This window comes from Girardinichthys multiradiatus, chromosome 14, assembly GCF_021462225.1.
Source record: "Girardinichthys multiradiatus isolate DD_20200921_A chromosome 14, DD_fGirMul_XY1, whole genome shotgun sequence".
Classification (NCBI taxonomy): Eukaryota; Metazoa; Chordata; class Actinopteri; order Cyprinodontiformes; family Goodeidae; genus Girardinichthys; species Girardinichthys multiradiatus.
The window spans coordinates 32,486,096-32,541,409 of NC_061807.1; the positions used below are offsets into that span (position 1 = coordinate 32,486,096).

A 55,314-nucleotide genomic window follows, 5' to 3' on the forward strand; every position below is an offset into this window, starting at 1 on the left:
CAATGCTCCGAATTAGCTGTGTTGCTTCCAGTCTGATCCGATGACGCAACGCTACTGCTGGGAAACAAACTGAACGGATATGTGGAATGTTCGAGACCCTCATTTACAACTTTCTATAACTTTCCAACTTGGAGATCTGCGCTGCACCTTGAGTAGTTGAGATGCAGAGTTGATGGAGTGAGAATGATGCAAGTGCAACAGATTATACCACATTTGAATGACAGTATTCCCATGATTATTGTTTGCTGTCTCTCTGAGCTCTCTGACCTTTGTTCTACCTATACTGCTGTGGTCAGACTTGACCTTATTTTGCATTTTCTCTCATCTGTTCCACAACTATTTCTGTCTGAGATTTAGTTCTGGAGTATTGGAGAGATTTCTTGCATTAGCTGCTCATTAAATACTTTCAACCACTTCTCTAATGTTAGATCCTGACTTGACAAACCCAAAATCCTGAAAAAACAGTGATAATCAATGTAAAAAAAAAAAAACAATAATCTGGAACAAGAAACAGTTCTGGTAAATATAAATGCAAATGTTTATTACAATGTTTTATCTTTATGTTTTATATATTTAAATAAATTTGTTACAGCTAAACCCCAACTTGAAATAAGAGCTTGCATTCAGTACTAAATGTGCATTAAGGCATATTAAGTTAATAGTAGGAAAATGAATGAAGTGTACTCTATCAAGAGATTAAAATTGGTTCGCAAAAGAGTTTTTTAATACATACAGAATTGGAAATAAATGCTACTCAATAAACCTGTTCAAACAAACAAAAAATCATAAAACCAGTTAATTTAAAATACAATGAGAGGCTTGCTCAGTGATATAAATGATCTAAATCTCTGAATTATCCTGCAGTGCTTAGTTTGATCTCAGGATTCAGTTTACAACAAAGGATTGGATATTTAAAAAGAAAATGGTCAGTATTGTTCAAAACTTAATCTAATAATGCTCTTGTGACCTGGGCAACAGACAAAATTAGCCCAAACCATATTAATAATGATACCAGACATCACATATGGAAAAATAAATTATTATGCTATAATTTAGTGTTTTCCTTCCTTTGAACCTCTGAATGATTCATGCGGTTTTGTATACTTTCGGTTTCTTACTTAATTTTGTGCCTTAAGTTTCTCATCATTGGACACTTATGAAAGTTGAACGTTTTTTGTCTTTATTACGTGATTGTACACACTTCTCGGTCCTGGAGTAGTGCATCTGGACCATCTCTTATAATCAATTTTGGTCTCTAATTCAAACCCTTTAGGAAAGGTGTGGTATTGCTTTTCAGCCTGTAGCCTGAACATGTGTTCTGAGGTCTTTTTAAATGTAAACATATTTGATCTGAACTTAAGTGGTATCAGAGTCTCTGAACTGGACTGGTTTGGGCCTTATTTGTCTGTCAGAGCTTTCTACTTATATTATGGCACGGTGGTGCAGTTGGTAGCACTGTTGAATTGCAGCACAAAGGTCCTGGGTTCTACTCCCGGCCGGGGGTCTTTTTGCATGGAGTTTGCATGTTCTCCCTGTGCAGGCGTAGGCTTTCTCTGGGTACTCTGGCTTCCTACCACAGTCCAAAAACATGACTGTTAGGTTGATTGGTCTGTCTAAATAAAAAAATGCCCTTAGGTATGAATAGGTCTGTGCATGGTTGTTTGTCCTGTATGTCTCTGTGTTGCCCTGTGATGGACTAGCTACCTGTCCTGGGTGTCCATAGACTGCTGAAGATAGGCTTCAGCTCCCCTGCAACCCAGTATGGAAGAAGCGGGTAAAGAAAATGGGTGGAAGGATGGAAGTTTCTCCTTAGGCCTCTTAGAGTCTGTTTCCCCTTCAGCTCAATTCACATGTGGTGTTCCCAAGGATCAATTCTTGGACTCATTTTATTTTTATTTACCTGCTTCCCTTAGGCTCCATCTTTAGAATATTTAACATCTCAAATAATATGCAGATGACACTCAGATCTATTTTCAGTTGAAGTCTCTTTCTACTACTGCTTGACTGTGTCACTGGGGTAAAAGCTTGAATGGCTTCAAATTTTCTAAACTTCTTTCTAAACATGAAAATAAAACTGAAAGAATTTTTGGTCCCAGTGGAAATCGTAGCACCTCTTCATTATTCTTCTATACTGCTTATTCCATAGTGGGTCACGGGGGAGCTGGTGCCTATGCCCAGCAGTCTAGGGGCTAAAGGCAGGGTGCATCCTGGACAGGTCGCCAATCTATCGCATGGCAACACACAAACAATTATGTACACCAGTGGCGGATGTTGGTCTTTCAAGGAGGGGAAGCTCAATTTTAAGATCGCTGTTTTGCTCATTTCGTTGTCAATCAAAAAGGGATTCAGCCTCAGACAAATCATTCAATCATCATGCAGAAGCTGAGCGTCCGGGCCAGCCGAGGCCAGCCCACTGCCCCATAGACCCGCAGAGACGCTGAGCGTCCGATGGGCGGGACAAAGCCCAGCATTTTTGCTTTGCTATTGAACTCACTGTTTAAAGCACTGTGAAGCTGCGGGAATGAGTGAGAGGAAAGCGTCGTTACCAGTGATAAGAAGCTAATTCTGAACAAAAGTTGAGCGCGTTGTAGCCCATATTTAGTCAATAACATGTACACACAACAGTATATATTTGAACACTTATTTTTTTGACATTTTAGGGGAAGCTGAGCTTCCCTTGCTGTCTTAGAGCAATTGCCACTGATGCACACACTCATTCACACCTAAGGGTAATTTAGAGAGGCCAGTTGACCTAATAGTCATGTTTTTGGACTGGGGGGGGGGGAGCCAGAGTACTCGGTGAGAACCCACGCATACAAGCGGAGAACATGCAAACTCCATGCAGAAACAGATTAGCTCTGTATCCCTTTTGATGATTTTGAGTCACACATTCATTAGCTCCACACTGGATTACTGTAACTCTCTGTATGTTGGTGTTAGCCAGGCTGGCCTCTCATGACTGCAGTGAATTTAGAACGCTGCAGCTTGTCCTTTAACATGAGCAAAAATGCATGAACATATCTCCCCAGTGCCCCCTTCCCTTTACTAGATCCCTGTTTGTTTTTAAGTTTAATTTTAAGATTTTATTGATTACCTGTAAGGCCAGGCTCCTGTATACCTGTCTGACCCCCTGCAGCCTTACCCGCCCTCCACATCATTTGCTTCTATTTGTCCAGAGGACCAGGCTGGTCCACAAAGGGGACAGAGCCTTTTCAGCTGTAGCTCCCACACTGTGGAACCAGCTCTCCATATCTGACAGGCTTCAACTCTTGTTTTTAAGTCTCTTCTAAAAACACAGTTTTAGTCATTTAGCATGAGCTGACTTATGATTTTATTTTGTCTTTTTAGGTTTTTAATTGTTTTTAACTTTGAACTCTTGTAATTTGTTGCTTGTGTGCAACCCTTTGACCAGCTGCAGTTTTTAAATGTGCTATATGAAGAAGTTTTTTTTATTTGAAATTGAATGCAGGCAAAGAACACAAAGTAGCACCTAACTGTGAATGGTAATGAATGGTTTTCGAAGTTTAGCATACATGTATTTGATTAAAAATGCTTGTCATCAGATTTCTTTTTGCAAAATGCTTTGACAACCGTGTATAATTTTTCTTCCACTTTACAATTATGCACAAAATTTGGGTTGCTACATCTTATAAAACACAAAGCCTCTTCTTTGATCCACAACAGAGAACAGACTTTGAAAACTTGCCTTCGACTGAGTCTGCAACAGTGTCCTGGCTCACATCACCTGATTGTCATCTCACTAAGTGAAAAACACCTGACTGTAATCTCATTCTGCAACCACAAATCAGTGCCACCAGATCTAAAACACAATGCTGTTAAGGCTTGCGAGATATAGGACCCCAGAATTCAGACGAGCAGGCAGTGTGATGGTAAGTGCAAAGGTTTAATAACAGAAACCTACTCACAGCAGGAGGCAGGAACAAAACAAACGGGCAGGCGAGACAGGGCATGGCATGATAAAAAAACAAGACTTGGTTTGAGAAATGTTTCCGCGATAATTGACAGAACAGGTGTGTATTTATGGAGTGTGACCAGGTGAAACAAAAAGACAGATTAATAGGTGCAGGTGATCCGAATTAACAGAACAAAATGTGGCTGGAGCAAAACAAAGACTCTTGAACACAAACTAACAGAAATTAGAAAAAACATGAAGCAAAAGCATAACCAGATCCGAAAACCAAACTTGACAAAACATGAACAAGACGACAAAACTAAAGCATGACCAGGAAAATAAACAGAAACATGATTCAAAACTTGAACTGTGAAAAACATAAGAAAAAACCCGAAACCAAAAACCAAACAACCCCAAATCATAACACAATGCGCTCGGTTGAGCAACCTCAAGTAGAGTGTTATCCCTAAGAACATACAGGGGTTGGACAATGAAACTGAAACACCTGGTTTTAGACCACAATAATTTATTAGTATGGTGTAGGGCCTCCTTTTGCGGCCAATACAGCGTCAATTCGTCTTGGGAATGACATATACAAGTCCTGCACAGTGGTCAGAGGGATTTTAAGCCATTCTTCTTGCAGGATAGTGACCAGGTCACTACGTGATACTGGTGGAGGAAAACGATTCCTGACTCGCTCCTCCAAAACACCCCAAAGTGGCTCAATAATATTTAGATCTGGTGACTGTGCAGGCCATGGGAGATGTTCAACTTCACTTTCATGTTCATCAAACCAATCTTTCACCAGTCTTGCTGTGTGTATTGGTGCATTGTCATCCTGATACACGGCACCGCCTTCAGGATACAATGTTTGAACCATTGGATGCACATGATCCTCAAGAATGGTTCGGTAGTCCTTGGCAGTGACGCGCCCATCTAGCACAAGTATTGAGCCAAGGGAATGCCATGATATGGCAGCCCAAACCATCACTGATCCACCCCCATGCTTCACTCTGGGCATGCAACAGTCTGGGTGGTACGCTTCTTTGGGGCTTCTCCACACCGTACCTCTCCTGGATGTGGGAAAAACAGTAAAGGTGGACTCATCAGAGAACAATACATGTTTCACATTGTCCACAGCCCAAGATTTGTGCTCCTTGCACCATTGAAACCGACGTTTGGCATTGGCATGAGTGAACAAAGGTTTGGCTATAGCAGCCCGGCCGTGTATATTGACCCTGTGGAGCTCCTGACGGACAGTTCTGGTGGAAACAGGAGAGTTGAGGTGCACATTTAATTCTGCCGTGATTTGGGCAGCCGTGGTTTTATGTTTTATGGATACAATCTGGGTTAGCACCCGAACATCCCTTTCAGACAGCTTCCTCTTGCGTCCACAGTTAATCCTGTTGGATGTGGTTCGTCCTTCTTGGTGGTATGCTGACATTACCCTGGATACCGTGGCTCTTGATACATCACAAAGACTTGCTGTCTTGGTCTGTCATGATATGACATCCTTGGACTTGGTTTGTGTTTTTGTATTAACCGTTCTTAGGTCTATGGTTACCTTTATTGTTAATTAGTTCCACCTGTCCCTTATGCCTCCATGTCTCCTTGCCACACCTGTTCTTAGTTCCTGTGATTACCTGTCTTTGTTTTCTCCCTGTACAGGTCCTTCTCGAAAAATTAGCATATTGTGATAAAGTTCATTATTTTCCATAATGTCATGATGAAAATTTAACATTCATATATTTTAGATTCATTGCACACTAACTGAAATATTTCAGGTCTTTTATTGTCTTAATATGGATGATTTTGGCATACAGCTCATGAAAACCCAAAATTCCTATCTCACAAAATTAGCATATCATTAAAAGGGTCTCTAAACGAGCTATGAACCTAATCATCTGAATCAACGAGTTAACTCTAAACACCTGCAAAAGATTCCTGAGGCCTTTAAAACTCCCAGCCTGGTTCATCACTCAAAACCCCAATCATGGGTAAGACTGCCGACCTGACTGCTGTCCAGAAGGACACTATTGACACCCTCAAGCAAGAGGGTAAGACACAGAAAGAAATTTCTGAACGAATAGGCTGTTCCCAGAGTGCTGTATCAAGGCACCTCAGTGGGAAGTCTGTGGGAAGGAAAAAGTGTGGCAGAAAACGCTGCACAACGAGAAGAGGTGACCGGACCCTGAGGAAGATTGTGGAGAAGGGCCGATTCCAGATCTTGGGGGACCTGCGGAAGCAGTGGACTGAGTCTGGAGTAGAAACATCCAGAGCCACCGTGCACAGGCGTGTGCAGGAAATGGGCTACAGGTGCCGCATTCCCCAGACCTGGGCTACAGAGAAGCAGCACTGGACTGTTGCTCAGTGGTCCAAAGTACTTTTTTCGGATGAAAGCAAATTCTGCATGTCATTCGGAAATCAAGGTGCCAGAGTCTGGAGGAAGACTGGGGAGAAGGAAATGCCAAAATGCCAGAAGTCCAGTGTCAAGTACCCACAGTCAGTGATGGTCTGGGGTGCCGTGTCAGCTGCTGGTGTTGGTCCACTGTGTTTTATCAAGGGCAGGGTCAATGCAGCTAGCTATCAGGAGATTTTGGAGCACTTCATGCTTCCATCTGCTGAAAAGCTTTATGGAGATGAAGATTTCATTTTTCAGCACGACCTGGCACCTGCTCACAGTGCCAAAACCACTGGTAAATGGTTTACTCACCATGGTATCACTGTGCTCAATTGGCCTGCCAACTCTCCTGACCTGAACCCCATAGAGAATCTGTGGGATATTGTGAAGAGAACGATGAGAGACTCAAGACCCAACACTCTGGATGAGCTAAAGGCCGCTATCGAAGCATCCTGGGCCTCCATAAGACCTCAGCAGTGCCACAGGCTGATTGCCTCCATGCCACGCTGCATTGAAGCAGTCATTTCTGCAAAAGGATTCCCGACCAAGTATTGAGTGCATAACTGTACATGATTATTTGAAGGTTGACGTTTTTTGTATTAAAAACACTTTTCTTTTATTGGTCGGATGAAATATGCTAATTTTGTGAGATAGGAATTTTGGGTTTTCATGAGCTGTATGCCAAAATCATCCGTATTAAGACAATAAAAGACCTGAAATATTTCAGTTAGTGTGCAATGAATCTAAAATATATGAATGTTAAATTTTCATCATGACATTATGGAAAATAATTATCTTTATCACAATATGCTAATATTTTGAGAAGGACCTGTATATTAGTTGGTCTGTGTTCTTTGTTCCCCGCTGGTTCCTCCGTCACTATTCCTCGTTCACTACCCCTGTTTATGCTCAGTTTTGCTACGTTACAGAACTATGTACACATGTAAGTTTTTGGCTCGACTCATGTTTGTACTTGTTGGATTATGTTACGTTTTGGAGACCTTTAATTAAAGAAAAGTCTTCCCCTCTGCTGCCAAGCTCTTATCTGCACTTTGGTCCGATCCAAACCCAGAACGTGATATGGTCACAGATGCGCCAGCAAGACGTGCACCAACAATTTGTCCTCTTTTGAACTCTGGTATGTCACCCATAATGTTGCGTGCATTTCAATATTTTGAGCAAAACTGTGCTCTTACCCTGCTAATTGAACCTTCACACTCTGTTCTTACTGGTGCAATGTTCAATCAATGAAGACTGGCTACCAGGCTGGTCCAATTTAGCCATGAAACCTCCCACACTAAAATGACAGGTGTTTCAGTTTCATTGTCCAACCCCTGTATCTGATATTTCTCAAAGTCCTCAACAAACTCATAAATTCAGTTAACAATGTGTAACATTTATTTAGTTGATTTGGATTGATAGTTTCAAGAGCACAAACTGCTTTTGATGTCTTCTGTGCTGATTCTACCATTAATTAGTTAACTGTTTTATTTTTCGGAATAATATGTAATATTATATAAACTAAACTCATTCACAAGGATACAGGTTTACTCAAGTTAATACACCCACCATTTAATGTATACATTTATTAAGAAATATAATATTAATACTGATAAAAGGACAAAAGATGAGAGTCCAAGACAGGTCCAGAATGCTGTAATATGTTATATTTGAAACCTTTTCCTCTACAAACAATGTTTCACAGTAAAATCTCACGTGCTCCGTGGAGAACTACAGACTGGGTTGTAAAATATTTTATTTATTATTTTTGGCAGGCCAAATGAAAGTAATTTTCTTATGAGTGGAATGAAGGGGTGGGAAGAAGGCATCAAAACAGAATAGGTTCATGAAAGAAAGAACATGTTTAGAGAGTAAATCTTAATAAAGTGTTTGTAAAGTATAACTAAATAAAATAAATGTGTTTTTAGGATCTTACCAATTGACTGAAATTTAAGAATATCAACTTTCCTTTTCTGAGACCCAGGAGACATAGGGGTGGAACAATTTGATGAGAAACACTTAAAAAGGTAATTTACATAGATGAGAAAAGTTGCACATTAATTTGACCTGCAGTTAACATAGTTTCCCTGAGTTTAAGAGCAACTTTTGTCAGATGGACTAAGCAGAAATTCACATTATTTTTTAAATATCGCAAAATGTTTCATTATCTGCTTCAGAAAAATGCTTTTGACCAACCTTGATCTCCATTTCTCTTCATCCTTCACTACAAAGTTTAGCAAAAGCATTAAAATCAAGTAAAATTATTGTAAACCTTTTTTGTTTGATTCAAATGATTTACATTCAAGGAAAACCCAGCCAAGACAGAGAACTGGTTCAACATGTCCTCGTTTAGTTTAGTTTATAAGTAACTCAATTATTTATAAACTGGGCTGCTGTCATATGAAAAATAAACTACTTAGGGCCTTTGCTAAAGCCCCCAATGTGTCAAGACTCTAAAAACGCTCCTGGTGGCACCTCTACTTTATAATTTGATTCATTTTGTGATAGAGCTCTCAACTGGAATTATTCATACATGGAATCAATTTTCCTCATTGAAATGAATTGAAATACAATGAGTCCATGCCAAACCCTCAGATACACCATGATGCAGCACTGATGAATTTGAAGGTGCTCTAAAAACGTAAAATGTTTGGTTATGTGTTAGAAAAAAGATAAAGAAAAAGTAAGTCTTTTATTAACAGTCAGAACAACACCATGCATACTTGGACTGATCTCATATTATATTCTTTTGTAAGGTCAATTGTATATATATATATATACATTCTTTATTTCCACTAATAATTATACCAACAAAAAAAAAATTCTTACTGAGAGCAAAGTGGACCAGAGTCAAATTCCTTGTTTGTCTGTACAAACTTGGCAATAAAGCTGGATTCTGATTTTGATAATAGTTTACTTTACTTTCCGCCCCCCCAAGAAAGTAAAGTAAATCACAGTAAAAGCATTACAAAGTATTTCTAATACAGGAATGCCACAATTGCCTAATTCCTTTTTACAAAAGTAAATGACTCAATAAATAAATAAACAGGCAAAGAGCATAACCCCCCAGTGGGAAACCCAAAGGTTTGCCCTTGCACGCGGTAACTGTAGTTTATGTGAGCATTCTACTACAAGGGAAACTGATTTTTTGCACAGTTACAGAATTAATAATGTGCCTATTATGGTGAAGAATAAGGAAACCTGACACACTAAAGGCATTTCTTCTGCAAAGATCATGTGTTTGCATGAGGAAGATCAGATGAGGTTAAAATCACAGTCCGGATGTGGCTTCACTTCATTAAAACTGAAATTAGAGGAGCCGAGGACTCACTGGAACCCATCAAATAAAACGTAATTCAATGATTTTGCATGTGCTTTTGTTTATATGCGTGTTTAAAAGATGGGTGAGATAAGGGATTCTCCTACAACAGGCTTTCTGGCACCACAGTTGTATAACGTTTAACTATTTTTATGGGTGCATTTTATTTGTAGCTGGAATATCTCAGTTTGGTTGATTATTTCCTGTTGTAACAATGCTTCTTGGTAATCAGTCTTATAGAGTTGAAAAGCCTGTTTATTTCCCTTTAAATAGAGCTACATTTGTAAGGAAAATGAATTTGTGGATTAAACAGGAGAGTTAAGTATGTGGGCTGCAGCAATAAAAAAATTTGCCAACTCCTCTGTGTGTTTCTTCTTTGCAAAAAGGTTCAAGCTCAATCGTAGTATTTGAAAACATCAATTTGAAGGCTGTCCTCCAATTGGATTTAGGTCTGTATTTTGAATATGTTTTGATCTAAACTATTCCATTGTAGCTCTGGCTGTATGTTTTCTTTGCTGTCCTGCTGGAAAGTAAAACCCTGCCTCAGTCTCAAGTTTTTAGCAGCCTCGAAAAGGTTTTCTTCCAGTACTGACCAGCTTCCCTGTCCCTTCTGAAAAAAAGTATCCCCCAAGCATGATGCTGCCACCATCATGTCTGTAGGTGTATTCACTGTGGACGTGCAGCGTAGCTTTTCAGCCAAACCTAACATTTTACATGCAGGCCAAAATGTTGAATTGGATTTTATTTATGGCTGTCAGAGTAAAGGGGCATGAATACAAAATGCACGCCCCTCTTTTCAGATAGTTTTTCTGCGAAATTACTGAGAAATTACAATTAAGTCCTCTATTTTGTTGGTCTATTAAATAAATAAAGCAATAAAGAATATTGAAGTTTTTACTTTAAGGGATATGAATACTTTTGCAAGGCAGTGGACCTTGAAGCATGTGACGTAAAAGGCTCACATAATCTGGACCAACGAGCCATGTGACCCAGGTGCTGAGTGGTTAGATGATTTCTCACTGATCAGTGGAACTGAGGACACCTTTTGTTTCTGTTTAAGTTTTTTTTTCAAAAATTCACATGCTGTATGAGTCAATCAGGTTTCTGGTCATGAGATGTGTAAAGAAGGTTTCCTTGTCTTGATGGAGCAATGCGGTCCTTCGGTCCTGGAAGAAATACCAAATGTGATTAGGTTTAAAGAAGCTCTGGTTATTTCAGCTTTACTGATGAAAAATGGGTGGTTTGCTTGTAGAAATGTCCCGTTAAGTATAGAACTATCAAGATTTTTAATATTTTAAGCTGGTAACATTTATTTCTCACGGGGCATTGACACAGCAACAAACAGCACAAAGAAAAAAAAAAACATAGATGTTTAAGGCAGTCCCAGGTATAATCCTGAAGGAAGAAAAGCTTACGAGCCAGGCAGTTTTCCTCTTATTAGGCTGAAATGACTTTTTCCTGTAAATCTATCAGTAAACTTGCACTACTCACTTGCAAACCTGTTAGACCACCAGCTCAGACTGAATATGACTGTTGAAGTCCAGTGAGGACCTCTAGAGGCTATTTCTGTGAATTACAGATGCTTTCTCAAAGTCAGACCACCTATTCAGGGGCAAAAAAGTAGAAAAATCACAACCGGGATTAAAACGTAGAAAGTACTAAAGCATGTTGATTTGCGTGGAAGTCAGTTAATTAAAGCACCAAAGGTTTATAAGATTGATAGGATAAATAGACCTTTTTGATTAAACACCACCAGATCAAACAACAATTAATTATTTATATCTAAATGGCTTTGACTGCTTAAAATGTTATCTTGACACTAAATCAAAAATAACTAAAATAACTAAAGTTGAAGCTCTTAAAACATGGTTATCTAGACTGTATTTCTGGGTTTTTAGGATTGTGCATTTTTAGAAAAGTACAAAACTGAGACAACAGGATATTTGATCTATTTTGATTTAGTGGTTTATATAATTGACATTTTAATTAATTTGACTAAAATCACTTGCTATTTAAAATGGAAGGTGATCATGTATTTGTGTGAAAATACATTACATTTGCCAAAGATACCACTAGATGGAGTGAGTGAATCAGACATGTTCCAAATGAGGTTATTTTTTATTATTACTTTTCATAACAGTCATCATAAAATAGGTTTTTCAATGAGAAAGCTTTTGAATTACTGATATTAAAATAGAAGAAGACAGACTGTGTGATTAAGGAATCTAATAACTTTGTTGAGAATCAAAATGACGAAGGTATTAAAATGTTCCCTTATTAAAGAGCAAATAACAGGATCACCCTGTTGCTGCTATTTTTGGTTCCAGATTATATTTTATTAGGATCCCTCCATCATATTGTGAGCCTTTCACTTCCTTGAGAGCAGCCTGGATCTAGAAACTCTTGATTTTTTTTTTTTTGTAGCCTCTAAGGTTTCAAAGAAGTTTAACTGCAATGTTTATTTTTGGTTTTTTTGGCAGATTGTGAAACCAGCACCTGGTTGATCTGGAGCAATGTGAAGTGATGGTTTTAGTGCCCCATATGCATTGCGCAATAACTTGCTACAGAAAGTGTACTACGTTGTGGATTAAGGTCAAAGAGAATGGCACTCTAGGTAAAATAAAAATGTGTTAATGAACAAAACACTATCAATGGACAGAGTAGATATATTAGGAAGAAACATCAACCCAATGATAAACAGCAGCAGACCTAAAGTAAACTAAAGAGGAGATTTTATCCTGTGAGAGGAAACACTAAACTGAATGATGAATGTAACAGATGATAACGCATCAACCAACTCAGACAGAGAGTAAACAGCTATGAGTCCTGATCTGAACCAAGCTGAGATGTTTTGCATATAGACAAAGTTTCAATGCTAAAAAAAGCAACCATTCAAACTTTAAAAACTAAAGGCACTGCATCTGAAGAGAAACTGCAACTATTACTGAACAGGTGCAAGATGATTCAAGATAAGTCAACAGGAAAAAGAAACTTGTTTCTGCCAAATGTTCTTGAGAATACTTTTGTTGGAAATAAATTGTTTCTTTGGTACCTTCTATTTTTAAAGCAGATTTCTATTGCCCATAATAGTCTGTGACATCCTGGCTTACCTTATAATTCATATATTGCACGTTACAGTATTAGAGCCACTCATCTTCATACATTGTGAGACAATGCAGACACACACGCGTGACAAGGGTATTACTTATTAGCATTAAAGCGTTGTCTACCTTTCCATGCTCCATGAAGTGACCAGATCCAGACTGGACCTTTACTTCTCAGGAGTTGTAGGAATCATGAACAGCCTCTCTGTCAGAATAGGAAATGTGAATTCAGGGGGCTACTCATCAAATTTCAATACTAAATTGACAAATAGCGAGTGTACCTAATAGTAGTAACAGGATGTCTGAAGTCAAGCTTTACTGTCAAAGGTAACAGTTTTCTGGTCTTTATTCAGTTCTAAAAGTAGTTAAATTTAAGCTCAAGTGGGCAGAAAAAAACACACCACAGATTCCCCACTGTCAGTGTTTATTAAGAGAGGATTAATCCAAAATGGAAAGGTTTTTAAAACCCAACCGCCCCCTTCCTAATAAAAACCAATGGATGTGTACAAAATGTAAAACCTCACATTTTAAAGGGGATTTCTTCCTAAACTTTTGTTTAAAATTATATTATATTCAGAATATTGCGTTGATGTGTCTAACAGGTTAGGTACAATATTATGGTTCTAAAAACAAGGTTGATAATTTTATGTACTTAAACATCCATTGCCTTACAATGTTTGAGGATCTTTTAAGTATATTTTAACATGATATGTTGATTAGAAGACACAGTGTTAGCAGTAATAGCAGTAATGGTACTACATTATTGAGATCTATTGTCCAAATATGTCCAAATTTGATAAAATGTGATTATATGTCAATCATTGCTATTAAATAAAATAAATATTCAAAATCATTTCATCCTTTATCAGGTATAAAAAACGTTTGAGCGTAACTATAAAGTGAAATTAAATTTCTTCTGCTTTTTCAAGCTGCCTACTTTCAGTTCCTTATTTTTATATTCTATGTCTTTATTTAAACATTATTGGCCATGGTCTCATTTGGATGCACTTGAGGTTTATTGATGCCCAGACAATACAGAAACATGTGCATCATGTGGGAGGAACACAACAAAGAGAGGGGTGGAAAAAGAGGAGGATGGTGCTGCAGAAAAACAGGGGAAGTCTGAGTAGTCATGAGCTGATTTGTTTTTTCCTTTCTCCCAGCCTCCTCTTTTATTGTCTGCTCTCTTCCTGACTCTTAACTTCTTCCCCTCCTTCCTTTTTTTCTTTTGTGTCTTTTATTTTGTGATACTTTCCTTTCCCCCTCCTTCCTCCCTGTTCCTCTCCTCCCTCCTCCTCTTACGGTCACCTCAGTTCAGGGACAGCTGACATCTGTGACATAGTTTTCCTAAAGCGCCGGTCTGAAAGCGGTTAGTTTGTCACTGTCCAAGGTAACATTCTTTCACACATACCGAAACTATATGAAATAATTGAAATACTAATGAAGAATCTGGACATGTAATTGACAAGACGCATGTTTGTATTTTTCATGCATTGGGATTTCATTCTTTCTTACGAGGTAATGTTTCAAAATAAAACTTTTGTTATTTTGATCATTTAAACCAAAAGGACTGCTTGTAAAGCAAAAGTTGGGCTAACAATAATACAAAAATTTCTGACTAGATATTATGTATATTTAACAACTAAAATGCACAAATTAATCAGTTGAATTACAGCAAACGTACTCACTCAGCTACGATATTAAACTAACTTCTAATTAAGTAGATGATTTTGCTGATCTATTTGTTCTCCATGTGAAATACGTACAGTAAAAGGCATAAATCTTTATAAACCTTATAAAGCCAAACATCAATTTGAAGTAAAAAGTTAGCACTTTCCTCAAACACTTACTGTATTGAGTGATAAATGGCTCATTTTATTCAATACATTCTGTATAAAATTGCAAAATGCATGAAATATGATCTTTTTAAAATAATACAAACAAAAAAACACAAATGAATCAATTATGATCCATTGTTTTGCACTTCAGGTTGTCAATTTGTTTAACTTCAGCATTAGCACTGTTGCTAAACTAATCAAGGCTGGATATAAATGTGAAATCTTCTCAAATAACAAGAAACATTCTCAACCACAAGTCTTTATGGCAATTCTTATTGTTTACTGAGTTGTTACTGTAAATGCCTTCATAATGCAACCCGTATCAACATGTCAGCCCAACGGCTAACTGAACCGACATTATCAGTTGAATTCTAATTAAAAGGTTCTGGTGGGATTTGTTACCAAAATGTAGTTGCTATCGCTGTTAGAACAAACCCATTACTGACCATCAAATTTACAAACTAATAGGCTTGACTACAGGTTAAATAATAATTAATATTTAACACTCACAAAAAATCTTTTTTATAGTGCAGTGATGAATGGTGTTGTCATCTCTTGAGCAAAGGTAGGAAAAGCTGCTAAATTTACTGTGAAACACCCACTCAGCCAGAAAGGAGTGATTGTGGAGGAATCTGTTTTTACCTCAATAGTGGTTGGTGCAACGACGTGACAGTGATTCAGCAGCACTGTTCTCCAGATCTGGAAGCCTTCATCATAAACTGTAAGCCTTTCTATTCCCCCCGTGAGTTCGCTTCGTTCATCCTGGTCGGTGTTTACATCCCGCCGCAAGCTAACGTGCAGGTCGCACAGCGCATGCTCGCCGACCAGATACTGAGTGTGGAGCGGACCAACCCGGACTCCTTAGTAATCGTCGCTGGTGACTTTAACAAAGGTAATCTGACCCACGAACTCCCCAAATATAGACAGTTTATAAAATGTCCGACCAGAGAGGACAACATTCTGGATCACTGTTACACCACCATCAGAGACGCTTATCACGCCGTCCCACGTGCTGCACTGGGCCAATCCGACCACATCATGGTCCACCTGATTCCTTCATACAGGCAGAAACTAAAGCTCTGCAAACCTGTTGTGAGGACGACAAGGAAGTGGAGCAGTGAGGCTGTGGAGAATCTCCAGGCGTGTTTAGGCTGTACAGACTGGGATGTGTTCAGGACTACTACCAACAGTCTGGACGAGTACACAGAGGCTGTGACTTCCTACATCAGCTTCTGTGAGGACAGCTGTGTACCATCATGCACCAGGGTGAGTTACAACAACGACAAACCCTGGTTCACAGCTAAACTCAGAAGGTTAAGACTGGATAAGGAAAAGGCCTTCAGGAGTGGGGACAAAGACATATACAGAGAGGCAAAGTACAAGTTTGGCAATGCAGTGAAAGAGGCCAAACGACTGTACTCTGAGAAGCTCCAAAACCAGTTCTCAGCCAACGACTCTGCGTCTGTCTGGAAAGGGCTCAAGCAAATCACCAACTACAACGACCGACGCCTCGCCAACAACCTGAACGAGTTCTACTGCCGCTTTGAAAGACAAAGGGACAGTCCTGCAACCATCCCCCACGACGCCCCCCAACAGCTGCAGCCACAATCCACCACCCCCATCTCTCCAACCTCAAGAGGGGCCTTGGCACCTCCAACCCCCACCCTGAAGTTCCCCCCCACCAGCCCCCTACCCACGCCGAGGACGGCTCTTTCCAGAGGGACGTCAACAAACTCTTCAGGAGACAGAACCCCCGGAAAGCTGCTGGTCCGGATTCTGTCTCACCAGCCAGCCTGAAGCACTGCGCTGATCAGCTGTCTCCAGTCTTCACAGACATTTTTAACACCTCACTGGAGACATGTCATGTGCCAGCCTGCTTCAAGTCCTCCACCATCGTCCCTGTTCCCAAGAAGCCAAGGACCACAGGGCTTAATGACTTCAGACCCGTCGCCCTGACCTCTGTGGTGATGAAGTCCTTTGAGCGCCTTGTGCTCTCACACCTAAAAGACATCACCGACCCCCTCCTGGACCCCCTGCAGTTTGCCTACAGAGCCAACAGGTCTGTAGACGATGCAGTCAACCTAGCACTTCACTTCATCCTCCGGCACCTGGACTCCACAGGAACCTATGCCAGGATCCTGTTTGTGGATTTCAGCTCTGCCTTCAACACCATCGTCCCAGTTCTGCTACAGGAGAAGCTCTCCCAGCTGAGTGTGCCCGACTCCACCTGCAGGTGGATCACTGACTTCCTGTCTGACAGGAAGCAGCGCGTGAGGCTGGGGAAGCACGTCTCTGACTCCCTGACCATCAGCACCGGTTCCCCCCAAGGCTGTGTTCTCTCTCCTCTGCTCTTCTCCCTGTACACCAACAGCTGCACCTCCATTCACCAGTCTGTCAAGCTTCTGAAGTTTGCGGACGACACCACCCTGATCGGACTCATCTCTGATGGTGACGAGTCCGCGTACAGATGGGAGGTGGACCATCTGTTGGACTGGTGCAGCCAGAACAACCTTGAGCTCAACGCTCTAAAGACAGTGGAGATGGTTGTGGACTTCAGGCAGAACCCAGCCCCACCTGCCCCCATCACCCTCTGTGACTCCACAATTGACACTGTGGAATCTTTCCGCTTCCTGGGAACCATCATCTCCCAGGATCTCAAGTGGGAGCCAAACATCAGCTCCCTCATCAAGAAAGCCCAGCAGAGGATGTTCTTCCTGCGGCAGCTGAAGAAATTCAACCTGCCGAAGACTATGATGGTGCACTTCTACACAGCCATCATTGAGTCCATCCTCACCTCCTCCATCACCATCTGGTACGCCGCTGCTACAGCCAAGGATAAGGGCAGGCTGCAGCGTGTCATTCGGTCTGCTGAGAAGGTGATTGGCTGCAGTCTACTGTCGCTCCAGGAACTGTACACCTCCAGGACCCTGAAGCGGGCAGGGAAGATTCTGGCTGATCCCTCCCACCCCGGTCACAGACTCTTTGAGACTCTCCCCTCTGGCAGGAGGCTGCGGTCCATCCGGACCAAAACCTCACGCCACAAGAACAGTTTTTTCCCATCTGCCACCAGCCTTGTTAACAAAGCCCGAAAAACCACACTGACACTCCCCCTTTCCCCCCCTTTTTTTTGCTGACAGGACACTTGTAAATTGTAACTCTATGCGTTACATTAACGCTCAGCTTGGACTCCTGCTTTACTTGCACTGCCATACTTGCACACTGATCATCTGCACTGTTGTATTGCTCTTGCATCTTATACTGCTCTATACTTACTCTCACTCACTTAAAACTGTGCACATATATTTATATTATATTGTAGATATGTTTATACTGTTTAATTTGTATTGTATTGCACTGACTACGCCAAAACAAATTCCTTGTATGTCCAAAAACGTACTTGGCAATAAAGCTTTTCTGATTCTGATTCTGATTGTTTATCTCTTCGCTCAACCTTTGATGTTTCAATCATCCAGTGAAATCCCGGAAGTAAAAAAAAAATAGCACCAAGAGAACTCTGAGATCTCTCAATATCTTGAGTAGGTGTCATGACCCCGAAAACCTTTCTGCTTGGTGAGACAAAACGCAGCAATTTAGAAAGAATAAACTGATGAGGGTAAATGCTGATAGCTGCACTGTGCCGATGTATAGAATTTATAAAGCAGCTGAACAAAAACTGATTTTCTCTGCATCTCTTTGTCTGAATAATCAATCTGAATACCCAAAGTGGTCTTGTTTTCAGTCCTATTATTATTATTACCTTCATTACTTTGCTTTATAAAGAGCCAAGCAATCGTTAAATTTAAAAATACAAAAAAATGAGTATTAAAAAAACCCATAAAATCTTTACTTTCTTAGATCCAAGTCTCTATTGCTGGGAACAAGGGGAGCCCCAAAGCCACAGGATGTGAAGGAGTGTTAAAAAACACACAATAGGTTGGTGGGGCCCCGTAGACTGATGTGTATTTAGTGTGTGAATCTAGCAGTGGAAAACATTGTGCAGTGTGTGGTTTCTGGTGCAGTGCATTAGTGCAACAGGTGCACATCTCCAGGTACCACATGGTGACTTTCATTTGAGCTTCTTAAGTACCGTAAGTAAAATGTGCTTCCACATGTACAGCATATATATGGTATTGTGAAAAATTATCTGTCCCCTCAGAGATTTGTTCTCTTTTTCCTTTTTGCCACACTTGTATCTTTTCAGATCATCAATGACATTTTTAAAGGTTAACCTAATTAAATAAAAAGAAACTGTTTTCGTATAATAATTTCATTTATTAAGGGAAGAAAGCAATCCAAAACAAGCTTGTCCTGTGTGAAAATGTCATAAACTACCTGTGTTTGATCATAATGGGAGCATATTTCACAAGCCACTACTAGACCCATACAATCAAGAAATAACTTTAATAGAACCTGTCTGACAGAACGAAGTAGGCAAGTGAATCTGAAAAAGCAACACATCATGCCCCAATCGAAATAGATTGAAGAACAGAAGAGGAAATAAAAACTCTCACATTTATTAGTCTATAGGGTTACAAAGCCATTCCTAAGTTTTTGGGACTCCACTGAATCACAGAGGGATTTTCCACAGATGGATAAAACATGGAATAACAAGGAATGCTCCCAGGAGTGGTCGGCCTACCAAAATTATTTCAAGAAGCCTTGATGGCTGATTCAGGTTAAAAAAGGACCCAGAGCAACAACTAAAGCCCAGCAGACCTCACTTACCACAGTTAAAGTCAGTGTTCATTATTCAACGATAAGAAAGAGAGACTAGACTAAAAATGTCATCAGTGGAAGAAATCAAAGCTGAAAGTCACTCGTGACCAAAAAAACCTCAAACACCTGACTCACATATGCCAAAAAAACACATTATTGATCCTCAAGACATTTGGGGAAATATTCAGTGTGCTGATGAGACAAAGTGAAAGGCTTAAAACTGGCTTAAAACTAACACAGGATTACAGAAGAAGAACATTATACTAAAAAACATGGTGGGAGTTGTCTGATGGTCTGGTGCTGCTTTGCGTCTTCAGAGGGTGGAGAACTTACAATATTTGATAAAATCGTGTATCTGTATCTGAAAATCCCTAAGTAGAACGTCTGGCAGCCAGATACTTTAAGATCAATTGGGTTATGTAGGAGAAAGCTAATCCAAAGCATGCCAACAAGTCCACCTTTGAATGACTCAATAAAAGAACAAAATGAAGGTCTTAGAGTGACCTGGAGAAAACCAGACCTAAATACTTTTGACATGCTATGGTGGGACCTAAAAGAGGAAATTTATGCTTGAAAATCCTTGAGTGTGGGAAGAGGAGTGGGACCAAATTAGGTCTGAGGCCTTATTGCCTTTTCTTCATGGGGCCAAGTTGGTTTGGATACTATTTTTGTTCTTTCTCTGGTTATCTTTGTCTGTGATCAGCAAATACACTTTAGTATTTGCTGATCACAAAAATGTAAGTGTGACAAAATAAATAAAAGATATCTAAAATCTTTTTTCACGGCACTGCAACTGTAACTCTCTCGAGAATAATGAGCAAAAGCAGTTTTGAATTGTGGTATTAGAGTATTTTATGCTCTTATTTTAGTGTCATGTGTTGATAGGTCACAGGTTTTGAATTGGCAGCTAAATTAATTCACCTCGAAAGATTTCTCACTCAGTCAGTACATTTAGCCAATACTCCCCTAAAGTATCGCAGCTTACTTTCTTATATTTGAAGCCTCCGGTGCTCACATTGAAGTTTCAGGTCCCCTTCTTGATGTTCCCAGAATTTAGACATCATACAGTGATGTTCCGGCACAACAGTGGACAAATACATTACTCAACAACAAATAAAGAAGACAAGTTACCTAGCAACTTTAAATGTTGGAGAATTCCACTTGTTAGGTACAGTTATGGAGTGAGAACCTTACGGAAAGTCAAATGTGGGTCTTAATGGCCAAAAATGCCTCAAAAATCTGTTTTATGGATTGCTCTGAAGGGGCTTTAAAACATTTATTGACTGACAAAGATCTGAGAAGAGTATAACTAAATATAACTGTATCAATACATGGCTGTACACACACACACACACACACACACAATATATATATATATATATATATATATATATATATATAAATGTTTGTAAAGCGATTAAAATATGTCCCATTTGTGTCATAGCATAATGGGAAAAGTGCAACTATTTTTCAATCACTAATTGTTACTTAAATATCATTGCACTTCCTTCTACATGAATGTTCTACAAAATTTACATGATTTGCAGCTGTAGCTTAACCTTTGCGCTAACCAAGTAACCGTTGTTGTCTTGTGCTTTGGTACCTAGTGGAAACAATCACACCTACTGTCTAGCCGACAACTGAGATTCACAAAGGGAACTTTTCTGATGTCACTGAAAGTGAAAAAACAACCATGCCACAGAGGACCCCAGAGGTCTTTAAATTTTCCAATTGTTTTCTTGCTTTTACTCAATTTCTGTTTCTGTTTCCAGGGGAACTTAATGGCAGTACAGTATTCATACATTTTTTCATTCTTTTGTTCGTTCATTCATGCATTCATTCGTTAATTCATTTTTGCCACACTAGGCGAATGCTTTTATGGCCTATGCCAAGAGATGCCGTTGCCTACATGTTTTTAAAGGTTCGGTTAGTTCTAGTGTGTTGTCAAAGGTGATATTGATAGGTTAAAAACTAAGCACAAGTTCATAGTAATTTCTGAAGGTCTACTACTGCACCTTGTGGGTACTTTGTGGGGGTGGGGCAAAGGCGCTTGCTCAGGGCCCAGGTTGCCATTGAAATTAGGACAGCCAGTGTTAATGTGTTAGAATGACCCAGCCAAAGTCCAGACCTAAATCCAGTTAAGAATCTGGAAATGTATCTTCATAGATGCTCTGCATTCAATCTGACTGAGCCTGAGACATTTTGTTATGAAGATACGTAGGCAAACATGTTTACTATCTCGATGTAAAGAGCTGGTAGAAACATACCCCAAAAGACTTGCAACTCCAACTGTATGGTGGTTACTTAAAGTATTAACTCAGCAGGTTCTGAGTATAAATACATGCCACCCATTTCAGATTTTTATTTGACAAAATAGTTTCATCTAACAGTGCATAAACTGGCAATAGTTTATTTATTCTGTAGATGCAGTCATGTTCAATAAATTGGAATATTATTGAAAAGTTCATTTATTTCAGTAACTCAATTCACTAAGTAAAACATTATATAGACTATTTACACACAAACTGATGTTTTAAAGCCTGTATTTCTGTTAATTATGAGGATTTTTCGCTTACAGCTAATGAAAACAAGACATTTAAGATTAGTATATTACATCCGACTAATAAAAAAACTTCTTGATGCAGAAATGTGGGCTTAATTAAAAGTATGTTTCAAACCTGCTTAAAGGTTGGTACTTTAGAAGGGTACTTTTAATCTGACAAACGATCTGGTTCAGATTGCATATCCTACTCTATTGAATATGACTGTATTTGTTAAACATAAACAGTTGCAGAGCCAGAAAGGTTTTATTGGGGTGGCCAGACTGAGACCATTGCTCACTGAGGGGTGGACAAAAACTGATTTTAGGCTTCTTTGTGGCACTAGTTGCCTTTATTTTTATTGTCTTTTTAAAGTAGGGTAAAGAGAGGGGCAAGACATGCAGCACACGTGGCTGGGGTCGGGACTCAAACCAGGGACAGCTGCATTGAGTACTGAAGCATCTGTATATGGGTAGCGCACTCTACCACTACGCCACACACAGTGCCCTTCTTTCTGTGGTTTGAGCAGTGGTGGTCACTCTCTCTTGCAGAACTAGCAAAACTAGTTCCAATAAGTCACCTTGCATGTTTATCATCAATGTGGACAATTTGTGAGCCTTTGTGAGGTGCCTTGAGACAACATTGTTGTAAATAAGCGCCGTTTAACTAAATAATCTGAACTGAAACTATCTGTGTAGTTATGCTGCTATAGGCTTAGGCTGCTGGAGGACATAACGACCACTTTCACCCTCTTCGCTACATTCTCACACTACTCTCCAATTTTGCATTATTTGCTGTTATTTCAGCTTTTAACTTTATGTTCTCTCTATTCTCTTCCTAGAAGCTACACCTGGCCTGGCTCTGTGTCTACCTGTGACACCTTTCTGGAGAGGGGAATTGTCCGAGCTTCTGCTGGCAACAACTTAATGCTCACCCTCTAACGATGATCCACATAGCCCTGTCTTTTAGTGTTTAACCCTTTCTCTCTCCTAGACATGGACATTGACTGAGCTTTTACTGTAACTAATTATATGTGCTCTCTTTCAGACTCTAACCTTGAAAACTGGCTCAGAGTTTATCTGTTATTTTTTTCTAGGTGAAATGACTAAAGGAGCTACATCCATTAACATTTACTTTTCCTTCCCATAGAAAGTACTCCTGGATCAGTGCTTCTTTGTTCTTTTTGTGTCTCTGCTCTGTTCTCTCAAACCCCCAGTCGGTCATGGCAGATGGCCGCTCACACTGAGCCTGGTTCTGCTGGAGGTTTCTTCCTGTTAAAAGGGAGTTTTTCCTCTCCACTGTCGCTACATGCATGCTCAGTATGAGGGATTGCTGCAAAGTCAACGCCAGTGACTGTCCACTGTCTCTACATGTTCATCCAGGAGGAGTGAATGCTGCAAGTCACTGACTGGATGCAATCTGCTGGGTTTCCTTAGAGAGAAAAACTTTTTATCCAATTTGAATAAAAAGTTAACTCCGACTGCACTGTTCAATGGTTAGGATTAATTGGAATTTATGTACCTGACTGTTGTGAAGTGCCTTGAGACAACATGTGTTGTGAATTGGCACTATATAAATAAACTGAATTGAATTGAATCATAATTGTATTAGTGATTGACAGCATTACTGCTGCCACCATCTGTTTTGGAGGGGAACTGCCGGTTCTTGGGGTGCCCGCAGGGGTTTCCAAAGATTGGCTTATGGTGGCCATGGCCACCCCTGGTCACCCCCTGGATCTGCCCCTGAACATAAACCTTTAATAGTTGATGCAGACGTTGCTAAATAATACACATCGGTGAGCAAAAGGTTGTTGAAAAAGTGTGATATACCATGTGCTGGAGGGAATATATTCAGCAGCTTGACTATAGTACACAATGTTCTTTTGCTTTGCACAAGGTTTTTGCTCCTACAAAGGGTTAGTTTGACAATATACATCTACATCTACAGTCTAAGTGTGATAGTTGCTGCTTTGGTGCTTTTTCATCCTGTTCATCTCTTTTCATTATCAGGAGGATAATTTGTTCTTGCCTTTACACTACCGAATGCCCCTCCTTGCAGGCGGACATGGCACCACCTCACAGAGCCCCAACGCAAAGTGCAAGATGCCAAGTACACAAGAATAGAGTCCAGTTCCCCCTCCCCTTTGTGGATTTGTAAATATCTTTGTTCCAGTGCAACTTCCAGGCTTGTATCTTAGACTCATGAAACGTTTGCATGAGAAAGTTGACAATGGCTGAAACAGCAGAGGAGGCTTCTCCAACAAAGAGGCCCATTTATCGGGTACAGTCACGGAGAGTGGCTGGGAGGGGGGGTAGGAGGAGAAGCTGGGAGGAGAGCTGAATTAATGAATTAAAAATGTCGAAAAACTGTGGCCATCTGAATGCTTTGGGGTTTATATAGCAGGGTATGCCTGTGATGATGCAGGGGGGGGGTCCTTGGAGGAGTGGACAGCACAGGCTTTTTTAAGGTCTCTCCAAGTGGACACACAGGGCGCGCTCTCTCCCTCTCTCTGCTTTGCAAGCAAGAAGAAAAAGTGCAAACTGTCCTCATCCGATTACATAATGATCCAGTAACAGTGAGACGGAACCGGTGCTGCCAGTGCCAGTGTGCTGGGGGACACTGACTAACCACTGGGTAATCCTCATCCAGGTCTCTCCTCTGACAGGTTCACGATTTTCTCTGAGAAATTTCCTTTTTTTTAGATGCACATGATGACTTTGATGTAGTGTTGCAAGAGAACCAATGCAAGGCAATGGCGAAAAGTGTCACTAAACATGTGTGAACTGTCAACAAGTGCAACTCGGTCAAGACCTTGAAGTTTTGCAGCATTTTCTTTTTTTTCCCCAAGTCAACAAAAACATCTCAGCCTGTTTTTGCACATTTGCTTGACAGTGAAACTGTCCGAACAGCACTGAAAGTCAACATCCATAACAGGTCAACAGAAAGGTAAGAAAAGTAAATTAATATTTGTATGATATTTATATTTTTGGCTTCATAATTTGTCTTGTTTGACTAAAACATATATATTTTTGTTCTGTTATGTACTAATAATAAACAATTACTGTATTACTCATTGCTATGTTTATTTCTACTCACTCATATGAGGATAAATGCTTCTTGGGACACTTCAGGTTTCATACTATAAAAGATATTATAAAAGCTGCAGCTCGTTCTTACTGAACATGCTGCGTTTGCTGTTTAGAGGCATATAGGTGGTAATAAGTAGCACTAGAGGAGGTTTACATGTCATATTAATCCCAATGTTGCACAGAATTCACTTTTTTTTAATCACACTCCAGGTGTGTAAAGAAGTTTAAAAGTAGAAAGAATCTGTATAAACTCAGAATGTCTTTTAGGCCAGATGCAACAGGCAAACATTATTCTATAACTTTTCATTCTTGTGTAGGTTTATTTCTATGCAACTAAAGAAAATTTACAGAATTATTTCTAAAAGCTGATAATGGTGCTGTCAAACATGCATAATACCAGTTTTAAAATCCACAAAGGACAGAACAGGTGTGATCATGTTTTCACATGTCTTTCAGTGAGGGGCACCACTGAAGTAGTAGACAGAATAGATTTAAAATAAGTTGTAGCTCTGCTGCATAAAGTCACTCCTGAATATTTGCCAAACAGCTGACCTCCATTCATAAATTTCATTCAGTGTTGTAACTCTCCAGACAGTAATTCATGGTTGAGGAAGTCGAGGGATTGGTTTAAGGAAGTGTCGGCTTCAGATGGAGATTGTTTGAGACTACTACGTGGTAGCTGCAATTTCTGATTGCATCATTTTTTGTTCCTCAAATTTAAAAGAGAGAAAAAAAATTTATTCATGTAAAATGCAAAGGATTTAGAAGCCAACGTGTTTAGATTACTGTGTTTTTTTATGTTTAACGTTATACATTAGGCGATTTCTTTCATTTCAAGCAATTTTGGTAGTCTTGAGAAGGAAGAAATACTTTGGGTAGAAGAACGTTTCCTTGAAGTCCAGTCTGAGTACTTCTAAAACACACATTTGTGGGACTCTCTTGTGGGTCCGAAACAAACAACCCCAACACAGTTATTCTGGGAATTAAGAAAGGATGATGAGCGCTGTTTGTCATGTGTGTCTTTGTTTTGGACTTGCGAACAGTCCAGGTCACACCCTACATCTGACCTGATAACTGAACAGGATAAAGTGGGTACAAAATAACTGGATGGATGTATGGATGATTGTTGTTAGTGACCAGAACAGTTGCCCCTTGTCAAAATACTATGCATGATGTAGGTAAAGTCATTTGAACTTAGATCAGACATATTGTGTCTTTATGACACAATATGGACAGTTTAAATCTAAAACATATATACATTATGGCTGTTAATTATGGCTTCTGGGTTGAAGCTGCAGGCATAACTTGTATCACTGGTTATGATCCTTCAAAAAAAAGCTTAGGTGATTTAATCAGTTTGCTCTTCTTTGTAAAGCTGTACAAAGGCAGCTATAACACCAACTTCATGGAATGTCTCTAGTCTTCTAGAGACTTCATACAATTCAAGTACAATACCTTTTACATTTTATCCAATAATGAAATGCCATATGGAGCAAAGGGAAAGTAGCTGTCCAGTCCTACAGTCAGATCCAAACTGATTCCTTGAGAGCGATGATTTAGCCAACATGGGGTCAATCATCTTTAAAGGGGACATATCATGCTTTTGAATTCTTCCTTTTCACAGTTAAATCATTCAGTTGTGGTCTATATAAAGTGGAACTGCAATGCTGTGGTTTGAACGCCTTGTTATTGTAGCTCCACAGGATCCTCTTTTACCCCGGTTCTGAGGTCCATCTGAGAGACCCCTGTTTTGGTGCCGTCTCTTTAAATGCTACTGAGACACTTCACAACCCGCCCCCGTCCAGATCAAAGAGTGCTGAACTTTAACCCGTTCATCCATTTTTGTCGTTTGATAACAATTATCTAGCGCCGCAGAAACAAGACAAAAGCAGCAAAACAATAGACAGAAGGAACCGACCCCTTAATCAGATGAAGTTTTAGCAAATCCTTTTTGGTACTGGTAGAGTTTGCTGAAGGACTCGTTCTTGAAATGGAGAAATAAGAATTTCCCTTCTGATGTGGGAACATTTCATGAAAAATAAAATTTATCGAGGCACTTATTGAAGTTTTGATGTTGGGGGACGGTGTAATGAATTACGTGGGTTAAAACACCCAACAACCAAACCGATCCTCTTTCAGAGTAGGCATACTAGAACTTGGACTACAAAATCTGAACGAGAAATAATTATGGCAGTTATACGAAATTGATCAGCTGGAAGCCCATGACCTTATTTAGCTGTTCTGCAGCAAATACTGTGACGTAACAGTTGGAAAAACGTAACAGATGTTGGAGAAAACTGAACGGACTGAAAAATGTGACCTAAACAGAATATAAACATATCTCCGCCATACCTAGAGGGAATAAATTAGACTTTTCTGCACTCCTATAGACTCTAAGTACACAACAAAATGTATTTAAAGGCTAAACAAGTGGACTTTGCATATGTCCCCTTTAAAATAGGAAAAGTGTCTTCTTTGACTGGCTGGTGTGAGCAGCCTTTTTTGCAGAAAAGTGTAGTGTAGTGCACGACATATCAAAAAATCTGCATCATTTTAAGACCAGCATGTGCAATAATAATATCTCAAAGGTAGCTTTAAATGCAATGAATGGAAGGAGTAATAGTACATTCAAACTCTGCATGGGAACTACATACTATGTCTGATTCAGTTGATAGTGGATGTGATAGTTAAGCAGAAAGACTGTTAACTTTTTAAAGCTGGGTTAGAAAGGATTTATAAGACTGAGGGAGTCTGGTATTTGAAGTGCCTTCCAAAAATATCAGTTTCCCTTGAACCCTTTCCCAAAAGTCATATTACAACTACAATATTTTTCATTGGTGTTTTAGGTGATAGAACAAGAGAAAAGAAAATTATACATGATTTTAAGTTTTATCACAGGTAAAAATCTTAGCCCTTGTCTAAAAGGTTTATTGAACCACCAAGTCTTTATAGGGTTATTTCTATGCACAACTAGAGACTAAACACAGGAGGCCCAGAGGAAGACCCAGGACACACTGGAGGGACTATGTTTCTCGGCTGGCCTGGGAACGCCTTGGGATTCCTCCGGACGAGTTGGCCCAAGTGGCTGGGGAAAGAGAAGTCTGGGTCTCTCTGCTTAGGCTGCTGCCCCCATGACCCGACCCCGGATAAGCGGAAGAACATGGATGAATGGATGGAACTAGAGACTACTATTTTTGAGTATTTTTCTTTGGTAAATAGCTCAAACAAAAACATCAATTCTTAAGCCACACATTTTTGATTAGATTGAGGTTGGGACATTGACTGGACCATTCTAAAAGTAAGGAAAGTAAGGATTGCTCTGTATTTAGCTTCAAACATCTTCACAGCAACCCTGATCAGCTGCAGTGGGAAAAATATCCCCACAGCACGAAGGTGCCACCACCATTCACATCACCATAGGGATGGTGTGTTCAGGGTTTGATGCATTATACATCCTCTGTAACACATTGCAAGTAGACGATATATTTCCGTTTTGGTTTCATCTGACCAAAGCACCTTTCTCCCCATATTTGCCGTGCCTTTTACATGACGTTTTGGTACATTTCATTAGGAACTCTTATAGTTTTCTTTCAACAATTCTTCCATAAAGGTCAGATTGGTGGAGTTCATAACTAAAAGCTATCTTGTTGACATATTCTTCAACAGATATCTGCAGGTCCCACAGGTAGCATTGGTGTCTTTCTGCTTCTCTTATTGATGCTCTGCTTGCCCACTCTGTCGGTTTAGGTGGAGAGCTGTGTCTTGGTAGGTTTCCAGTTGTGCCATACCCTTTGCATATTCAAGTGATGGCTTGAACTCAGTGAACCCATCTCTGTGAAGTGTTAGGATATTGTTTTTTAGCCTTAAACTATCTCCACAACTTTCTCCTGTCTGCTGTGTTTCTTGGTCTTCATGAAGCTGTTTGTTCACTAATGTTCTCTAACAAACCTTGGAGGCCTTCACAGAGGTTTAATCTCATTATAAGCTGCATTTATAATGAAATTAAATTCCCCAAAGGTGTCTCTTTACTAAAAGACAGTTTGTTGAACTGGATTTTACTAAGATGTATCAGAGTAAATAAAGAGAGCTGAAAACATATGCACTTCACCTTTTTAGATCTATTTTTTTCATTGGATGGTTTTACTTCTTCTCAATTATGGTGTAATGTGTGTTGATCTATCACATAAAATCCTCATAAAATACATTAAGGATTGCAGTTGTAATGTGACAAAATGTGAAAAAATTCAAACAGTTTAAAATTATTTTGCTGAGATGTTAATTTACATCTTGCACAAAACTTGTCTATAGGACTCATGTGGTATTTGTCTAAGTTGCAGAAATTTGCTGTATCTACAGATCTGTATTTCAGCGCAGCCACAAAGTGTTTTGATATGCAAATTGTTCAAAAGAAGACATTCTGTCCTAATCAGATTGCCTTTAATCGTTATCATCATTATGAGCTGTTGTCTCAACAGTAGCTTATTTATGGGGCTTAGTTTAGCTGGATGAAGTTTGCCTTTCTGTTGTCTTGAGTTGGCTTACTAGATGTCATTTTGGCACGGCGTGTGTTAATGTTTAGACTGTCCATTCAGTCCAGCTACAGAGGCTGCTGTGGTGTGAACAGTTGTCCCAGCCTTTCAGCTAGAGTCTTTTCAGGGCCATGTACTGGCTGCAGGGGTGTCTTTATGGTTGTGGACTCTGGACAGGCACACAAAGTGGAAGGGATTACTTTCTCCTCTGGAATACTAATCCCAAGCTTTTGTCACTCAACCTTCACTCCACATACCTTCCTTTCTATCCTTCATCTTTCCCGTGCTTTCTTCCTTCTTTCACTCCTCTTGCCACCTGATGCTCTGTTCTCTCTCAAACTTTCCCTCAGAACCACTTCGACTGTCTACCCCCCTACTTTCTCATCTCTGCTCCCCAACTGCAATGACAAGCACTGCATAATCACACAAGATCAAAAACATCACTAAACACCGGCGCACCCTTCAGCTCTCCGCTCTGGTCTCCTTTCCCTGTCTAACTTGCTCTCTTTCACTTACTAGCTCAGCCAGTCATATTTTTCAATAGTGGCTTTTGTCCCTTTCATCTAATCGAAAACAAAGGATTCTTGTGCACACGGGACAGAGGGAAGACAAGGGCTGCATGGGCCGGACAGGGCGGAAGAGATCACAACCTTGAGTGTTGTCATTCTCTGGGGGTAAAAAGCTCTGAAAGAATGATGGAAGTATGTCAAAGCCACAGCAGCAGACATCTTTTAAAATACTTCATTAAAGAATAGATTACAATATCACTGACCTTTGCTATTTTATTCATTATCCCACCAGCCCACACCTATGCTCAAAGGTCTACAAGTTTATTTAAATTTATAACTATGGTATCACCCTTTAAAAACTAAGGGACTTTAAGGCAGGCATTAAGTTCTCTAATCTAGAGTCTTATCAACAAATTGTACTGAAAAGACAAGAGCCATCTTTAAAGGTCCCATTGAAAATGAGTTGCATGTATCAATATTTCTACCACATAACATAAAGTTCTCTCTCAAATTCAAATACTTTTTTCCTACTTTACCTGTTTTCCTTGTAAGAAAACCAAAAAATATAATCTAATTTTGGCTTGCTTTAATTGTTTTTAAACCTCTACAGGAAATGGATCTCCTGACACTAAAGATGTTTAGTTATAGATATAAAGATATGTAGTTCAGATTGGAAAAATATAAAAAATCTTATGTGCAATTTTGTCAAGGCCTGAAGTTCAGTACAGTTTAGTTAAATTCAGTTTATTGTCTCTTTCATCACACACTTTCAGTGTACAACAAGCATTAAAAATAGAAATTTACAGAAAAGAGGAAGAAATGCAGCAAAGTTGGGATTTAAATCCCAGATGACTGTGTTAGTCTTTCCGTTCCCTGCATGACACCACACATGATGAATGAGAATAACAGTTAAAAAAAACAACATCTTCAGGTAAATTCTAATGAAAATGTTTTTGCAAGGATTTGTTGCCCAAAAAATATGTAATAATGTTTAATCATTATTGGACATCACTTTTACGCACATGCAGGAATTAAGGGTAATTAATTGGTATGGTTTATATTTATTCCTCCCAAAATTGTTTTCTATACTGGAAAATACATCAAGGAAATGAGGGCTATTAAACTGCTTCTCTCTTCCTGTTATGTATAAGGAACCAAACAGGATTCAACTTTTAAGAGGCAATATGGGTCATCACTTGCAGGTTGAAAAATAAACCGCAGAGAAGCTCAGGACAATGAAATGTGATACCAAAGGCTCATGACAGAGTCAGTTGTGAGAGAGAAAGTGTTACAGTGTCTGTTAGATGTAGACAGAATGCACATAAATCTAATTATACAACCAGTAACTTAAATGCATTATCTGACAGACCAAAACAAAGTAGTGCATGCTTGTAAGGTGGAAAACTTTAGTTTTCAATACTTTTTAACCAGGGCTGCATGGTGGCGCAGTTGGTAGCACTGTTGCCTTGCAGAATGAAGGTCCTGGGTGTACTTCCTCCCACAGTACAAAGACATGCCTGTCAGGTTAATTGGTCTCTCTAAATTGCCCTTAGGTGTATGAATGAGTGTGTGCATGGTTGTTTGTGTGTTGCCCTGCGATGGACTGGCGACCTGTCCAGGGTGTACCCCGCCTCTCGCCCATAGACTGCTGGAAACCAGCTCCCTTGCGTGCCCACTATGGAATAAGCAGCAGAAAATGACCGACTGACTACTTTTTAACCATATAAAATCTATAAAATGGGACATGTATATTGATTTCAGCCCACCTCAACTACCTACAGTAGCTTAATTGTCCACAAACATTTGTGAGAAAACATTATTAGGACTTAAGAACACACCAGACAGGGATAAAGCTGTGGAGAAGTTTAAAGCAGGGTTAGGTTCTAAAATAATATTCCAAACTTTTGACATTTTATGGCATGTTTCCATTGTATCATGCTGTAGGGATGCTGGTGAGAGTTGATAGAAAGATCGATGGAGATAAAATCAGGTTATATCTTTGCATCTTAAATGATAACATTAAGAGGGTATAGGATATGTTTGGACCCCACCCATGGGTTACGACATTAAAGGCCAGGAAGAACGTTTCTGGAACTTTCAAAATAAATCGCAATAACCTACTTCCAGCTCAGCCAGGAACAGCAACAACAGGGGTAACAGCGGACTTCTCGTGACGTCTCTGTTTGAATAAAAACCCCACGTTCCAACAAACAGACCTGTTTCAATGTGGATTCCAGACGGGAAACGGACAGGAGAGGCACCAAAGAAGTATGTCTCTTTGCTGGCAAGCAAACATAACTCTTCAAACTGGATCCAAAAGCATCATATGATCACGCGGTTAGATGCAACAAAGTGAAGCAAAAAGAGTAAAAGCCCTTCCTCACAGCTAACAGGAGGTTAGCTGCAAGCTAATCCTTTATTTACCCACATGTGGTGTCTTCCTCAACGCCCAGGACAACTTCTCCTCAGCTTGGTTAACGAGAGAGGCAGTGTTTGGGCAGAGATTAGTTTACACTAAAATAATCTAAATAATGTTCGCCCCCTCTCCGGAGGTGGATGGGGGTTGTTGGGGATTGGGTCCGGGGCGGGGGGGCTGGAGCCGGGCCGGAGTCACCCGGGTCTGGACAGTACCGGCGCTGTCTGCCTGCCTCTGCCCCAGGAAGGAAGGGGACCACCTCCTTGGTCCAAGGGCTGGTTGCCCCTAGGGGGTACCAGCGCCTGCAAGTATAGAGTATGCATGGGGAGTGTGAGTGAGTGTATGACGTCCATTGTTGTTTATCCTTACGTTGGATGTGAGTGTTTTTTTGTGTATCCATGAGGGTGGGAGTGGGTGATTGTGACTGTGCATGCCTGTTTTTTTTGCGACAGGTTGGGTCTTGAACTGCTCCCTCTCCTGGATCAGCTTCCTCTCCGCCACAACGCCTGCCGGTGGTTGGAGTCTCTGCCCACTGGTGTACTTGTGGTTCTCGGTGTCCGGGGCTGGGTGCTTTGGTGTGTGCTGGCTCACTCCCGGTAGCTGCTTGCCAGGGCCTGGCCCCCTGGGCTCTGTCTGGCCTCTGCTTGGGGGGTGGTGTGTCCCGGGGTCTTGGGCCTCTGGGTCCATGGCTGGATCTGCTCGGGCGTGAACGGCTGCCGGCGGGGCCTGTGGGCTCGTCGCTGCGGCTCCCTGGGGCTTCTGAACTGTTGCTGCTGGGTGGTTCCCCTGGGACTCTCCACTGCTCTTCTCTGGGGGGGTTGCGGTAGTCCCGGCGGTGGTTCTCCTGGGGTTCCTGTGCTTTGGGGGGCCTTTAGATGTCTGTGGCTCGGATCTCCTCAGTGTCCGTCCAGGGACCACGGGGCAGGCCTGTGGGTCCTCACACTCGCTATTGCATATTTTTGTGGAGAAACCTTGTATACAAAAGCGCATCCACACCCATACTCACAGGTGTTAAGCTTCAGGTGTTGACAGATACACAGATGTTCTATATTGGGCTGCACCTCTCACTAAGTACATTTTACATTCAGAATTACCGTGTACTATTTTGTTAAAAAAAAGAGAAACAGATGCAGGTGTATAAGCAAGCAGGGTGTAATCTTGTATTCTCTTCATCCTTCTTTCTCTTCTCCACTCTTTCCTCATTTTCTCCCCTTTTCCCCCCATCTCTCTCCTTTTCGAGCTTCATTTTTCCTTTTCATTTCAGTCTCCGTGTCCGTAACAGCTGAAATATTCCCAAAGAAGTTTATAATAAAGTAAAAAATAAATAAATAAAATAATGTTCGTTTAATGACGTTTGTTTTTGTTTGTGTTGAGAAACTCAGCTACAGTAAGTGCTACCAGACTAGCACTCAGCTAAGGATGTGTTCTGTTGTGTTTTTAAAGTTAAGACAAACTTTATTTAAAGGGTGGTTTTTAAACCCAGAAGATTGGCCATAACTCGCCATCCACGCTTATACATTTCAACCTTTTATTTAGTGGTATTTTAAAGGTATGTGTTTGATTCTGGTAACCAGCTATAAGCTTCTTTTGTTAGCTCCGACCACTAACAGAGATGAACATGTGCTTGCCCACTCAAGCTTGAAAGGATGTTAGTTTCCAATCTAGGAAAAATTATTTCCCTAAATATCATTTATTAATAATGTCAGAGCTTGGCTCATCCCTTCCAATTTTGTCCTAATTCCACCGCCTTATCGGGCTGGTATTCACAGGACAACCCTTAACACACCAAAATATTATTTAATAAAATATTAAAGTATTAATATTAAATATTAAATAATATAATAATATTCATAATCACAACAGATATAGAAGTATAGACAGATTTCTTCCTAATGTATTTATGATCCATTTATTGCATTTAACAACAAAAATATACAAAACCAAAAAGATACAGCTGGCACTGTTAAAAAAAAGCTAAAACTCATTTCCCTACAATGAACTTTCTCCTTTATCATCAAGGTGATGGCACTTAGCATTTATTTTCCTTTTGTCTCTCATTCCTGCAGAATTTTTACTAATGGGTGTTCATTATGTTGTTAAAGGAATTGTTACCAGGCCAATGCAGCTACCTAATGTGACAATCCAAAATGGATTCCCAAGCGAACAAGAATTAATGGCCAATTAGTGAATGCAATGTTTCTAACATTATAAAATAGAGAATACATTTTGAATCCTTTTGGCACCAAACCTGTTTTCTGTTTTTACAAGCAATGGGAACAGATCAGTAACTAAAACATGGGCAGAAAAAAAATTAACTATATTGCCAAAGGTATTCTTTCACCTAGACCGCTTCTACAAACATCTCTGATAGATTGAGTCGCTTGCAGTGGCTCAGTGAATTCCATCATGGTAATATAATTGGATGCCACCTCTGCAATAAGTTCAGTCAAAAAATATCCTCACTTCTAAATGTTTTACATTAAATAGTGGTATCATAAAAAAGTTGAAGCAACTATATGACAGCAACTAACCAACCAAGTTGGTGTGATAGTAAAAGCAAAGAGTAGGGTCAGCCGATGCTGAGGTGCATGGTCTGCGATATCAGTAGCTACAGATGGAATGTTTTGGTGTTGTTGCGGACCCAAATGCATAGACGAGGACAGAACTTGCAGAAGGATTAAATGCTTTTAATAAGAGCACTCAAGGGACAGGAAGACAGGAAGCTTTTCCTTTTGTTCTCAGCCTGGTGACAGCAGGCTGAGAACAACGGAGGATGTGACAACGGAGTAAGTGAATGTGCAGAGGAGTTTGTTTACTGAATGCAACACAGGTAAATAAATGAGCAGTTGAGGACCAGTTGTGGTAATGTATGAAACTAATACACTGGGGAAAAATACTGAATAAACCAGGGGGTACAGAACAACCAGTAATGTAAACATAGAAAAAAAGTAGACTATAACTAGGCAATTAAATTCAAAGCATAAGAGAGTGTGACCACAGAAATCCAAACTTTATTTCTTTCACATTAGTTTAAGAGCATACTGCCCCTGTGCTCTAGAGCAGCAGAGACATATTTTCTGGATTGACGAATCATGCCCGAATTCTGAATCATGCACGGTCAATAGAGACTGTTAGCAGAGCCTTATCATCCAACATCAGTGTCTGACCTCACAAATAAAGAATGGTCAATAATTCCACAAAACCTCGATAAAAGCCTTCCCAGAAGATGGGATGCTGTTATAGATGCAAAGAGTGCACAGACATCATATTAAACCCTATGGATTAAGAATGGGATGTACATTTGGAATACAGTACGTTTTTTTTACTTGATGATAATAATAATAATAAAACAGAATAGTGTTTTTATGTTTTTCATAGTATAACATGATGATTAATCACATGCATTAAAGAGTGGATGTTCCTGCACGTAGGGTTGGAGATTTTGTCTTTCCAAATCAAACATCCCCTTGGACAATAAATAATATTATACAGGTTATAACTGCTCAGCAGTTCTACTTACTGTATGTGTAGGTGGGAACACTGCTGGGTTCAGAGTTCAGCTGGACAGGGCAAAGTCCAATCACATGCCATGATCCCGACCACGCCCCCTTCCACATCTTAGTATTCATAGCACAGAGCTCAACACAGCTCTCTATTCATTCACCCTGTGTGAGCTCCAACACGGAGGGAGGCGAGACAAGGGTCAAACAGAACAGGAAAGGACAGAGTGTATCAGATCGCTCTAGTTTTTAAGCTTTTGTTTGTGCTGTGCTGTTTGGGGTTTCTTTTATTTGCTCTAGAAAGCAAGGACAATTTCTCTAAAAGGGCAGCTTAGCAAACAATGAGTGAGTGAGGGTAGAATAGGAAAAAAAACGATGACGTGGAGAAAGACAAACTGTAGTCCAGATGAGAGTAAAATTGTTAAACGTGTACAAAGGGGAACTCAAGCAGTGATAATAAGTGTTCATGACACCCAGGGGTGAGGGATCTCTCATTCACTTAATAAACTATTGATACTTTGTAATCCACTTATACCAGGGTATCAGGGTGTCATCACAGTGTATCATCATTTTCAGTATACGAGTGACGATGGTGTAGTTTTAGGTCACCCAAACAAGAGACTCATATTTCAGGGCAAAACAGGTATCTTTGGTGCAGTGATGACTGTATCAACATGGAGGAACATGATAGTTTAAAAACATGGCTGCAAGAATTCCCTATGAGGCTTAGTAATAAATAATGTTGGGTAATGAGATCTCAGTTACTAGCCACACCACACTGAAGAAGATGAACCTGTTTGCAATCAAGGCTTTTTTCTTTTTGTATCCTTTTAATTTTTAATAAGAAATCTTACCTATGCTGATGAGGTTTTTATTTAGAGCAGTTTGCTAAAGCGCTTGGCCAAAGCTAGCATGTTTACACTGTGTTCATTGATAATTTGCATTAACAGAACACATGTCCCTGAAGTTCAAATAAATTGTTTGGAGATAGGATTTGCAGAAACATTTATTTGTCTGCCTAATAAGTTTAGTACTTTATTTTACATCATAAAGTTTAATGACAGATGTTTCAGCTCCTCTCTGGACAGTCCTCTGTCCAACAAATAGAGCATTCTGAGTGCAGTGCCCAGAGCAGGTCACATAACATAGAAAGACAGGACATGTTCAACAACATATAGTCTCTCTGTCACTGTGAACATCATTGTGAACAGTGTTTGGAAAACCAAAAACTATTAGATCCACTGGATTCCAAGTTCCTATTATTTACTAATTCCTAGATTGGTAAAACAAATTGAAATTTGGAAGGAGTTAGTGAAATTGTGTACACCCTTAAAATAGCTTGATAATTCAGTGCTCCTGGTACCTATGAGAAACACTAACCAGCAAACCAACCGACCAGCCAGCCAGTGAGTCTCAGGTATTTTTACCTTTCATTTCATTTTGATGAATTAGGCGGTTTTAATAATTTGTTAAAGCATATGCATTTATCCCAAAATGCATACAGATGGAAAAAGTATGGCATGAAAAGACAAGAGTATGAGTACGAAGTGGTGAAGAGATGAACTGGAGGACAATTATGGTTGGCAACTTGAGACAAAGTAAACATCACAAAAAAGGATTTAGTACCATATCACTGAGAAACCTATAGAGTTCTTACAATTACTCAGTCTGATATTTAATGTAACAAAAACAGAATCTCCTCTTGATTCATGCTTCCTTGTACAACGAGTTTTAACCAAAAGAGTAGCTTCCCTAATGAAAGCTTTTCTTCTGACTTGAATAGACCGCTGTGGAGGACCACATCACTGTCATGCTGAAAAATGTGCTTTTGGTGCTTTTTTTCCTTCTGTTCTCTGTTGCCCAAGTTCTACCTTTCCAGCTAAATTTCCCACTTGGTCATCTCATTCATGTAAACATGATATACATTCTTTACATTGGCTATCTTTCTACATGGACTGCCCTGCTGTTGAGTGTATTGTTCTGAGCATACATTTGCACTATAACCCCCCCCTTATTTAACCCATTTTCTTCACCTTGGTGATATTCCCTGTCTGTTTCCAACTCTGAGGTGCTAGCTATGACTTCAGCCACTCCCACGTGCTCTGAAGGCTCCTCCCCACAGAAAATGTGCCATTCCCAGACACAGACTGACATCAGCAGGCCCCTTCTAAGCTCCACAGGGGGAACTGGAAGTCCTTTTGGTTGTGGGGGAGGAACAGGAGCTGGAGGGCCCAACGCTCTGCGCAAGAGACGCAGAGTCCTCTCCAAAGATGGACGAAGCAACGTCCGCATTGAGCATATCAGTGGTAGAGGGGCGCTGTACCTTCGTGACCTCTGGACAACTTTCCTGGACATGCAGTGGCGCTACAAGTTCTTCTTCTTCTCTGCTACTTTTACTGGGACCTGGTTCCTTTTTGGGGTGCTCTGGTACCTGGTAGCGCTTGTGCATGGAGACCTGCTCGGTAAGCATGACTCTAACTTCACCATGATACTCACGTGACCATGCTTTACATTTAGAGTTGCAGGTGCTGTTGTGTTTCCTTAAATCATAGCATGCCACATTGTTGTTATAGATATCATTCTTTTCTGTGAAGCTTTTTTTTTTTTTGCTGAAAATCATTAAGATTGCGTACTCTGCTGTTGCAAAAAGGTCACTCGTAGAGGGCCAACAGTCTTGACTTTACTGATATATTTTACTGATATATTGCACATCAAGGTCATTCGAAGTGTGTTGTAAAGTCAAATACTAATATAGGTCTTCTTAAAATTGTTTGAAAAGCAACGAGAATATAAACATCTATTTTTAAGTGAATGAGTAAACCATGAAGACAAGCAAATCAAATACCTTATGAAAAAGACCTGGGACAATACAGACAAAGGTAGCAAACTGTTCTTTGGTATTTGGTATGCTCCAAATTGATCCTTTGTTCCTTGTTTTCTACCTCCAGAGTTTGACCCACCATCCAATCACACACCGTGTGTAATGGAGGTGAAGACCTTGACAGGAGCCTTCCTCTACTCCCTAGAGTCTCAGACCACAATAGGCTATGGTTTCCGATGCATAACAGAAGAGTGCCCCCTAGCAATAGTCCTCCTCATTGTTCAGCTGGTCATCACCATGGTGATGGAGATTTTCATCACTGGAACCTTTCTTGCAAAAGTAATTTGGTTTTTGGTTTTGATTAGAGCAATAAATTTGACTGCAAAAATGTGTGTATACCCACGTAATTAAATAGTGGCATACATGATGCTAAGCTGTGTTATGTTTAACTTTCAGTGAACCTTTAGTGAAAGATGTGGTGGCAACATCATGCTATCAATGTCCTAACCAGAGTCGGGAGCTAAGTTTATTAGAAAACTTTGCGGTCACCTTAGGTGGGCTGTGGATCTGATAGTCTTGGAGAACTTTTGTAAGCCAAGATGTGGGAATGAGGAAAACCAAACGCTGAAACTGGATCAAAATGAACTTTAATAAAGTATTAATTCAATGGTGTGCACATGTATGCAACCAAGTTAATAACCCTTTTTTATTCTTTTGTTCATTTTAACAATTTTTTTGTTTCTCAGTTGTGTTGTACAGCATAAATGTCAAATAGTGTGTGCACTGTACAATTTGAAGTAACACTGTATTTTTTAAAAAGTTTTGAAGTACTTTGTTAGTCTTTTCCATTGGTCACCTTAATATTTTTATTACCTATACAGAATACTTGTGTATGTGGTGCCGTGACGGTTCTAATCTATTAGAAGCAGGCTTCAGTGCTCAAAAAACATTGTCCTTACACACCCAGCATGTAAAGTTATTAGTTAAACATTATCAGAGTTTTTTTTGCTGATCATTATCAGTCCTATCTAAAAAGAAAAAAACGTTTCCTGTTTTGTTTTTATCTGAAGTGGTTTACTTTCACTACCATGTTCTTTGAGCATAAAAGACAGAGGAAACATGAAGTTTTTAATGACTGATATACAGTATTTTCTAAAACAGTATTTTACTATTGAGAATCCATCCTAATCTCTGATTTCTTCTCTTCCTCCTCCAGGTTGCTCGTCCCAAGAAGAGGGGCGAGACTGTAAAGTTCAGTCAACATGCTGTTGTGTCATATCAGGAAGGGCGGCCCTGCTTAATGATCCGAGTGGCCAACATGCGCAAAAGCCTGTTGTTAGGATGTCAGGTAATACCTCAGTTTTAATAATGTTCACTTGTACTTAGTTCACTTCATGCACCAGTCTGTGTGGACATTTTATCTGTAACTTCCAACATAGTGATGATTTTTGAACTGCTTCCAGGCATGATTCTGGGAGTATCTATTAAACTGTTTCTATGTTTTGCACTAACGGTGATCAAACATATTAGACTTTCACTTACCATCCTTCCTGTAACTACAGCACTACTACTATTTCTTATTTTATTTTACTTTATTTTATTCAAACTAAAAACTGTGGGCTGTTGTTTCTCATATAACTCTCTTTCTTTGTCTCATCATTTTCTTTATGTCCTATGACTGATTAGGTAATCAGAATCAGAATCAGAATCAGAAAAGCTTTATTGCCAAGTACGTTTATGGACATACAAGGAATTTGTTTTGGCGTAGTCGGTGCAATACAATAAAAATTAAACAGTATAAAAAGTATTAGGTAAGCTTTGATCATGAATCATATCCTGTTTTCAGTAAATGTACAATGATTTAACAAATTGATATAGTTAATTATAGTTAATGTAAGTTAAATGGTTGATCGTTGGATCAAAGAATGCTATTATGAGAACAATTTTAAACCTGTCAGATACTTTTATTGGTGTGAGCTTTGTGTAGGGATCTCCCTGCACATCGCATTGACCCAGACAAACCCTTCGGCCCATTCACATCAGACGAAGACTGCAACATGGCATTAAAGTTTAGTCAGAATGTGGGTTGATCTTTGCAGGGTGTTATAAACAGTATCTTCTGAATTGCATCAACAATGCAGTGCGCTTCTTGTTACGTTTGATGGAAAGTGAGATTTCCCTGTATGGTTTAAGCATGCACCAAACACCAACAACGAGATTGAGATTTTTCAGTAATGTAGTGGCAACATGTCAGGATTCTGAGTTTTCCTAAATGGGGTAGCCTAGTACTATCAGCGGTAGCTTATCATGAACATGTGGCCTTTAAGGGTGTATTTCACACTTGGCACTTTTGGTCCGCTTTAAACGGACCAGAGTTCGTTTCCCCCTTGGTCCGGACCTTTTGTGCAGGTGTGTGTGAATACACTCAAGCGAACCCTGGTCCGGACCAAACAACCGGACCGAGACCCACTTTTTGAGGTGGTCTCGGTCCGCTTCCAAACGGACTCTGGTGCGGTTCGCTTATGGTCTGAATACAAACCGGCCCCGATCCGAACCAACTACAAAAAGCGTACGTCTCTCTGGACATAAAAAGCCACCGTAGCCGGTAGCAAAGGTGTGTGATGTAAGGTAATCATACCTGATAAGCTGTGTGTTGCTTAGCAACGCTACTGGCTTGTTGTGGGACAAGTTACGTAGAGAACGTCAGCGTTCAGCACGTATTCTTCGACGGGGTTCCAACATTATAAATGGAACGTCTCAAAGTCTGTGTTGAATGAGCTGCTCTTCACCCTCACAATAATATTGCAGCTGTAATAACGACACAAATATGCAGAACAGAAGTGCTGCACGCAACACGTCTACAGCTGTTTTCCTACATTTCCCGGTCTGTGCTCTGTCCCGCCCCCGTCATTTCTGTCCAATGGGAACAATGATTGTCACCCGTGTGGCTTTCTTTACAAGTAATAGTTCACTTGCAAAAAGTACAATGTGAAAACAAACCGCACCAAATGAAATAAAGTTTGCTTTTGGTCCGGACCAAACAAGGGGAATTAAAGCACTTTCCTGATGTGAATACACCCTTAGAAAAAAGTCCAACCAGTGGTTCAGGTATTAAAACATACATTAGTAGGGCAACTCATAGAAAACTCTGTTCATAGTGATCCTTGAAAACTGCATACCGATATGTGAGCCTGATTGCTTCTGAGAAAAATATGCAAAAATATGCGCACAGAGAACTGTGCTAGATTAAAATGATTGTGCAGCGGGCATCCTCTGCACAGAGCAGCTCTGTGTACAGGAAACCTATCCTGTATCCTGTCATGCTGCTGAAAGTGATGGTGGAGGTGCAGAGACCTCCCATGTTTGCAGGATAATTACACTGTGAAGAAGAATTTTAGAACAGATTTAATCGTCATGGTGGTAGCAATGCCAAGAAAGCTGCAGGGAAGATCAATTTGGTGAGTACTGAAAACACAGTAGCAAAATCATGGTCTTCACACCAGAATGTGTTTTTCCAGGGTGGGGAGGGAGGAATGTGGTGGTGGGGGGCATAGAACTGATTAATCTGAACCTCTCTGATGGAGGGCTTTGGGCTACCAAACACCAAGAACATGCATTTGCTGGTTCTAGCTGGAGAACTGTTCTTTACATTATAAATCTGTTCTTTGTTAGAATGCTCCAAAAAGTTTAAAGGTTTGGTAGAAATGGCATTTAGAAGATATTTTATTGGCCCAATTGCTGCATGGTGATTAGATATATTTTGGTGAATGTTTGCTATGAGCGAGTGATGATAATTACTCTACAGTATGTACAATAGTTTGTATGTTCATATTGAATCAAGACCGGCAAATTTTGTTTCCACGCTGCTCGTCTGTTTGCTTGTTTTCTCTTGTTGGTATAAGACAAACACGTAGAAAACTGATTGAGAATACAGCATTGGCAGTCCATTACTCAGGGCTCACCACTGGACATGAGATGCTGGTCAGTGCAAGTATTAAACCTGGGGCCCTCTGGTTACAGGATGTCTTCTCCAACTTCTTTGGCTACAGTTACTGACTACATCTTGGCTCCCAGGTGACGGGGAAGATGCTTCAAACATCTCTGACCAAGGAGGGTGAAACGGTGCGGCTGGACCAGCGCAATGTGCCTTTCCAGGTGGACACATCTAGCGACAGCCCCTTCCTCATCATACCCCTGACGTTCTACCACATCATTGATGAGAACAGCCCTCTCAGAGCCTGGGCAGCAAAGGGTACGTCACAGCTCTAATGAAGTTTGTTTCGGTAGGTCTGGTTAACTAATACTAAATGTGTTAAACTGCAAGATAGAAGCGTATGGCATATGGCTGAAAATTACTATAGGTTTACATGAAAACAAATGTCTCATTATCACTTTTTAACTGCATCTCGCACAGATCAGCAACCAGTAAGTGGTTGAAATCCTGTTGTGTTATGTTAATTGACTAAATGTGTAGGTACAATGCGCATGTATGGGTATGTAGGTGTATTGGTATTTACAGTCATGTGCTGTGTTCTTGGCTGTGTCTAGATGTCCACAGATGGGTTTGTTTGGCACTGGAGGAGAGGGTTTTTCTAGCTGGAATGTGTGTGAGAGGGCCTGATCGAGACAACCCTCATTATAACACAATACTGTACAGTCTGGGGTGCTGACATGCAGCCTGCACTGATCCACTTACAGCACCTCTATGAGCTCTCACTGGAAGCCACATGAGTACTTAGCAGATACTATTCATTTGTTGCTTTTCTGCTTTTTTGGGCTGATCTAGATTCTCAATAGATTATGTTAAAACATTTATTTCTGCAAACCTTTCTTCCTCCCTCCAAACCATTTGTCTAGTCACTTTGATACTAGAACTTGTAACACTTAAGATTGTTATGTCTTTTTGGTCTCATCTGTGTCCAAATCAGACATAAATATTATAAGCAATATCCTAAAGGCTGTCTTAACATAAAACCCAGCATAAAGTAAGAACACAGGACCTTAATAAGCTAAAAATAACATTGATTTCCAAGAGAATGTTGATCAGTTATTAACTTGGTTTCTTTATTTTGTTTTCTGTAAACCGTAACGGTCTTCAACAGTATCATGTCTTGTTCCTGCTGACGATTTTAAATGGAGCTTGCTTAAGTTCCCAGCCAGTGTTACCATGCGTACATTCTGTTTTGATATGACTACTTGATAATTTGCCTCGTGACATATTTTAATGTACTGTTAATATACAGTTGAACAAATGTGGACATAATCTGCAGAATTTTATTGTTATTCTTTATAATCGTACAATTTTGCTTTGAAGATCGTAAAGTTCAACGATTAGTGTTTTAGCTGCTCTCTACGTAGCTCATCCCCACACTTATAGCTGTACGCAGCATGTAAAGCATGGCACATGACAAAGATAGACAGGAAAGTACTAGCAGCCAGTACAGACTTTGTGCCACTGAGGAAGTGCCACTTTAAAGTTTATCTAACAGTTTTTCTAAAATTTAAATTGTTTGCGAAAACTCATACATGTTAGACAACAAAATAATGTGCTTGGGGGTTCAGCTGACATAATATCACAAACACTACATCTGCATCAGTAGTTGCTGGAGTGCTTAAGTTAAGGCACGGACTCTGATTCTGAACATTCAAAAATCCATTGATAATAGGCGTTTGATGTTAGATTCTGATGCTTCGTTGGGTCATTTTTTAGTTAGATGTTGAGTACCTTTTAGCATCCTCTACTACTTCATGCATTATGATTCCCCTTTTGTCAACAATTTTATATTAAATGATTTGGGCTTTGCCAAGGTATTTCACACTAATATGCAATGATGGCCAAAAAGATGTGGATTCCAATATGGAGGTAGTCTATATTTTAGGAGGGTTTGTGAGATCTACACATGAAGACAAGCGACTCACAAAATAGCAGCAAAGAAAATCCCTTGACAATGTTTGTGTCATAGTGTCAACAAATGGTTGTGAAACATGGTGTTCTGCCTTGGTGGGAGTGATATTTGGTCTGTGTGACGGTAAGACTTGTTTTCACAGATGAGAAAGTCTACAGTCAGAGAAAGGCCTGTTGATGCAGGTGTTTGCCTGCTTGACTGCATATGTCTGCAGACATGTCCTCTGGGGATTTTTTGGGGTAATGCTACTGAAAATCTCCACATTTTAAGTGTTTAGAATAAATATTTGTCAAATATTTGATTGAAAACCTCTGTGCATGTGACAAGTTAAAATGTATGTGTGGTAAAATGTCACAAAGGTAACTTGAAAGCATTTTCCGTCCAGCAAAGTTATTAGAGTGGTGGGTCTATGGTTTGGAATATGTGTGTCATGTAAATGTGAATACTTTAGTAAATTAGCCAGTGAGTGTAACTAGGTTTTATTAACTCCAAGTCAATTGGCTTGTTAGGAAATTAACTTCCTTCCATTTTATTATTTTTTTAGGCACTAGTTGCCTTTATTTTTCAAATGTTTTTCAAAAGTGAGCTGACAGGAAATGGGGTGGAGAGGGGGAAGTCATGCATCAAACATCAATGGGCTGGGACTCCATGCATGGGTCGCGTGCTTAAGTCCTGCGCCACCACTGCAGCCTATTTTGTTATTTCATTTATGTTTTTACAAATGAAGTAAAAACACAAATTTAAAATAGCGTAAAATTGATAACACTAGACTTCTTGAGAAAAAAATTATTCTTAGTTTTTTATTTTGGAATGAAAATACATAGATTCATACACTGCCTAGCCAAAAAAACATCGCCACCAAAATAAAAAGGTCACACACTGTAATATTTAATTGGACCGCCTTTAGGTTTGCTTACGGCACGCATTCGCTGTGGCATTGTTTCAATTTCGAAGCATCTGCAATGTCACAAGATTTATTTCCACCCAGTGCTGCATTCATTTTTCACAAACATCTTGCATTGATGATGGTAGAGTCTGACCGCTGCGCAAAGCCTTCTCCAGCACATCCCAAAGGTTCTCAATGGGGTTAAAGTCTGGACTCTGTGGAGGCCAATCCATGTGTGAGAATGATGTCTCACGCTCCCTGAACCACTCTTTCACAATTCCAGCCCGATGAATCCTGGCATTGTCATCTTGGAATATGCCCGTACCATCAGGGAAGAAAATATCCATTGATGGAATAACTTGGTCATTCAGTATATTCAGGTAGTCAGCTGACCTCATTCTTTGAACACCTACTGTTGCTGAACCCAGACCTGACCAACTGAACCCAGACCTGACCAACTGCAGCAACCCCAGATTACAGCACTGCCCCCACAGGCTGGTACAGTAGGCACTAGGCATCACTTCACCTGCCTCCCTTCTTACCCTGATGCGCTCATCACTCTGGAACAGGGTAAATCTGGACTCATCAGACCTTATGACCTTCTTCCATTGCTCCAGAGTCCAATCTTTATGCTCCCCAGAAAACTGAAGCCTTTTATTCCAGTTAGCATCACTGATTATTGGTTTTCTAAAGGCTACACAGCTGTTCAGTCCCAATCCCTTGAGTTTCCTTCACATGGCGTGTGGAAATGCTCTTACTTTCACTATTAAACAGAGCCCGGAGTTCTACTGTTGTTTTTCTTCGATATGATTTCACCAAACGTTTAAGTGATCACCGATCACGATCATTCAGGATTTTTTTCCGGCCACATTTCTTCCTCGAAGATGACGGGTCCCCACTATTCTTCCAGTTTTTAATAATGCGTTGGACAGTTCTTAACCCAATTTTCGTAGTTTCTGCAATCTCCTGCTTGATGCATGCCAATGATTTGACCCTTCGGAAACAGACTGACATCTTTTCCACAACCACAGGATGTGTCTTTCGACATGGTTGTTTAAGAAATGAGAAGCAACTCATTGCACCAGTTGGGGTTAAATAACGTGTTGCCAGCTGAGACATAAACGCCCATGCAGTAATTATCCAATGGAAGGCTCGTACCTATTTGCTTAGTTAAATCCAGATGGCGACTTTTTTTTTGGCCAGACAGTGTACAGGTCCTTCTCAAAATATTAGCATATTGTGATAAAGTTCATTATTTTCCATAATGTCATGATGAAAATTTAATATTCATATATTTTAGATTCATTGCACACTAACTGAAATATTTCAGGTCTTTTATTGTCTTAATACGGATGATTTTGGCATACAGCTCATGAAAACCCAAAATTACTATCTCACAAAATTAGCATATTTCATCCGACCAATAAAAGAAAAGTGTTTTTAATACACAAAACGTCAACCTTCAAATAATTATGTACAGTTATGCACTCAATACTTGGTCAAGAATCCTTTGGCAGAAATGACTGCTTCAATGCGGCGTGGCATGGAGGCAATCAGCCTGTGGCACTGCTGAGGTCTTATGGAGGCCCAGGATGCTTTGATAGCGGCCTTTAGCTCATCCAGAGTGTTGGGTCTTGAGTCTCTCAACGTTCTCTTCACAATATCCCACAGATTCTCTATGGGGTTCAGGTCAGGAGAGTTGGCAGGCCAATTGAGCACAGTGATGCCATGGTCAGTAAACCATTTACCAGTGGTTTTGGCACTGTGAGCAGGTGCCAGGTCGTGCTGAAAAAATGAAATCTTCATCTCCATAAAGCTTTTCAGCAGATGTAAGCATGAAGTGCTCCAAAATCTCCTGATAGCTAGCTGCATTGACCTTGCCCTTGATAAAACACAGTGGACCAACACCAGCAGCTGACACGGCACCCCAGACCATCACTGACTGTGGGTACTTGACACTGGACTTCTGGCATTTTGGCATTTCCTTCTCCCCAGTCTTCCTCCAGACTCTGGCACCTTGATTTCCGAATGACATGCTGAATTTGCTTTGATCCGAAAAAAGTACTTTGGACCACTGAGCAACAGTCCAGTGCTGCTTCTCTGTAGCCCAGGTCAGGCGCTTCTGCCGCTGTTTCTGGTTCAAAAGTGGCTTGACCTGGGGAATGCGGCACCTGTAGCCCATTTCCTGCACACGCCTGTGCACGGTGGCTCTGGATGTTTCTACTCCAGACTCAGTCCACTGCTTCCGCAGGTCCCCCAAGGTCTGGAATCGGCCCTTCTCCACAATCTTCCTCAGGGTCCGGTCACCTCTTCTTGTTGTGCAGCGTTTTCTGCCACACTTTTTCCTTCCCACAGACTTCCCACTGAGGTGCCTTGATACAGCACTCTGGGAACAGCCTATTCGTTCAGAAATTTCTTTCTGTGTCTTACCCTCTTGCTTGAGGGTGTCAATAGTGGCCTTCTGGACAGCAGTCAGGTCGGCAGTCTTACCCATGATTGGGGTTTTGAGTGATGAACCAGGCTGGGAGTTTTAAAGGCCTCAGGAATCTTTTGCAGGTGTTTAGAGTTAACTCGTTGATTCAGATGATTAGGTTCATAGCTCGTTTAGAGACCCTTTTCATGATATGCTAATTTTGTGAGATAGGAATTTTGGGTTTTCATGAGCTGTATGCCAAAATCATCCATATTAAGACAATAAAAGACCTGAAATATTTCAGTTAGTGTGCAATGAATCTAAAATATATGAATGTTAAATTTTCATCATGACATTATGGAAAATAATGAACTTTATCACAATATGCTAATATTTTGAGAAGGACCTGTATGCGCATCATGGAAAGTTATTTTATTTAAGTTTAATAAAATGAAAAGTGAAACCCATATATTGTATACATTAATTTCACACAGAGTGATATATTTTGTTAATGCAGACCACACCTAGATAGTAAAGGTGAGATGAAAAGGAAAAGGGAGGAACTCTGATATTTGGTTGGAGGTCAAGGCGGCGTTCCACGTAAATAGGACAAGCTTGAACACTCTTATAGTGTGGTTAGGTAATTGGGGTGGAGGAGGGTGCAACGATTTCAAGTGTGGAAGCTGTGGATTGAGAAGCTTTTATACTTAGGCCTGAGGTTGGAGTGGGAGTGGTTAAGTCGTGTTCTTTTTTCCAAAATTTGTATTATTTCATTATACGGATTAATAACGATGATGCCTAAATACAAAAGGTGAGATGGAAAAGGAAAAGAAGGGAACTCTAATTTGGGTAAAGTTCAAAGTGGCTTTCATAGTAAGCAGAACAAGCCTGAACCCCAGAAGATGGCTACGTAAAGAACATGACTCCAAGAGTAAATGTGAGGGACTGCAGGAAGGTATGAACAAAACCCAGTTAGTTGCTTATGCATAAGGTTACAATGGTGTAAATAACACAGGGTTTTCTTCTGGATTCCTCTGGATAAGTTCAACTAAGGATAACCTTGAAGACAAATGAAGTAGAATGGGTAATTCCAGCTTTATCCATAATTTGTGTTGAACAAATGCTGGTTTGAGAGATGGCAAGTGAAACATGCAGCAGATTCATATGATTGGTGAGAGATAAAGAAGTAAGAAACAGCAGCTAGCAACCAATTGAAAAGGAGTCTGAAATGCGGCAGACAGGTGTGTTTCATTACATTTATAGTTTCACGGCAGCTGCAGTATCTACCGTAGCATTATTAGACACTTTGCTTTTTAGATTTAGCAAGCCTAAGAGAATCAGACGATCAACAAAACAAAAAAAAAGAGCTGCACCATGTAATAAATGAAAATTTCACAAATAACACAACAGAGAGGGAGATGTTCCCATCAAAGAACGTTTAGAGCAACTCTGTTCCTCATTAGCAATAAAGACATGGTCCAACAATTTAATCTGCAACTACTTAAATTTGGCAAAAAAATAATATTCTTGATGGCTTTATTGAAATCACCAATTATCCTTATAACACAAAGAATGTTAGAAACAACAACCTTATTTTGTGTCTTATCTTTCCCAATCATTTAAAACTGGAATACAGTCTGCATTTTAATTCCAGTGGCAGGCTTATTTCTACAGAGTCCATGAATTAAAAGCTAACATAATAAAACATTTGGCTGTTAGGAAAAGATGCAAAATAAAATTAATAACTGGCCTCATGTAGAATAAAAAAGATTTATAAAGTTTTTTAAAAAACAACTATTAATTCATTTTAGACTACAATGGCCTCCCCTTAGCCTATTACAGAATACTGTCCAACCATCATTCAGCTGATCAGCTCATATAAGGCTGTTCTAACATTAGTTCAAAGCTGTTTAATGTGGCAAATATGACACTAAAGTTAGCAACTGATTCATAGGCTCACATCCAGCAATTTAATAGGTCAAACAGTTCCTTCAGAAGGTGCAAATCTAATGTTAACTTTGGCTTCTAAAGACAACAGCTACTGCGCGCTAACACTGTTTACCTAAACTGTGTTCAGGGTGATGGTTTCCTTGAGTCTGCTGTTCAGTAAGCAGAAAGACTCAAAGAAATTTTTTTTGGAAGGATAGCGTTTACTCAAATACTAATATAAATATATTTAATTATTAGATATTCTGAAGAGATTACCTAAAACTGTATTCATTTAAACATTTCTTTTCTGCTTACTTTGGATCAGCTGATTGCTGTGCATCACTTTATCAAATAATGAGAAACAACACGGTCACTTGTTAATATTTTCATATTATTTGGTTTTGTTTTATTTATTAATACTTTTTTGAAAATTCTTGTATCAATGCCCTCTTTAGCAGTTCACATCCTGTGCAACTGCCTATGTGGACTATGGCATGAGGCAGCTCTGGTTGTAGCACATATACTGGGTTCATCTGTGCATTGTGCCTCTTCAAGCTCTGATTTTAGCTACAGTCCACCCCTGTGAATCTTTCTTGAATGATCTTTGTTTCAAAATCTTCTGAAAGCTAAAGGTTTATCACTATTGGCTGTACTTTTTTCTACTGTATCTTTTTCTTCCACTCATCTTACCATTAATACAGGTCCTTCTCAAAATATTAGCATATTGTGATAAAGTTCATTATTTTCCATAATGTCATGATGAAAATTTAACATTCATATATTTTAGATTCATGGCACACTAACTGAAATATTTCAGGTCTTTTATTGTCTTAATACAGATGATTTTGGCATACAGCTCATGAAAACCCAAAATTCTTATCTCACAAAATTAGCATATCATTAAAAGGATCTCTAAACGAGCTATGAACCTAATCATCTGAATCAACGAGTTAACTCTAAACACCTGCAAAAGATTCCTGAGGCCTTTAAAACTCCCAGCCTGGTTCATCACTCAAAACCCCAATCATGGGTAAGACTGCCGACCTGACTGCTGTCCAGAAGGCCACTATTGACACCCTCAAGCAAGAGGGTAAGACACAGAAAGAAATTTCTGAACGAATAGGCTGTTCCCAGAGTGCTGTATCAAGGCACCTCAGTGGGAAGTCTGTGGGAAGGAAAAAGTGCGGCAGAAAACGCTGCACAACGAGAAGAGGTGACCGGACCCTGAGGAAGATTGTGGAGAAGGGCCGATTCCAGACCTTGGGGGACCTGCGGAAGCAGTGGACTGAATCTGGAGTAGAAACATCCAGAGCCACCGTGCACAGGCGTGTGCAGGAAATGGGCTACAGGTGCCGCATTCCCCAGGTCAAGCCACTTTTGAACCAGAAACAGCGGCAGAAGCGCCTGACCTGGGCTACAGAGAAGCAGCACTGGACTGTTGCTCAGTGGTCCAAAGTACTTTTTTCGGATGAAAGCAAATTCTGCATGTCATTCGGAAATCAAGGTGCCAGAGTCTGGAGGAAGACTGGGGAGAAGGAAATGCCAAAATGCCAGAAGTCCAGTGTCAAGTACCCACAGTCAGTGATGGTCTGGGGTGCCGTGTCAGCTGCTGGTGTTGGTCCACTGTGTTTTATCAAGGGCAGGGTCAATGCAGCTAGCTATCAGGAGATTTTGGAGCACTTCATACTTCCATCTGCTGAAAAGCTTTATGGAGATGAAGATTTCATTTTTCAGCATGACCTGGCACCTGCTCACAGTGCCAAAACCACTGGTAAATGGTTTACTGACCATGGTATCACTGTGCTCAATTGGCCTGCCAACTCTCCTGACCTGAACCCCATAGAGAATCTGTGGGATATTGTGAAGAGAACGTTGAGAGACTCGAGACCCAACACTCTGGATGAGCTAAAGGCCGCTATCGAAGCATCCTGGGCCTCCATAAGACCTCAGCAGTGCCACAGGCTGATTGCCTCCATGCCACGCCGCATTGAAGCAGTCATTTCTGCCAAAGGATTCCCGACCAAGTATTGAGTGCATAACTGTACATGATTATTTGAAGGTTGATGTTTTTTGTATTAAAAAACACTTTTCTTTTATTGGTCGGATGAAATATGCTAATTTTGTGAGATAGGAATTTTGGGTTTTCATGAGCTGTATGCCAAAATCATCCGTATTAAGACAATAAAAGACCTGAAATATTTCAGTTAGTGTGCAATGTATCTAAAATATATGAAAGTTAAATTTTCATCATGACATTATGGAAAATAATGAACTTTATAACAATATGCTAATATTTTGAGAAGGACCTGTATACTTGGATACAGCACTCTGTGACAACCAGCTTCTTTAGCTATGACCTTTTGTGGCTTACTCACTTTTTTGAAGGTGTCAGTAACTGTCTGCAGTTAGCAGTTCTCCTCACAGTTCTGTAGGGCATAGGACGGCCATAACATTTCTGTGTTGACATTAGCTGTAACCATATATAGATCTATCACAAAACCTTCTTTGTAATGGAGCTATGTACAAATTAAAGGTTTTGAATTGAATTACTGAAATAAATTAACTTAATTAATACAATTTTGATTTATTGAAATGTACTGTTATTTCATGTTTTTTATTTATTTATTTTTTTTGTCTACCAGGTGGTGGTTGGACAGACCCTGAAATGGCTGACTTCGAACTGTTGGTGATAATGAGTGCCACAGTCGAACCGACGTCTGCAACCTGCCAGGTTCGAACATCCTACCTCCCGGATGAGATCCTCTGGGGATATGAGTTTCCCCCTGTCGTCTCCCTTTCCCCATCAGGCAAATATGTGGCTGATTTTGCCTTCTTTGACAAAGTGGCAAAAATCAAGACTCCTCCCTTCTGTAAGCAGACGTCATCACCAAACGACAAATCAGAGATACACCACAATGGTGCAAAAGAAGATGAAACAAGCCGGGAAAAACTCATACTGGAGGAGATCTACAAGGGCAAGGAAAAGAAGCGAGAAAGAGGACGCATAAAAGATAGCAGTGTTCGAATCAGTAATGTATGAAGAAGAGAGCGCAAACAGGAAGATGTGGCAGGAAGTGAAAGTGAGTCAGACACAGGATGGAGAACAAGACGGAAGCTGCTAACATATGAAAATCAATTTCATATTGCATACCCACATGCTGACAGTGTTTGTCTCATACATACATCAAGGGCGGACCACAAAGCAGGAAACTAAACACCTGGGGACCCCAGCATCTACTCTCAACATCTAAACAAACAAAAACCACTAGCCTGTAAACAATAAACTGAAGATATCTGCAACCAGCTTTTGACAGAGGAAACCTGACTTGTACAAACCTACTGTAGCATTAAAATGCATTTTATATTATGTAATATATAATATAATGTGTAAGGCCGTCTTTGTTTAAATGTAGGCTTTGCCCATTCTTCTCTTAAAGCTAAAATATTTCTGTTAAAGAGAAGGGAGAATAGGAACAAGAAATCTCTTTGGGTTTGTTGTGTATATTAGTGACTCTCAGTACTGTTTTTAAAGACTCCATTGTGTGGGATTTTAATAATATTTATTAGTAAATGTGCTGACTGCAACCCTCCACTATACCTTCCTCACCTACATGGCTTTCTCTACAGCCTGTATTTAATTTGTCTCTCCTGTACTGTCTTTAGGGAACGAATGGCTCTCCTAATTTTATGAATATTCAAAAATTGCAACAGTGAAAACATAATGTTTTCACTCAGCTGCCTATTAGTACACACTGGACCTTTTAAAACTACCTGCAATGCATGGTGTAAATACTGGAAACAAGTTATGTCCAGTTTTATGGTACTGTATCATGTTATATTACAATCTAACAGCATTAACCATTACATGTTCCTCTTTGATGACCGTCAAGATGTTTCTGTTGGGTTAAATGAGGTTAGTCATTTTACTGAAAGCACTTTAACTGGAAATTAAAGTGTTTTTTTTATAAACAAGGAATAACAAAACTAACCTCATTATTGCATTAAGTGATTAAATTGTGTGTTTACATGAGCTGATGCTCCATGGGTATGAGATAATGCTATTTGAAAGAAACGTTTTGTGAACTGTTTTTAATTTTTATGTACAGTATGTTTCCATCTCTCTATGTACAGTGCATGTAAACATATTTCTCTATGCCCATTGACTGACAGTTCTCATTTCCTATTATAACATACTAACTGATGTCGGGGCTCAGTGCTAGTTCTGTAAAGTAAATACTGTAACTTATGTCTTTCTACTGCTGACTTTTTGTCACTCAGTTTGTGTCAAAATGAAAATGAAATATTTTTTAAACAAACCTTAACAGTACCATTAACTTAAAACGAATATGGTACTTTATTAAAGAGGCCATATAAGAATCTCAGAATACAGAATCTTGAAAGGGAAGAGCCATCTCACAAAAATCCTAAAATTTGTTTAAAAACATTTCCTTTCATAGGTGTTTTAATTTTACAGCAACCAGAAAGCCTCAAGTCAATTTGCCTCTTTGCCAATATGTACCCCAATATGTACATACGTGTTGCCATTTTCTCACTTCTCGCTTTTGTTTTTATACCCATGTACTTCCACAGTGGGTTTTTCATACATCATTCATAAAAATGCTTTTGACTTGTTTGAAATACTACTTTCATTAAACCTTGTATGACACCCTCACTCCTTTTAAAGTAAAATTACTCTGATCGACAGCCCTCTGGCACATATTATTTATTGGAGTCTTAGAATAACACATATGGTAACCTATGTATAGATAATAAAACACATAAATTGAATCAAGTTGTCAAAGGTTAGTAATTACAATACATCTCATGGCAATTAACTCGATTTTGTACTTGAAGAAGTTGGATATGAAATATCTAAATCAACAAAGCTATGAAACGGCTGCAGGGATATACCAAAAGTGAACAATATATTGACAGAAAAACCATGAACAGCCAATATAAAGAAAATAATAATAAAAAACAGTAGTTTGCTGGTCTGAAAATATGTAAAGTCACCATTGCAACATTTTAAATATGTCTCATTGATAAAATAATACAATTACATGCCTTTCCGTTAACAAATTTTTTGATTGCTCCAAAAACGCCCAATGAGAATTGATAGCTTATGATGTTTTAGACTGAGCTTCTGGCGCAAGGTTGTCCTTGCTTCTAAATCAGAGTCTGTACAATATATGACTCTGTCTAAATGCCGGAAGCTCACTGCTCCTGCATTGTGGATGTAAATCTAACTGCCTCTTTTAATAAATGTATTTTTCACAACATGAGAATTCTTTGTGTGTATTGAGCAACAAACTTTCCCACTAAAGTCAACAACTTATATTTTAAATGTGGAGAATAACTTTCAAAAATGATCAAACAATATTCAACTTCAATGTTTCAGCTGATTTCTTAGTTGATAGATTCCTCAGGCATGTGTTCTGTAAGTGTCATATATTTATATTCGGATCTGAGTTGCAGTCTGTAGTTA

At 39.7% G+C, this 55,314-nt stretch overlaps 1 protein-coding gene and 1 long non-coding RNA gene across 3 annotated transcripts; one reads left to right on the forward strand and one right to left on the reverse strand.

Moving 5' to 3' along the window:
- Nucleotides 1–8,785: 8,785 nt before the first annotated feature.
- LOC124881253 lies at nucleotides 8,786–20,387 on the reverse strand. The gene is made up of 4 exons (XR_007041588.1): nucleotides 20,277–20,387; nucleotides 12,864–12,942; nucleotides 11,125–11,235; nucleotides 8,786–10,799 (listed from the first exon to the last, which is right to left on the reverse strand). It is a non-coding gene; the product is annotated as an uncharacterized LOC124881253 (long non-coding RNA).
- Nucleotides 20,388–24,233: 3,846 nt separating this feature from the next.
- On the forward strand, nucleotides 24,234–55,111 carry LOC124880707 (ATP-sensitive inward rectifier potassium channel 10-like). Of its 2 annotated transcripts, none has more exons than XM_047386001.1 (6): nucleotides 24,234–24,777; nucleotides 37,950–38,336; nucleotides 38,823–39,034; nucleotides 39,912–40,043; nucleotides 42,770–42,947; nucleotides 52,472–55,111. In XM_047386001.1, the coding sequence occupies exons 2-6, from the start codon at nucleotides 37,952–37,954 to the stop codon at nucleotides 52,867–52,869; spliced, it is 1,305 nt and encodes a 434-aa protein (XP_047241957.1). In that variant the 5' UTR covers nucleotides 24,234–24,777; nucleotides 37,950–37,951; the 3' UTR covers nucleotides 52,870–55,111. The 2 variants fall into 2 exon arrangements, with proteins under 2 accessions (XP_047241957.1, XP_047241956.1); XM_047386000.1 differs by having other exon boundaries at nucleotides 24,236–24,777; nucleotides 37,943–38,336.
- The last annotated feature ends 203 nt before the right edge of the window (nucleotides 55,112–55,314 follow it).

Excerpts from the sequence above, each read along its gene's own strand:
- LOC124880707 (XM_047386001.1), top strand. The coding sequence starts at position 37,952 with ATGACTTCAGCCACTCCCACGTGCTCTGAAGGCTCCTCCCCACAGAAA. Across the intron at positions 39,035-39,911 it reads CTGGAACCTTTCTTGCAAAA|GTTGCTCGTCCCAAGAAGAG; the intron begins GTAATTTGGTTT and ends TTCCTCCTCCAG. Across the intron at positions 42,948-52,471 it reads CAGAGCCTGGGCAGCAAAGG|GTGGTGGTTGGACAGACCCT; the intron begins GTACGTCACAGC and ends TTTGTCTACCAG.